Genomic DNA, 72089 nt, shown 5'->3' on the forward strand with positions numbered 1-72089 from the left:
ATTTTATCACTCGTTCCTCAAAGACGAGTCTCCTTTAAGCTCTTTTCAACTGACTCGTAAAATATGAAAAGATTGCCGAGCCATTGGCCTCTCCAGCTCGTTAAAGTGACCAGAAGTGTTATCCCTCCCTTAGATTTTAATTCTTTTGGACCTGAGGGATTATTACACAAAAAGATCGAGCGCTTGTTTTGTTCGGCTCGTTAAAAGTATCGAAAATTCATCCCTTCTGTATTGTTTTATACTTTTTCGAAATTAAGGGATTAGATGACGAAAAAGGAGTTTTGGAGTTTCCTTTACGTCCCTTTTCAGACTCTCTAAAATTGAAAAGGACCGAGTTATCTTTGTCGTTAAACTTGTTAAAAAACCTAATAGCGACAAACTTGTCCATAGCAGACAAGAACGAGTTTCACTATCGCTAGGCTTATTAAAACATAGCGATGGGTTTGCCCGAAGGGAAAATTATAGAACAAGCATATGTTATCCTCCTTGAGCTTGACAAAAATAAAGAGGTACTGGTCAGCAATGACTGGGGAAAATTAGGAAGAAAACTTGAAGAAACTTTGTTGGTAGCAAGTCACTCTTGAACATGACACTTTCACTCCGCATCCAAGTCGGGTTGGGTTGTTTCATTCACCGATCACATCACCATGGTCACGTCACACCATACACATTTGGGGTTAATGCTACCAATCCATCATGTCAGTGTCGCCGATATGTTCAAGAGAAGTCACTCAGAGAATTCACTTGTGTCTCACCCACTGCAATACATTTACACTCCATTCTTTCATGACCGCCACCCTGAACCTTATATCACCAGACCGTTTTCATCTCCATTAAAATCATTTGCTCCATTCCGTGTCATCGATGTGGGATTCATTAAGGCCCTCCTATGACGTATCGCTTCTTGTCGACATTAGCTCATTATCCAAGAAGTCGATCTAGGAACACCCCTTTCAGTACTTTGAAGCTTGCATGCCTCAATGGCAAGTTTCTCACTTCCGGCGAAAGGTTTACATCAATGGCCTTCGACCAAAAGATTTTGCGTGGTGTTCAACGCCAAGTCCTTTATTCACGCCACATGAATTGTACTGCAGTACCTTGAGGGTCATTATCATTATCGGTGATTCCTCTCGCGCCTGTTAACAACTTACATCATTGGTTGGTAATTAGGCGATGTCTTTCCATGTTCGACTCCAGAACATCTCTCACATGGATCGACTTGTACTTTGAGTGAAGATCGAACGAGATTGAAGACCCCGGATCTAGTTTCATCCATCCGGGTTGCGATATATATTCAGGAAAATAAAGACATCAAATGTACATCATTGCTGCACAGATAATCATCCAATCAAAGGGATGATGGCTCTACCAGAATCATCAGTCTACACTCAGACGATTGTCTGTCCTATGTACATGAAAATGAATTTATAAAGTTGAGCATGGGAATGCCCGCCTCAGCTAGATCATGAAAATATTATGAAGATAATGTATTCTATTGTATCTTATTACAGGTCTCCTCCCAGCTTGAAAGAACTTCGGATCCTCATGATAAAGCATTTCACCCGACATCAAAAAAGATTAACGACCTCATGCTTTAGGGGGCAACTGTTATAGACATTTTTGGGCACTGCAACCCCAAGCATAAAATGTCCATAAACCAAGGGCTCCTAAGTCCCTAAAAGTGTTGTTCCAACCCCTAAAGGAACAAGGTCAACTGATTACAGCTTCTCCCAGAAGTTCTCCATGAAAAACTACTCAGAACTGGTCAAAACAGGATCATTTCACCTGCTCCATAGGCAAAGTGCGTTTCATCTCACCTAAGTACACTCAGTGGGTGCGTTGCATTTCAAAAAGCCCTTCTATGGGGTGCGATGGGCGAGAAGAGACAAATGGCAGTGTCAATCCGCGAGGTGGAGAAGCATGGAATCTTCCAGAAACTTCTCCTGTGACACTTGCCTCTCTGAATTCGACCAAGGATGAGTAAGAGATCATCAATCTCCAAGTGGAAGCAAGAACTATCAGAGGGAAGACACTAATCAAATCACAAGCTGACTCATCTCCCTTACAGATATCTATATATGGATCCCTCATCCTAGAGATCCAGAGGCTGGAATTTTTCATCTTGTAAGGAATTGCTGTCGGTTTCTTGAGGTACCATCATAGTGTTGGGTGATCTAAGCTTTGCATGAGGTGAAGAAGGCTTACTTGTTGAGAGGATGATGCTAGGTCAGAACAACTGGTTGTAACTCTCTTGGCCCTTTCTTGATTATCAATAAAGCTATTCAAGTTTTCCTCCATACTCTTGTGTAATCTATATTTTGTGCGTTTGTATGGTCAATTTACATCTGATCCTAGATTGTTTATGATAATAGATCCATGTTCTTGTATAGTGTTATGCTGCTTTGATTCTACAGGTACTCTGTAAAGCTGGGTATACGAGAAAGCAAGTAGCAAAGGACTATCAGAAGAGAGAGGAACCGAGCAAGGAACCAAGTGCAAGACAAAGGTTGGTCTCCTTTATTCTTCTCTCATCTATCTTTCATAAAGGAAAAGGAAAGTAGTTTTACTTTGTTTGATTCTAAGGTAGCTACCACACCGTAGTGGGATTAGCAGTTCTGCATAGACACTTTTCCCTGTAACACATCTGCATCAAAACCCAAAATATTTGTGTCTCCGTAACGCACTCTATATCTTTGGAAGCCCATAACGAGGATAGCCGAATTGACTCAGGCAATTCTTCTTACGCGGAGGAAACTGACTATTCTCCAGTAACCTCCAAGCAACCAAAACAATTCACAACAACAACCAGGTGTAATGAAATGGTTTGCTTTCATCCTGGGCCTCATGACAGTTCGCGAGGAATTCCTAACATAGATACTTGACCCAGTTGTACTGAAGCCCCTTCGCGTATTAAGACACGAGCAATATGACCGACGTCGAAAATTCATCCGCGTGACATTTTCTCATTACTTTACCTGCTAGAATTTGGGTGGCCAACTATACTGTTGGGTCTAATATGGATGTGATAGAGTACCTGAATGACTTTTTATCAAATCAAACTCCTTCTTCATCTTATCCGCCAACTCTTTATCTCTGGTTTTTCCTCCAAACTCTTTAGCAGGGTTCACGTCTTTCTATGGTAACTTAGTGATCAAGTGGATCAAAATGTCGGTGATAGGGATAGGCTCTCCTAGCCATAGGAACCCATCATGCACTAGCGCAAGGAGTTGGCACACACAGACTGTATTAATGGGGGTGCAATGATAAGGCGGCACTAACAGCAGATTGAGAAACCCTGACTACTCAACACCATGCACCCACTTCATGGGCTCCAAAATTGTAACCCCCTTGTCATCAAAGTAGATTTTTTGCATGTACTTGTGAGTCACCAAGTGCAGAAACTTTGTGTGGTCCTCGAGGTCCCAATCTTCCATCTTAATCAAAGGAATACACACTAGCCTAGGACCCACAAACACCACTTTCTCATGCAGCGAAGGTGTTGACTCTGAAAATTTCCCCGTATCAGGATCCTTCATGACCTTATCTTTTCCCTTCCGCGGAGGGATGTAATTAGGCAACCTCGTCATAAGCTCCACTCCTTCGACATCAATATCCTTTATACCCTTGAATTCTTCCTCCTTTAGGTCCACTACCTTTTCTGGCTGCTTATCCTTTTTCTGCTTCATCTATGTTTCAGTATGATTCCATAACGAAATGCATATTGGCACCGACTTCTTTTGTTTTTCCTTTGTGGCTGTTGCTGCCTTTTCTTTCATGGCAGACTATTTTTCTTTCGCCACCATCTGTTTCTTCCTAGGTGACCTAGGCGTGGTGGGCACAGTAGGAGTAGCCTCCATACTAGATACTTCGGTCCTGGAAAGTCAGATACGGCTTCTTCTACACTCAGGGCTTTTGTTGGCTTGATGGGCCCTGACCCAGGTTCAGCACTAAGTAGCCAAGACAATCCCTACACTATTGGCCCTTTTGGCATCAATCCGCAGAGCACAGACTGAAGTCTCACCCGAAGCAGTATGGGGGGATGTAGGAACCAAGTTTCTGCACCCAGAGATGGTAGTGATGTTGTTTATACCCTAAACCCCGAAGCAGTATGGGGGGATGCAGGAACCAAGTTTCTGCACCCAGAGATGGTAGTGATGTTGTTTATACCCTAAACCTTACTTCACAAAGATCGAAAATCCTTTTAGGTCTTCTCGCTATACTTCTCTTAGTTGTGCTCTAAACCTTCGCGAAGGTCTATGACTGTCCTTCATGTACCCTAAGCAGGTGATTCAGACACTTATGTGTTCCTATAGTCACTCTTACTTATGTATTTATTCAGATTAGCTTAAGTATTGGATGGCTTCACATGCATTGTAATTATCTTCCTGTAAACATAGATTTTTACATGTGATTATATAACAAAGTAAATGACATTAATTCGCACTTCAATACAGTAACAAGTCTTAAACCCAGTATTTAACAGAACATAATTGCATTCATTCCTAATAGAAGATGAATAACATATACACAGATATTCCATAATACTTCTCTTTATTAACGTTCAAATATCTTTTACAAACTCTAACTACCCTCCACACACAGTTGCAGGGGTCCACGCACTCAGCTGCAGACTTCTACCCTAGGCCTCTACGCACTCAACTATAGAGCCTCTTCCTACGCTAAGACTCTTCACTCTTAGCTCTTATAGACCCATTACATCAAAATCATCCCTTATTCTTCGACTACCACTCTTAGAACTTCCTTAGAGTCTTCTAAGACTTCCCTTTTTATACAATCCCATGGTTCACGGACCAAGGGTAGATATCATTACACCAACACAAGTCACATAAACTAAGGGTGGAAAACCCTTGATGACTTTTTACATCTTCACACTTTGCGACCACAAAACATGGAGAGTTTACATTCTTTATACAAAACTTGGGCCTTTAGCCCCAAAACTTGGGCTTTTAACCCCAAAATTGACCCTAGGAGACCCGTTCCCAACAGAAGGTAAAAATTTATGGATATCATATGGAAAGATATGATTAGGCCATGTAAAAGTTAGGAGGTCATGAGGTGGAAACTATCATGGACTGGATTATGTTTCAAGAAGAACCAAATCTAGATGTTGATTCGACTTTTATAGGTGAATCCAAGATAGATATCATATAAATCAAGATAATATACATGTATAATTAAGGTTCCACTTGCAAATATCAAAGTTTTTCATCTAAAATTTGGTTTTTAAAAAAATAAAAAGTTAACATTTTTTTCTAAATTTTATATTATCAAGTATCTATATTATGTCTATTGATAAAATGATTCCTAAGGAAATACATTTGTTATATGTCATGCATCTAGATATTTGAAAAGTCAAATATTTTAATTATGTCTATTGATAGGACGATCCATGAGGAAATATGTCCTTTATATGTAAGACATCCAGAAGTTTGGATTAAAGTTGTGAATAATGGATTTAGATGAGTCTAAAAGAGATTACACACATATAATTTTGGGTTTCCCTTGTCTAAGTGATACAAATATGTCTCACTTGTCCCTGAATTTCACCAACACTTGATCACACCCTTTCTTTCCTTTGAAAAAAACTCAAAACCTAGTTTTTGGCAATACCAAATCTCCTTAGCTTCTGGGTGCTAAGTGAAATGGTCCATAGGACCAACGTTGTGATCAAGGGCCCAAATCCAAACCTTGTAGGCCTATTAGAATCCCTACAACCTTCTATACTCTCCCATTATCCCAATAATAATGAATATAAACTATAATTGTCATGAAATAGCTTGTCTATCGAGACTAGTTTGATGCTTATTGGATCAGACTGGTAAAGGTTTTATTTGGAACCAAATGTTATCTCTAATAACTTGATGGTCGATAGATGAAAATTTTTATGGGAAATTATTATGTCACTTTCAACTCACATAAATGTCGAAAAAGGTATAATTTTTCTAATTTTTTCTTGTAAAGCTTTTAACGTTGAGACTTGAACCTTGACCACTCTACACTTTCCTGATCAACCTACAAAAGCACACATTCTATACTGCAATTTCTATTTCTATTTGATCATGATAGATTCAATTATACATAATACAACACACTGTGATATTGATATTATTAGAAAGGAAATTTACAAGATTTGAGCTCACTCAACTTAGTTATAGGTCTCACTATCCTTTGCGCTTCTTCTGTGTAATATATTACTCTTTCTTTTTGCCTTCCTTCCTCTCTTCCTAAGAAATATATTTCTCTTCTATTTTATTACATGGAAGAAAATATCTCATAACAATATTCAATAAACTCCAAAGCTAACTTATAACAATCTCCCTAAATTGGCTAGATTGCCTTGTTACATAGGAATTTGATAACATCCCTCCTAACTACATAGATTCCTTCTAGACTATGACTAAAATATTAAAAATTGGATGGATTAGGGAACCCAACTTTCCCTTGGTAAACAAATTAGGGAACAAAATCCCTTGGCTAATAAGTTCTGACCCAAATAGGTCAAGAATTATCTTGGCTAGATGCTCTTACATCAAACTCTCGGGGAAGAAAAGAGATGTTCAACAACTTCTCAACACCTGTGCCATACTTGGATAATATATGTTGTTTTCATACATGTAGCATGTTCTACTAGTTGGTGTTTCCATTTAACTAGATATTGAAGATATTCTTTACCTCTAGTTTCCTTCACTACTTTTTGACCCAATATTACTTCAACTTCTTTTTAAGTTGTTTCTTCCACTTGTTGGTCAAATATTCATAACTTATAGCTGAATCCATTTTAATATTGTCTATTTCCTTAAAGGGGTACATGTCTACTACATTGAAAATTGGCGATATACCAATTTCCTTAGGGAGTTCCAATTCATAAGCATTAGAAGAAATTTCCTCAAAATTTTACACGGACCAGTTTTCTTGAGCTTAAGTTTGTTGTATTTCCCTACAGGAAACTTTTACTTTCTTAGGTATGCCATTACCAAGTCACTAACTTCAAAGTAAAACTATCTTCTCTTCATGTTTTCTCTCTATTTGTACTTGCTATTGTTGCTTGATATTTTATTGCGGTACTCTTGCGTGGTCACTGCAAAATATTCACCATCTACAGTCTTGAGCTTCTACTTTCCCAAATTTCTTAGTTCATATACTCCCATGGGGTGCATTCCATACAATATTTGGAATGAAATCATCCCTGTACTTATATTAAGTGAGTCGTTATAATCAAACTTGTCTTGAGTAAGTATTTGATCCTACTATTTGGGATGTTCATTCGACAAGACTCTTCAAAATGTTTCCTAAACTTTCATTCACCACCTTTGTCTTTCCATCTATTTATGGGTAGTAATTTGAAATAAAGTTCAAAATAGTGCTCAGTTTTGTCCATGTGGTTTTCCAAAACTAGTCTACAAATCTTGTATCCCTATCGAATACAATGCTTCCAGGAAACCCACGTAATCTTATAATTTCTTTAAAAAAGTATGTTTTCAACACGTGTTACATCAATAGTTCTTATACAAGAAATAAAATGTTCCATCTTAGAAAAACTATCCATAGTAACAAAAATATAATTATAGTTCTCTTTGTGTTCGAGGTAATCCCAAAACAAAATCCATGTTAATAAAGTCATAAGACCTACTAGGAATTGGAAGTGGTTCGTACAATCCTATATTTTGGCTTTTCCCTTTTTGTTGTTGACATACTTTGCATCTTTCCACAAACCCTTTTACATTAATTCGCATACCTAGCCAAAAATTGACAGAATATGATACAACAAAGGTTTTATTAGCTCTAAAGTGTCTTCCTAATCCTCCACTATGCTTCTCCTTTATTAAGTTGTCCCTCATGTAACATCTGGGTACACAAAGTGCATTGTCCTTAAACAGCTAACCTTCCTAAATCATATAGCTTTACCATGAATTTTTATTCATCCTAACTGGGTTTTCACATGCTTCTTTGAAGTCTACATCACTCTTTTGCATTTCCTTGAGTTCATCAAATCCCAATATATTGATTTGAAGCTCCTATAGAATTAATTGAATTTTACTTAAGCATCAGCTACTTTATTTGAAGGCCCATGGCATGTTTAATCACAAAAGTACAGTTCTACAGAAATTCTACCCATTTGGCATGCATTTGATTAAACTTTGGTTGGTTATTTATGAACTGTATAGGATGATTATCAATAACTTAAATAAACTCTTTGGGCATGAGGTCACTCCTCCACTTTTTCAAAGCTTGAACCATAGCATAAAATTCTGTCATAAGAAGCATATTTTTGCTTTGCTTCATTCAACGTTTCACTAAAGTAAGTAATTAGCTTCCTTTCTTGGCTCAAAACAACTCCAATAGTAGATCCACTTACATTTGTTTCAACATAAATATATATATATATATTGAAATGTGGTAGGGTTAAAACTGCCTACTCAGTGATCTTTTGCTTTAGCAATTTAAAATTTATATCAACTACCATAGTCCATCTAAAATGTTGTTTAGTTTCCTTAATAGTTTCTACAATAGAAGCACAAATATTTTTAAAGTTCTTAATAAATTTTATGTATAAGATTGCAAGACCATGGAAGATTCTTACCTCAAAAATATTCCTTGGAATAAGCTAATTAATAATTGCCTTCATTTTTTCCAGATCCATCTTCATCCCACCTTCAGAAATTACAAAGCGTAACTATACCAACTCTTTCTTCATGAAAATACATTTCTTTATATTTATCAACAATTTATCATTTTGCAAGGTGCTCAAAACTAACCTAAGAAGCCTAAAGTGTTCTTCCTTTGTCTAACTATACACCAAAATATCATCTGGATACACAATATCAAATCTTCCAGTGAACTCCTTCAAAACTTTATTCATTATCCTCATAAAATTACTAGGGGCATTAGTGAGACCAAAGGGCATCACTAATCATTCATATTGTCCATGATTTATTTTTAATTTTGTCTTCATTTTATCCCCTTCTATAATTTAGATCTAGTGGTACCCACTTTTCAGATTAATTTTAGAGAAGCATTTAGCACCACTCATACAATTAGTTAAGTCATCAAAGTGAGGAAGTGAAAATATATACTTGATTTGATCTTTTCGATGGCCTTGAATCAGTGCACATTGTCCATCCGCCATCCTTATTCGAACTAAGCACTATTGGCATAGCACAGGGACTTAAACTTTATTTGATAAGCCCCTTGTCCAATAACTCTTGAACTTGCCTCTTTCCTTCCTCATTTTCCTCTAGAGTCATTCTATATGCTGCTTTGATTGGAAGACTTGATCTTGAAATTAAGCCTATGTGATGCCTAATACTTCTAACTTGAGGTAAACTATTTGGAAACTCATCAACAATTATATATAAAACTCACCCAACATACTTCTAATTTCTTCAGGTAAATAATCTAGACTTGTGCTTGTAAGGATTACCTAGGGCTTCCTAATCAGAGAAAAATGTACCTCATTTTTCTTAATCTCTTGCAACAGTTCTATCCCACTTATCAACAATATACTTGGACTAGCTTCATCTTTGGCTTGTTCATCTAGCTAAGGAAGTTATGTTTTTTACCATCTTTCTCAAGAGTATATGTGTTTATTCTACCATCATGGATAACTTTTATATTATATTTCCATGGCCTTACCAAAAAAACATGGCAATAATCCATTGGCATCACATCACATACAATCTCATCTTTGTATCTCCCAATATGAAATTCTACTTTACATTGTCCATTAACTAAAACTTAATGGCATTTTTGCAACCATGATACCTTGTAAGGATTAAGCTGTGTTGTCATTTCAAATCCAACTTCTCTACCATTTCAACGGAAATTAAATTGTCAGTGTTACCACTATCAATTACAACTTTATATCACTTACCTTTATATTTACACACATCCCTAAAGAAACTCTTCCTCTATGTTAGTTCTTTAAATTTCTTCTCTGACTTCATCATTCACTGAATCACTATGGATATAAAGCATTGTGGTCAGGGGACAGAATGCGACCCTAGCCGACAAGACTAAATGATGGAGAAAACAATAGGAAACCAAATTATTGAGATGGGTTGACAACATGTGATTGGGCAAAATGGTAATCTGGCATCAGTTGTCAATAACAACGTCGGCATCAAATTGAATGAAGTTGTGGTCTACAAATGAAGATGAGAATGACGATTGGAGTAATTGTTGGTCAATGCAAAGGAACGTCAAATGGGTCGATGGAAGGGAATGAGATGGCAGGAAATTATGCACAGGCTGACAATGGTACAGAAAAATAGGGGATGTGATGGAAGAACAGTGGCACAACACACAGGTGGTGGAGGGTGTTAGGCGATAATGTCAAGATGTCAGGGGCATGACATAGGGACATAAGAGAGAAAGGAACAGACCAGGTAGAGGCTAGAAAAAGGAACAGATATGGTCAAAATCTTGGTCGGGCAGTGGAAGGAGAAAAAGAAGTGACAGCGAGAATGTGTGATGATGTTGAGGCGGAACAACCAAGAATCGTAATGGATCTAATACCATATGGAGCGCAAACAAATATAAATCTGCAATTGATATATATATATATATATATATATATATATAACTGATTGATGATGTTACATAGAAGTGGCCCTTGGCTTATATACTATCTCAAGTGCCTCCTCGTGAAATGGAATGATCTTTTGATTGTGCCCTTTTGCCTAATTAATCTATAATTACAAAATTATTAATTATTTTACATAACGAGCACATACAAGAATAATTGAAGGAAAATTTAATGAGGCTTATCTACTATGCTTTCTTTATTTTATTTCAATATTCCTTAATATACTTATGCTCCTATAAGTGTGAATAAATTTATATGTAATGAGCAAAAAAGTATAGATAAAGTTATAATATGTCTTTTATTGAAGATAACCATTCATTTATGTTTAATGTGGTGAATCGACCACCCTAGGCCGTGTACAAAAAATGAACAATGTGTTGTAACTTTTTCACATAAAATTTTCTTTGAAAGCATAAAAAATAGTATTAAACCTTGAGATCAAAGGCATTAGTAATACATCCAATTCCATTAAAACTAATTAGTTAAAAAAGCGGTAATTATGTCAATCTTACCCAAAAGTTTTAGGGTGGAACATCATAATAATGAAAAATATTATAAACAAAAAGATCATAAACAATGAAAAATCTCCCTCAAATTTCAACCTCTAAACCCCAAATAATTAAAAGATAAGTACTAAGCTCACAATAAAAGGGTTATGGATAAACTTTTTTTAACTTTTCATATTATTTTTACCTTTCATTGCAAGTATGAATAATTATGAAAATCAATATGAAAAACACCAATTTGAAAAACGTGTTTTGCATTTTAGTTTAAAAAAATAAATAATAGTGTTTACTATTAAAATTAGGTAAGTGTAACATATAATATATTCCCAAGAAGTGTGTTTTCTGCATTTTCTTACCTTTTAATTTTTAATTATAAATATTATTTTTTTAAATGTAATGCAGGTCCATTAATAAAGTAAACAGAATTATAACCAAAAAAAATTATTTATTTATTTTTTGGTCAAAATTTAATAAATTAATTTAAAATTTTGATAAATTTTCTTCTTATTTAAATAAATTCCAAACAAGACAAAATCAATAAAAACAAAATTAAACACATAAAATAACATAAAAATCAAACTAAACGAACAAAATAACATAAAAATCAAACTATTTCTAAACTGAAATTCAATTTTTTTTAACCTAAATAAAATCTATATATTAGGAATTTTATCTAAATCCTTCCATTAATCTCAGCTCCACGACTCTAGTGAAACCTTACTAACACTCTGAAGCAAGGAAACCAACAATGTTTATAAAATTTGTTCATATTTCAAGTATTTCATAAAACTTTTTATACATTTTTTTAATTTTAAATATTGATTTTGGTTTATATAGACTAAAGATATTTTTATTATCATCTATACAATATTCAAACTTTCTAAGACATTGAATATATTATAAAATATTTAACATTTTTTTATCACCTATATAAAAAAAATTATTATTTCAATGGCTAAGAATATAACTATATATGTTTTTTTTAAATATGTATTTCTTTCTTAAAAATTATTGGTTCAAATTATAAATTATAAGGTATATATATTTTCATAATTTCAATGATAAAATCAATGTGAAACAAAAATCTCTTATCTCACAAACAAAGAGATCTCTTCACCTAAGTTTAGTGTTTTAGTGTTTAATTTAATTGTAATCTTAAAAAAAAATATTATTCCAAATATATATATATATATATATATATATATATATATATATATATATATATATATAAAGTTTTGAGTGATTACATCTTCATCATGTCCAATATATCACCCTGATCGGGATGGTGAATTGAAACAATGGCTTCACATCAAGAAATGCCTAAACAAAGCACCCGATTGTTGAGAAACGACAACAAGAAATTCCAATTTAATTTGTCCTTGAATTAAACTGAGAATTAAAATCAAATTCTATTCTCATAGCAACTTGTAAATAATTATTTAAGTTTAATTGACTTAATTAGCTTAGGAATTTCAAGTTGGAAGTCTTTTTATAGTCATGTATATGATCTCCCTAAATTTTAGGGGTCCATGATGAGTTTATTTGAGTTGTAAATACATAACTTAGTTTGACTGAGTTATAGATAGTTAAACCAATTCTACCTATTTGAGGAACTATTAGAGGATTAGTAGTGAGTTGGCACACTAGTACATCCTTGGGTGCTACTCCAACTAACTGAAGATTCCCTCATGAGAAACTCGTGCATGTCAGTTCAAAGAAAGACCCAGTTGAGACTAGAGTGCAGGGACAATGTACTATCAGTTGCAGAATGATCTAAGCTGTAGAGATCATGCATGCAATCAGAAGAGGACCTAGATTTGGATCGCACAGTTATGGAGGAATGATTTCCAAATTAAATATGGGCTAATCCTCATAGGAACAACACAAGGAAATGGGGACTTGGCAGGCAGCAGAATTGGCCAAGTGTTGGCTATAACAAGCTTGTGAGGCAGAGAGTTGATCATACTTGTGCAAGAATTGTTCTAGTGAGAACAAGCTTTGTATTGTCACTCAGGTTTCTAATTAATGCAATAGATAGTCGAGGTTTTGAGCAGTGGCTTTCCCCAGAGAAATTATTGTGTTATGTTCCATTGATTATCTTCCTCTTGTCGATTATTGTTTTCATCGATCTATTGGTTTCCGTTTTTTCCCCAAGGAAAAATCGTAACTTTTCATTAATTTTGAAAAATTACATATAGTAGATGCCATTGGCATATGCATAATTGTTGGTCGTAGCCATTCAAGTAGTGTTCAAAAATAATAAGTTATGGCCGAGGCCATTCCAAAAAGAGTTGTACATAGATCACCTCGTAGGGTGTGCTCGATATGTCTAGTAACAGAAATAAAAACATAAATATATACATAAGTCAGCACTGTGTGCATCAGCTGAAAATAAACAAGAATTAGAGCCCGTTCTAAGAGATGCCCTATAAATGTAGAGACGGTGGTATTATTGATATAGTTGTTCACCATTATGTTCCAGTATCATCCATAGGCCTATGGGATGTGTCATAGCATCCTTGGATAGTTTGTCAGTAGTCGCATTACGTTCCCTGTAAATACGTTGATAGGTAATAGAGTTAAATTGTGCCTTGAAGTCCTGAATTTCATCCAAGATGTTTCTGAGTGAATGTGCATGACAATTATTTATGTTATTGAACCAATTTATGATGATTTTGGAGTCACCAAAGATTTGTAATTTATTGCATGAACGAGCCAATGCAAAATGCAAAAGATGCCTGAGGGTGATCAATTCGGCATAATTGTTTGTTCCCTCTCCCAAACCCAGTTGAATTTTGTAGTGATGTTGTTCAGTTAGATGGAGTATAATTCCACCTCCATGCCCCTGTGCTTGAGCGGCACCATCGAAATATGCCCACGGAATGGTGGGATCAATCGACTCAGTGGAAATATTGCAATTTGTAGGTGTGTGTGTTTCATCTGGGATCTCATGGAAGGCAACAATGATTCTTGTTGTAGCATGTGGCCATCTGGCCTCTGTTTATTTGAATATGATTCCATTCCTAATCAACCAGATTATCCAGCAGACAAGGAGGGGAAGGCAATGAAATTTTGAGTCATTGTTCGTAGCAGTCCAATGATCTGAAGCCTCAGGTATCGTTTGTCCCTACCAATAGCCAGATTTGGAAAGCATGTTTAATACTTGCAGCCATAGCTAAGCACACATCGAGCAGTGGAGGAACAAATGATCATTTGTCTCCTTAGCCTGTTTACATAGCACACACCAATGTGGACCGAAGTGGGATCGATGCATGAGGTTTTCTCCAGTTGGGGTTTTATTTCTGAGCACGTTCCACATGAATAATTTCATTCTCGGTGGTGCTTTGAGCTTCCAAATCTTCCCCCACCAGTCTAGGAGTGCAAGTGGTCTGTGCACTGAGAGTAGGATGGGATATCCAATTTTATGAGAGTATACACCATGCTCATCCAGAGTCTAGATAAGTTCATTGGGGCCTTCTTTGATGTGCACATGGGCTTCTTTCAGGGCAATAACATACCCTTCCCAAATTTGTTGCCAATGTTTAGGGATGCCCAAGTGTAAAGCTGAAAACCAGGCCTGTTCAAAGATGGAGTTGTTCTCTGAATCATAAACCTACGCTATTACCTTGATATTCCTCTAATTGAGAAACAGAATGAGGTTTGGAGATAATTGATACATGTCCCCCCTCCCATACATGGGTCCATGCCTATACGAGCCAATGAACCATCATTTATTCTTCAAGCTAGACGCTCTCTGATAGAAGGAAAGGTATTTAATATTTCTTTTCAAACCATAGATATCCTAGATCGAGGCCAGGAGGGCAGTCGAATCCAATCCAAGAGGTGATGAGGCCAAATATATTTGTGGTAGGAGACTTCAATCCAGAGGTTTTGTGATGTGATCAGGATCCATCCCATCTTGGCAGCAAGAGCATGTGCAAAGACTGTTAAGTCCTTTAGTCCCCAACCACCCCATTTCTTGGGGAGGGAAATGTGTTTCCATCCCACCCAAGCAAAGGGTTTTCCCTCTTTATACCCGTTCCAAAGGAATCTGTAACAGATCTTCTGAATTCGAGTGAGGATTCCTTTAGGAATCCAAGCCAACGACATCCAATAGACTGGGGTAGCCTCCAAGACTGATTTGATGAGGACTAACCAGCAGGCTCTGAAGAGGAATCTGTGGTTCCAATTTTGTAAGTGTTTTTCAATTTTAACCACAAGCTAGATCCAATCAGCTATTCTGTAGCAATGTGGCTTGATCCAGAATGCTAGGTACTTGAGTCCATCCTCCAGATGATGGCTCTGAAAAGGAAATTTATGTTGTGCGTACCTTGTTTCCGGAGGAGATGCATTGGAAAGGGTGATGGTAGACTTGGAGTGATTAGCTTGCATGCTAGTAGCCAAGGCAAATAGGGTGATAATTTCATGGAAAGTAGATGAGTTCCTGATGCTTCCATTTAGGAAGATGAGAACATCATCTATGAAAAGTAGATGAGTGAGGTAACAGAAGTCGTAGATTTTAAGCCCTTGTATCTGCCCTTCCCACTTGGCCAATGCAATGAGTCTGATGAGCCCTTCCATGACAATCGAAAAGAGGAGCGGGGAGAGAGGGCATCCTTGTCGAAGACCTCTCTCAGTATGGAAGAAATGTGATGTAGAACCATTTATGAGAATGTTGAAGGTGGCCAAGGTTATACAACAGATAATCCAATCGACGAAGGGGGGAGGGAATCCCAGGTGGGTGAGGATCATCTTAATGTAGAGCCAATTGACTCGGTCAAAAGCTTTAGCAAGGTCAATCTTGAGAATAGCCCCTTTTAGTTTTTTTGTTTTAAGGGAGTGAAGGGCTTCCTGAGCTATGGCAATAGCTTCATGGATTTGTCTATTCTGGAGGAAAGTGAATTTCTCAGGGGAGATGTGGTAGGATAGGATGGGCCTAAGCTAATTAGCAATAATCTTGGCAATGATTTTATATAGACAATTACAAAGGGAAATAGGCTGAAATTCATTGAAGGATGAAGGAGAGTCAGATTTTGGGATTAGGGCTATGAAAGTGGTGTTGATGGCCTCATACATACGCCCAGAAGTCCTACATTCCTCCACCACCTTGAGCAGGTCTTGACCAATGATCTCATAAAAGGCAAGGTAGAATTCAATTGTCTAGTTGTCCAGCCTTGGACTCTTATCTTTTTTGAACCATTTCAGGGTAATTTCTAGTTCTGCCTGAGTGACAGGGGAAGTGAGCTCCTCAGCCATTTCCAGGTCCACAAATCTAGGGAAGTGTCCCGCAATTCTTACAATTTCAGCAAGAGATGCACCAGGAGGAGCCTTGTAGAGTTTTCAGAAATGGGAATTCCCAAGGCGGGAGAGCTGATTATAAGTTGTTGTCATGCCCCCATCCTCCATGGGCATATTCCAAATAGTATTGTTGACTTTCCTTCCCTTGGAAAAATTTTGAAAGAACTTGGTGTTCTCATCTCCTGCTTTTAGCCAGACAACGCGGCGTCGAAGTCGCCATGTTTCTTCCCTCTCCCTCAGAATTTTTTATCGCTGATTTTCCAAATTGATGAGACGAGTCTTTGCCTCAGCTGAAGTAAAACCCTGTCCTTGGTCATCCAGAAGAGTGGCCAATGTATGTTCAATATCTCCAAGGGTTTGGTCATCCCTCTTTTTTTTATCCTTAGCCCAATTCTTGGATAGACTCTTGAGTTTAGTGAGATTGGTGCAAAAGCCTTCCACTAGAGTTCCCCCAAAAGTAGGAGGTTTTGATAGCCAAAAATCAGAGACCAATTGAATATATGAGGGGTCTGATAGCCAAGTGGAGTTGAATTTATAAGGTGCCCTTGGTTTCTGAGAGGGGCCAATGATCTCCATAAAAATGGGGGAATGGTCCGATAATCCTCTTGAAACAACCCATTGTCTGTATAAGGAAAGTCTTTGAACCAGAGTGTCCTTTATGAGGAAGCGATCCAATCTCCTGGCCAGAGCTGCCTCACCAATTCTACAGTTTCGCCAGGTGGGGAGGGGCTTTACCATGGGGATATTCGTCAAATGATGTTGTTCAAGTAGCATCTCCATAGCCTCCGAGAGCAGATCCACCTGAGCATTTGTCCCCCATGATTCCCCATATCCACTGGAGAAATTTAGGTCCCGCCCAAAATGAGGTTATCAGAATTTGTGAGGGATAGATTAAGGAGGTGGTTCTAGAAGGCCTCTTTGTTTTTGCATGGGCCATATACATTAACCATCCGAAGATCCATGCCCAAATCTATTGAGAAGATGTCCATTCCAATAAAACCAGCTCCACCCCAGGAGGCCTTGAGGTTAATAGTATGGGGGTTATATCCCAGGGCCAGTCCTCCAGATCGCCCCATGACATCAAGGGATTGAAAGATCCATCCAGGCTTTAGGGAGCGAAGAATACGGGAGATAAGGTCAGCCTCACCCAATGTTTCTTGTAGGAAGATAATGTCTACAGTCTCAGATTCAAACAGTCGTCTGAGGGCTAGCTTTTTGGGTGAGCTAGCCAGACCCCTGTAATTAAAAGAGATCCACTTCATGGGGGAGATTTTGGAAGGGTGTTCAAAGCTCTAAGTACCCAGTCAAGTGATGATTGTCTACCCGAAGCCACTTCTGCCTTGGCTAATAGGATGGATTTAGATAAATGGGATTTACGACCTCTGATGGATTTGGGAGGGAAAGAAGAAGGGGTTAGTCCCAACCCAGAGGATACAGAGCAGGCCGCAGAGAGGGGGAGGCGAAGTCTGAGATTATAAGGGTGGGGGGAACCATGGAGGGAAGAAGATAATTCGACAGAAGAGGGAGGAATCTCAGAAGGGAAGTATGGAGGAGTGGTCGAGAAGATCGACTGATGAGAGACGATGGGACAGGGCATGGTGGTGGAGGTGTAATCCTAAGTTGATGCAGATGCAGAGTGCATATGCAATGCAGAACATGCAGGAGAAAAAGAAAAAATAGAGTCAGGGAGAGGAGGAGTACCTAAGGAGCGAGCGGCCTCAACAGCAACCCTAGATCATGTCATCGGTAGGGAGGGAGTACAAGGAGCACTTGAAGTCGGCAATTGAATAGTAGACCCCTTCCTGTTCATCAATGAAGTAGCCGGAGGAGTCAAGCCAAGAGCAGATGCAGGAGCCCTGGCAGCCTCACCTAATGGTATCATAGGAGAGTCTGAGTCATTTCGCACCAATGGGCATTCCTTGTAGAGGTGCCCAACTTTGTGGCACCTGTGGCATCTAAATGGGACTCCTTCATAGTCCAAGATTTGGATCCTGGTGAAATTCTTCCATTGCAAGGTGATTTTCTCCTCTAATCCCTCTCTCGTATCAAGATGGACCAATATGCGAGCCAGAGACCTGTTCCTAGATTGGATATAGGACCTATCGTAGTCCAAATAGGTACCCAGTGCATTCCTGATACGAGAAAACACATCCTTGGACCAATACTGCAGAGGGAGTCCTAGCAACCTAACCCATAATGGTCTATCCCCAATCTGTTCTCTTTCAAGGTCAAAAAGTGGGCTCCATCACTTCAGCATGACCGGGGCCATTTCGATATGCCAATATTCGGCAAGTGCTCAGTTGGTGTATTCCTCCTATAAAAGATAGAGCGCAAACCAACCATGGGCCAATGTATGTACTTCCAGAAGATATTTGAAAATGTTGCCCCAAATCGCCTTGACCCAGAGACTAAGCCGCTCCGCGGAATAAACATGTCCTTGAACCCTACCCACCAAAACCTTACCAACCATAGTGATAACTTCTCCCATGTTCAAACCTTCCCCAAATTTTAGGGTGAGGTCCTTACCCGAGGCCTTCACACACTTTATGTTTCACTTGCCCGATCTAGGTGCAGTCGGGTGGTCTTGCAGAGGGTCTGGAGAGCCCTGATTCTCCTGGTGATTCTGCGCAGAGTGTCGAACCTTAATGAATGGGGTCTCGAAGCATCCAGATGGGGTGGTGGTGGAAGTCGCCCCAGCAGAGGTAGAAGGGGCTAAAGGCTCAGGCAGGGTCTGCTCAGGCACAATGGAGTGATCGACTCTAGATGAGGGCACGAAGGGTGGAGAGCACAATAGATCCCTAGAAGGTGAGGGTTCAAAGGGAGGGGATGACGGAGAACAAGCATCGAGTAGGTGGAGGGTCTTCGGCGAGAGTGGAGGGCAATCAAGCTCCGGGGAATCAATGGAGAGGGTGATGAAGGAGAGGCCAGATGTAGATGGTCCAGGGAGAGTAACGACAGGAGGAGAAACGGAAAGGAGAGGATCAGTCGGTGCATGGTGAGCAGAAAAAACTGGCGTAGGGTTAGGGCTATGAAAAATAGGGATATCGGGGTTAGGGTTGGCAGAATAATCCACCTCCTCTAGATCCATATCCTCCATGATGCAGTAGGCCTGGTGAAAATGGATGGAAGCGATGACAACAGGAAGCACGGAGGGTAGCCAGTAGGTGATGAAGAGTGACAGCACATCTGCAGTGATCAAGCAGCTACAGCAGAAATGGGGCAGTGTTAACCGTAACCTTTGCTCGAAATGACTGCCAGAGATAGGGTTAGGGTTTCCATTCTTGCAACAGCCCGCTCTCCCGCTCCGCAGTCCATCAATCCACCTTTGTTGTTTCCACAATTCACCTTTTCAAATTCTTCAAGTCATCTACTGGTTTCCGTTGTTTAATGAGTAGATTAGATTATTGTCTTGTGTTTTAGTACATTACATGAGATGTGAATCTAGAGGAAAATCTACATGGTATCATAGCTGAAGATATTATACTAGAAGAGATTTCAAAGTTTTGAGTTTAGGGTTATAAGTGAAAATCGAATTTGCAATACATTGTTCAGGATCAGCAGATGGCTTTCTACGATTTGTGGCTCGAGTATGCCATGGAAGGCAGCTCGAATTATATAGTTTGGAAGGACAGGATGGAGGTAGAGTTGGAGGGTAATGGCCTCAAGGAATTCACGGATCAAGAAATTCCTAAGCCACCAACATCGAATGCTAAAGATCTAGTCGAATGGAAGAAGTGTGTGGCGAATGCGAGGCGGATAACCCTTAAGGGAGTTCAAGACCACATTGTCTCAAGTCTCCATGGGAAGGAAACTCTGTATACTATGTGGAAAGCATTGACTGACCTGTTCCAGAACAATAGTGACCATAGGAAGTTGGCAGTGAAAGACAAACTTTGAAAAATAAAGATGGAGAACGGCGATACCATTCCAAAGTACTTGACCAAGTTCACTCACTGTCGTGATGAGCTTGGAAGTGTTGGAATAACCATTGTCAAGGATGATATGGTGAACCTAGCTCTCCCATGCCTTCCCAAGAGTTGGAATAGCTCAGGAGTCTGTAAATGGGAGGGAGAAACTGCCAGATTGGGGATGACTATGGTAGGATTTGATGTAGGAGGAGATTAAAGGAACACCAAAGATGTTTCCTCATCTAAGACTAATGATGAGGAAAATTGTGCCTTAGCAGGTAAGGCAAATAAGGGGAAAGGGAAGGTGTCCCATTCCAAATCGGATTCATGCCATGGATGTAAGAAGAAATACATGTTGAAACCAAAGTGCTTTCATTGTCATGAGCTGGGACATTCTACTACAAATTGTCCACTCAAGAAGTCCAAGAAGAAGCCCTCAGGAGAAGCAGTGGGTGAGGCTTTGGCCTCTCAATTTGAATTGGACTTTACTCCCATTGCATGCATGGTTTCATCAATGATGGGTAGTGTATGGTACCTTGACAGTGGGTGATGATGGGAGGTATAATGCTACAGGATTGGGCACGGTTACTTTTTAGAGGGAGCATGGTGCTCCTCTCACCTTGAGAGATGTTATGTATGTGTCTAGGTTGAAGAAGAACTTAGTATCGATAGCCATGTTCGAGGATAGAGGCTATGATGTGGTATTTAGAGAAGGAAAGGCGCTCCTTTGACACATAGCCATGGGTCATGTAAAGAAAATAGGGATTCGAGTTAAGAATCTTTATAAGTTTGAGGTAGAGGATTGTGCTGCTTTGAGCACGAAAGAAGAGATGGTGCAGAGCCAAGACGTTGGTGATTTGTGGCACAGGTGATTGCGTCACTTGCATGATGGGGATTTGAAAATAATGCAGCAGATTTCTACTGGTCTTCCCAAAGGTATGTTAGAGAAAGTTGATACATGCAAGGGGTGTACTTTGGGAAAATACGCCAAGGTTTCCTTTCACAATAGATATAGTCGATCAGAGGAAATTCTAGATCGAGTCCATTCATATCTGTGTGGACCATTCTCAAAAGCATCCACATCCAAACACAAGTATTATGTTATCTTTGTGGATGAATTTTCTTGTAAATGATGGATATTTTTCATGCACAAGAAGGATCAAACTTTCACAAAGTTTTGTGAATTTAAAGCATTGGTTGAGAAAGAGTCTGCCAAGAAGTTTAAAGCTCCGATGAGTGATAACGGTGGTGAGGATGTCTCAAATGAGTTTAATAACTTTTGTTCAGAAGAAGGGATTAAACAAGAGTTGATGGCACCCCATAACCCATAGCAGAATGTGGTGCCCGAGAGGAAGAACATAAGCAGCATTGGGGTAGCACGTGCGATGTTTCATGATCGAGGCCTACCACTACACTTGTGGGTTGAGGCATGCAACACGAATGTTTATTTGCAGAACAGCAGCCCACATCAGATACTTGGGATGAAGACACCATAGGAGGCTTTTTCTAGTAAGAGGTCAGATGTTGGTCACTTCAATATTTTTGGGTCATCGGTATATTTCCATGTGACCAAAGATGCACGAAAGAAGATTGAGCCAATAGAAAAGTTGGGGATATTTTTTAGGTACACTTATACACCTCACAACTATTGGGTGTACTTGTTGACCAGCAGGATGCCAGTGGTTCACAGGGATGTCAAGTTCGATGAGTAGAAGGTCGTGCGAGTTTCCCTTGAGAGGGAGCTATAGCTACATGCAGTTGAGGAACTTTTGGTTCCTAAGGTAGAGGAGCCTCATATTAATGTGGAGGAGCCACATGTAGAGGATCTGGGAGCAGAGACATCGACTCAGGCAAAGTCTTCCAGAGATGGGAGAAAGCACACTAGAGAGGTTGACAGGTTGTTGCATGATGCATGGGAGAATGTAGGAGAACCCACATCTCAGCACAGGCAGAGGAGGTCACCTAGGAGGTACATTGGATACATGGATTTTATGAGCAGATGTGTTGAGACAGAGCCATCTTCCTTTGAGGAGGCAATGAAGCAACCAGTTTGGGTTGATGTCATGGTGGAGGATTATGACTCCATAGTTTGTAACAGTGTTTGGGATGTGGTCCTGACACCAGAGGACAAGTCAGTGGTGAGGTTTCGATGGCTTTACAAGGTAAAGAAAGTTGCAGATGGTAGTGTGGAGAAGCATAAGGATAGGTTTGTGGCTCATGACTTTTCACAAGTAGAGGGGATTGACTATGATGAGACCTTTTCTCCTCTTGCAAGGTACTCATCGATTAGATCTATATTGGCACTATCAGTGCGGATGGCTTGGAAGATACATCAAATGGATGTAAAGACAACCTTCCTTAATGTCATGATGGAGGAAGAGGTGTACATAGAGCAACCTGAAGGTTTTGAGACCTTCGACCGTGAGTCGCATGTGTGTCGACTCAAGAGAGCATTGTTTGGGCTGAAGCAAGCACCCTGTGCTTGGTACACGAGGATCAATTTCTACTTCACTAGGTTGGGTTTGACCAAGAGTGAAGCAGATGCGAACTTGTACCACATAGTGGTGGAAGGTAATTTTTTTTATCATTGTGTTATATGTCGACGATTTGATTCTGACAAGTGATGATCAGTTGATCAAGTCTTGCAAGAGAGTTTGAGATGAAGGACATGGGGCTCATGCATTACATTATGGGAATGGAAGTATGATAGGGTTATGGGGAATTTTTTGTGTTTTAGGTCAAGCATGCCAATGATATACTCAAGAGGTTCTGCATGGAGATCACCAAGCCCACGGAGACTCCTCCAGCAGGTAACTAGAGGAAGGAGGATGCTAATTTGGGGGAAGTAGTGGAAGCTATTGTTTATAGGAAGCTTGTGGGTTCACTCATGTACTTGGTGAACACATGACCGAATATGTGCTATATAGTTAACCAACTTAGTCAAGTGATGGTTAGGCCTACCAAGATGTATTGGAAGGAAGAAAAGCATTTGTTGAGATACCTTACGGGCACTACTCAGTATGGATTGTCGTACAGATAGATCGAGGGAGCGAATATTCAAGGCTTCATTGATGCAGATTAGGCAGGGAGTCCATCTAACAAGAAGATCACATGAGGAGGGATCTTCAATATTGGGTCAATGACAATTTCTTGGTACAACAGGAAATAGAGATCGGTTGCCCTTAGTTCAGCTGAGGCATAGTACATGGCTGCAAGTCAAGCAGCATGTGAAGCCATCTGGATGAGGAAGATCCTGGTTGGTTTGTTTGGTCAACAGATGGATCCAACTGTGATAATCAGAGTTGTATCAAACTCTCTGAATATCCAATTTTTCATGATCGATCCAAGCATATTGATATATGATATCATCATCTTTGAGATTGTGTATTGAGGCAGATTATGTTGTTGGAGTACATTCCCACAGAGGAGAAAAATGTTGACATTTTGACAAAGGCATTGTCATGTAAATTCGAGTTTCACATAGACAGGATCGGGGTAGCCAATAATCCCTTTCTTGTTGAGAGGGAGCGTTGAGAAATGGCAACAATAAATTCCAGTTTAATTTGTCCTTGAATTAACTGAGAATTAAAATCGAATTATATTCTCATAACAACTTGTAAATAGTTAATTAAGTTTAATTAACTTAATTAGCTTAGGAATTTCGAGTTGGAAATTTTTTTGTAGTCATGTATATGTTCTCCCTAAATTTTAGGGTTCCAAAATGAGTTTATTTGAGTTGTAATTAGATAACTCAGTTTGATTGAGTTATAGACAGTTAAACTAGTTCTAACTGTTTGTGGAACTAGTAGATGATTAATAGTGGGTTGGTGCATTGGTGCATCCTCAGGTGTTACTCAAGCTAACTGAAGATTCCCTCATGAGAAACCCATGCATGTCAGTTCAGAGAAAGACCTAGTTGAGACTAGAGTGCAGGGACAATGTACTATCAGTGGTAAGATGGTCTGAGTTGTACAAATCATGCATGCAATCAGAAGAGGACCTAGATTTGGATTGCGCAGTTATGGAGGAAGGATTTCCCAATTAAATATGGGCTAATCCTCATAGAAACAACGCAAGGAAATAGGGGCTTGGGAGGCAGAAGAATTGGCTAACTGTTGGCTATAGAAGGCTTGTAAGGCAAAGAGTTGATCATACTTGTGCAGGAATTGTTCTAGTGAGAACAAGTTTTGTATTATCACTCAAATTTATGATTAATGTAATAGATAGTCGGGGTTTTGAGCAGTGACTTTCTCGAGAGAAATTATTGTGTTATGTGCCATTGATTATCTTCCTCTTGTCAATTATTGTTTTACATCGATCTATTAGTTTCCATTGTTTAAAAAGTAGAGTAGATTCTTGTCTTGTGTTTTAGTATATTACATGGGCTGTGAATCTACAGAAAAATCTACACCGATCACCATCAATCCAAAACCTTACAAACTATTCCAATTAAAAACATTAATATGGAAACTTTTCTCCAATTATTTTAACATTTCCATTCATAAATTTAAAAAATAATACTAATATTATATTTAAATTTAACTTCAATTTAATATTTCACTTTTATAAATTATATTTTTTATTTTTTTAAATAATGATATCTCACATACTTGTATGTATATATTTTTTAAATAATGATATCCCTCACGTACACACGTATATATTTTGTATCTAGAAAAATCTGTAAATAGATCAATTTTATTATTATTATTATTATTCCGTAACTGAGATGAATTAGTAATTAGGTTAGTTTTATATTTTTGTGACACTAGGTTATTAATTTGGTTACTATCATTATATTTTTAAGGTCTACGACTTGTCCTCTTTTCTATAAATTAGGTCAGGATTGGGGATTGAACTTTGGATCTCTTGGTTTTCACCTTAATTGAATTACCCTTAGGGGGAGATTTTGAATCTTTTTTTTGTCAACTAGAAGAATCAACAACTAGACAAGTCTCGTACTTGCGTGACACAAGGTTGATTCTAACCACTACCACTATAAACTCTAAATGCATATGTATGCCCCTTCCGAGGATACAAGGTGAATTTGAACACCAAACCTCCTAACACATAACACTTCATTTATATAATCATTACCTCTAAAAAACCAAAAGTTTTAAATATTATTATTAAAAAAAAATTAATTATTAATTTTATATTTTATAAAACAATATCTATTAAATAAAATATATTTTATATTTACTAATAATATGTTTTTATAACCATTTAACATATGATATTTAAAATTTGAAAAATAAAGATAATATTTTTTTGTTAGTAACATGAATCACACATGGTAATTTTCTTAAATGAAGAGGACACATCGGAATAAAGGGAACCATGATCAAATTTATACTCATGATGATATTTTACTTTGTCAACTATAAACAACATCCCCCGGATACAAGTTCTAAATAAGTTAAACTTTTTCCTCTCATAAAAATCCAGTGATATAAAAAAGTAGGAGTTTTTAAAGATTTGATTAATTTCACTAAAATTTAGATAAATTTTTATAATTTCAAATTGCAAGAATTGAGCAATATAAAAAGCAAGAACTTTTATAACTTTAATTAATTTTTTTAAATTGGATAACTTTTTGCTATTTTAAATAATAGTGAAAATTTGAGAATCTTACTCTATTATCAATCTTTAAATTATAAGAAAAGGCAATATTAAAACTTCAATATATATATTATAAATTTTATGATGGACATGAGATGTGGGTTTTGCTAATTGTATACGATAAAATTTTTATTTTCGTTTAAAGGAAGTTAGATATGTGACTTTGTAAAAAATAAGGGCTATATAGTAGCTAGTACTTGCCCCTTAGTTTAAATATAGCTTAATTAAATAAAAATAATAATAAAGATAGAAATTTCATTACAAAAATAAGACTAGTAATAAAATATTGTATTGTTGAATGCCATCACTTAAAATTAAGAAATATGATTAATTAACACTGTGCATATTAACATACATATATCTGTGTGTGTTTTATTTTTATTAATATATATAATTATTTATATTTAAATTTATTAAAATATGTTTTTAATATAATAATAAGTCATTTTAAATTGAAAATATTGTGAAAAAATTATAATTCATGAAAATAGAAATAATAGAAAAAAGAAAAAGAAAAAATCAAAAAGTTAAATAAAAAGGAAATAAAATTAAAAACAAAAAATTAGTAACTAATAGAAATGGAAGTTACTAAACAACCCATTATAAGACTTCAACCAATCACCTTACAAAAAAATAAATTCAAATAATAATAAAAAATAACAAAAATTGAATTCCTAATGTTAAACTATGGATAAGTGCCATAAATTTTTGGTCAAAGGCAAACTAATACCCAGTCAAAGGTAAAATTGAATGTGGTATACCATGCCTGCAGCAGGTATAATAATGATTAAAATCTATGGAGGTGTCACCCATATGCCCATAGTGTAGGAAGATACAAATAACATGAAAGGAAGTACCATCACCAATTCTGCCCTTTGGAGTTTTGGTGTTTGGAATCGATTTGCAGTAGTCCCACCTGTATTCAAATCTATGGAGGTGTCACCCATATGCTCATAGTGTAGGAGGATACAAGCAATATGAAAGAAAGTCCCATCACCAACTCCAACCTCTGGAGTTTTAGTGTTTGGAATTGATTTGCAGTAGTCCCACCCATGTTCAAATCTTTGGCGGCATCACTCATATGCCTGTAGTGTAGGAGGACATTGTTAGGGCCTAAATCTACCTCAGGCTGAGAAAGGCAGGATCTAGGGTAACATCAAACCACGCTTAACCTGGTAGCTAGCCCTACCAGGTCGGAAGAGGGCTCTCTCCTTGTCAATCTCAGGAAAATATGGCCAATAAAGCTTGAGATGACTAATATAAAAACTAATTTTAGGCTAGGTATATGCTCAGAAGAGTTTGATTGAATTTAATTTTGGTTTGCTAGCTCAATTGTGAAAGGCAGATTTGGGTCCGGGGAATGGACACAGTCTTGCAAAGATCTTTATGGGGCGAGGTAGGCAAATCGTTTAGTACTTTGAAATAAGTAAGATGGAGAGTCTTAAGACTGGTGAGGAGTTGGAGAGGGCATGAAAGTCTCAGGGATCCTCTTCAAACAACTGAAAACATAAATAACTAAACAAACCCTAGGTAGAACACTACATACATCAATGAATTCTACCTTTATCCTTGTTTCATTTAGTTAAGATGAACAGAGAGAGATGATGGCATACATAAACACATGTAAACTTTCATTACAGAAGGAAAAACAATACCAAATTAAGTTGCCACAAGAATCCCACAAAGTGCTGCAAACCCTGGTCTATTCCTTTGCCAAACTGTAGAGATGAATGTACAATGCTGCTCAAGGCTTTCACAAAAGTCCAACCCTGACAAATGTCTGAAAAAGTACTAGATATAGGCGACAAACAACTCATGCTAGGCTTTAAGGGTCAAATTCATGAGTTTAGGAGTTGTTCCAACAAGATCTAAACTAAGAACAGAAAAGTAGGCAGTGGAACAACTTGCCTCTAAAAAACTAGGAACTGATTCATTCAGTTTCAAACTACATTTTCATGATGTATCTACCTCCATGAGTGAAATTTTAGCAAATTTACATCAAATTCCATCAATTTACATCAAATTACATCATGAGTTTGACTATGAGAGAGAGAAAAGTTAAACTGAGAAAAAAGTAGGCAAAAAAACAGAGTTTTTTGGCAAAAAAAGTCAATTTTCCATCCTGTGCAACGCGCCTCTATCCCTGTGCACCGCATTTTTTTGTAGTTGATTTTGGAGGCCTTCCCGTGCACTAAATTTTCTCCAAGTGGGCTTGTTGGAAAGGTCTACCTGTCTACTTTCCATAACAGGTGGAATTCCTGAATTTAGCATCCATTTGCCGCTCCAAAAGTGAGTTCTCCCAACACTGCTTCCTGTGTGGCCAAAAAGTGGCAGAAAGGGCATTCTTGAGGTGTTTTTGACCCTTTTGGAAGCTCAAAACTTGACAAAATTTCTTGGCCATTTGTGGACATTCATATTTTTGCAGGAGGAATCCAAAAATGTTGAGTTTTCCTCCAAAGGAGGTCCCTAAAAAAGCGCGCACCAGGCAGAAAAACCTGTGTTTTGCTCCAAAAATTCAAATTGACAAAAAGTATCCCAAATTTCTTGAAATTTGGGTTGAGTGTCCTGCATCAAGTGTTGTGTTGGGCTAAGGAAGCCTCAACCAAAATCTGGAGCTTGTCTTGCTCTTTCCTCTTCCTCAAAGCTTTCCTCAACTTGGCCTTCAAAGTCCTAATTCTTGCTTTGCAAATTTTGTTTATCGCCAAATAATGGTAGGCCATGTGCCTCAACATCTTTTTCTCTCTGTTGGCCTCCTCCAGCATCTTTTCCAAGTGCATGTTTTCCCTCTCGAGCCAAGATTCATGATCAGCTTCAATTTCTTGTTCAAGTGGTGTCAACTTGACTTTCCTCCTCTTAGCAGGTTGTCAGTTTTCTCTTATGTTTTGGAGCTCCATGATGGTTTGTTGGTCCTCTAACTATTTGTTCCTCTGCTCAAGATAGTTGATTATCCACTTGGCTCTTTCCAGGTTGAGAGACAAGTCATGAATGTTAGCTTGCTGTTCTTGAATGATCTCCTTGAGCTTTGAGCTTTGGGATCCCAAATCAGTGTCATCATCCTGAATGAGAATGAAATCTCTCTCTTGACCTTATGAAAGCCCCTCATCATGTAATGGTTTCTTACCCTTGTCTTGTACCTGCTTTGCTGTCAAAGGAAACGTGACCCCTTCCACCCCGGGTGGAGATGGTACTCGTTTTGCTGCTGCAAACAATCTTCTTGTGCCCTTTTGGTAAGTGACAAACACTGGCACACTGGTGGTTTTGAGTCTCATGCACCTCTTGCTGATGTGAAGGCTCTCTTGCCTCATGAAAAACTAGTGGGGGTACTTGACAGCTTGTGAATACCTCATGTGAAATGAAATCCTCCCAAGAAACATTCAGTAAACTAAGTTGATGAAAAACCACAATTTTGATCAATACAAAGTGATAAATGTTGTTATACTACTGATAAGGAGGTTTCCTTTGCACCAATGTGGTTATTTTCTCAATATTCTGGCATATGAAATAGAGGATGTTCATCATTCTTACCCTAGTAAAATGCATTAACAATCTGATATGATAGGTGTATAGGCGAGAAAATATTCCTTCACGGTTGAAATATTTGATTATGAGTTTCATAAGGGAAGCATATGTGTCCTGTAGGTACCGGAAAGGGAAGACCCTACTAATATGCCTCTGAAAACCAACTTTGATATAAGGCTCATAATGATCTATTTCCACTAGGTGTCCCTTTTTCCACTGCTCACCCACATTCGGAATGCCTATTACTTCAGCTATAGTATCAGGTGTCAAAGTGAATGTCACACCTACCAAATTGACCTGGCCATTATGAAGATGGAGCACAAAAAGTCTGGCAAGCTCATGGTGGTATTTAACTCTTTCCACCATCTCACAAAATTGGTAGCAAGATTGATGTTGGAAGAATGTTACAGCAAGAGGGCAAGCCAACAGCTCAGTAAGTGTAGTGGGCTCCTCCCGGATATGTTTTCCACTCTTGTGAGGTCTCCTTGGTGCATGAATTTCTTTGGAGGAGTCACTTACTGTTTCCTCATTTCTGTCATAAGATGAATCTGACTCCATGTTTGCCGATGTTTGATGTTTCTTAGATGAGTATGAAGAGATTTTATAAAGGCAATAGGTATTTGCTGCTAATGAGACTAACAACAGGGATTTGATGATAAGGACTGTGAATGAGGGGTTGGGATGCTGCTTGTAGGGTTTTTGGGGAATGGAAGGGTTTGGGGAATAATGTTTAGGGTTTAGGAATGTTAATTAGGGTTTGGGAGAAGTGAAGTTAGGGATTAGGGTTACTGGTTTTAGGAATAGGGGGAATAGGTAAGTGTAAGTGAAAAATGGAAGGAGAAAAGAGGTGAATGAAATTGTAGTGAGGGGATGTGAAAATGGTAGGACGGGAATTAGACAGAAAAAACTTTAATTTGCAAACCCTAGGCAGCTTTTTCAACTAACTGTGCAAGGAACTAGGGTTTAATTTTTCTCCTATTGAAACATTGTAAACATTGATGGAAACTCTTGCATTGGCAATATGGAGGTGTTAACTTACTTGTGGAATGAGGAATTTGCAAGTTTGGAGCTTGGAGAAGGCGATTTGAATGAGTTCAGGCTTTGGAGGCAGGTGCATGTGCCCACTAATAGGTGTGTCGCGCCAATTAGAAACTTAGTGTAAAACCTGCGTTGTATGTGTTGCGCTGGCCAGGTGTGCCGCGCCTCGACCCAAGTACGTCGCGCCTCAAAATTTCTCAATGTTTGCAGCCAAATCACTCCTTTGGCTCCAAAAACACGATTTAGCACTTGCTCTTTCTCCTTTGGCACACAAATGAGCTTCTTTGACATGAAAATACTTTATATACAAATGATTTTAATTTTTCACTTATGAAAACCCACTTTCCTAATGCTTGTCTTTTAAAACTCTGTTTTTGCATTTTTACTGTTTTTTGCCTTTGATGGACTAAATGTTTTGACTTTTTTTTACTCTTTTGCAGGGGCTAGAATGCAGGAGCTTGGAAAAGTGACCAGGGCTGCCTCTTGGAATTAGTACATACAGGAAAAATGAATTTACATGAAATTTTGTACATAAAATATAGAAAATTCTGTTTTTCCTCAAAACAGGGTTTTGAGGAAAAATCAATCACTGATCATGTGATTATTGAAATTTTTGTTGCTGAGACTTTATTTGACTTCCTCATGTGCCTACTGACCATTATTGAGCTTTTGCAATACTTTATTGACAAAAACCTAGACCTAATGAGACCTAAAACCCTAGAAATGACTTTTGCAAATATAATGGCAGGAAATGACTATAAATGACCAGAATTTATAAAAATAAGCCAGCAAGTAAAGACCATGAGGGAAAATTTCATAATATGCCACTGCCATCAGATGATCCATGATCCTAATGGAATGTAGCTGATCGGATGAAACACCTAGAATGCAATGCAACAAGAGAATTTTGATCATTGATGGAGGGATGAAGATACCGACACTAACAGACACAAGCAATATTAAAGCAAGTTCCATCACCAACTCTAGCCTCTAGAGTTTTGGTGTTTGTAATCAATTTGTAGTAATCCCACCCATGCTTTAAAGGAAGTTAGGTATGTGACTTTTCACAAATGTAAGTGGATTCAATTTGTCAAAATCAAATCATACATTTCTTGGAAAACATTTTTTTGAAAATAAAGGAAGTTAGATATTGGAATTTTCACAAAATGGATTCAATTTGTCAAAATCAAATCATACATATCTTGAAAACAATTTTTTTCCCCAAAAAGGAGGTATACTCAATTCTGTTTATTTCATGTTGGAGATCCTATTGCTTTATATTATATAAAACTATTACAATAACAAACAAATATAAACAACTTTGTTACTAATTGTATTTATTTAAATCTTATAAACATTAAAATATCTATATCAAATTATTGTAATGGAAAATGATCATTTTTTTTACTTCAAATACAAAGTTTTAATTAGAATAAACATTAAAATAAAATGCAAATTAGTTAAGCAAAATAAACATAAATTATTAATAAAATGTCATAAACATTAAATATTTAATAGTTTTTATTCTATTTTATTAAAATTTGATTTTAATAAAGTTTATGGAGTTTTGTTAAGGTTTTGGTAACTTTCTATGGAACCTTATGAATTCTAAATGACAAACACGGATGTCAGTGCCCCGTGCAAGCATGTAGCCTCTTCCATCTTCGGTATCCTGAGTGGCCCAGTGAACGACTCCTCGAGGAGGGGAAAAACCCCCTCCTTTCGCAACATAGTGGTGGGATCCTAGAATGCGAAAATCAATAATGCAGGATCTTCATCTGGCAACAGTGGCCTGGAGGAAACCTCGGTGTTGGGGGCACAATGACAAGCAAAAAAAAAGAGGGTGGTGCCTCCCATAAGCAACTACGAATCTGAAGTTTGTGATCTTGAATAACCAACTAGATAAATCACGACAGTTGATGAAGGATCATACTCTAATCTGCAAGTTTATGGGCATCTAGCCAAAAGGACAGGATTTAGTCAAGTGGATCCAATTAAAATGGAACTTGAAGGGATTGATCGAGATACACCTCATAGCTAAAGGTTTTTTATGGTTATTTTTGCATATATGGAGGACCAGAAGAGGTTCTTTGATAATGGATTATATTTTATGAACAATGATGGCCACTTTATGAGAATTTGGGAAGAATGTTACAACCCAAAGAAACAGAAATTATTAGCAACCCTAATTTGGGTTCGACTCTTTTCCTTGCCAAAGGAATTTTTGGAACCATACATCCTAGAAGGGATCGACAATGCAATCGAGGATTTGGTGAAGATTTATGAGATCACCAAGAAGAGACGACATCCTTCATATGCCTGAATTTACATATATATGAACATATCAAAACCCTTTTTGAAAAAAAATAGATCTTGAATATTGTGATTCAGTAGGGACCATGGTCACTTGATTATGAGCATGTGTCGTTTAAATCCCAACGTTGTTATGAATATGGTAATCTCATTAGAGATTCTCCCATTACTTTGGCAGAGACCCAATGGAATAAGGAGTAGAGAGATGCAGATAACTTTCAACTGGTGGGTTCTAGGAGGGGAAGATCGATTCACATTGCATCAGTTAGTCCTGTGTAATCCCAACCACGAACTTCGAAGTTGAAATATCTGGTGGATAATCCATTTGCAATTATGGACCATATCGATCGGCAAAAAGAAACAAAGATCCAAAGAGAGAAGCAAGCCACCTAAATAATCAAGACAAATGAGCCTAATAACAAGGCTTTGATCCCAATAAACCCCAAACAAAAATCACAGGAAGTCCCAAAGTAAGATCGCAAATTGAAGGAAGTGTTGGATTCTACTAGCAAGATCTTGGAAGCCGAAGACAAGTAAAACAAGTTGGGTAAAAACGAGTAGACAATGCTTGAATTCTTCTGCATTTGGGCTAAAATAGATGCATAGAAAATTCCACTAAACTAGCTTCAACATTTCCTCCACCTATACAGTCAATAGCACAAAAACTATGTCAACCTAGATAGATATCTACGACCATCGATTTCAGGAAACAATAATGGCTCTCAAAATACCCACAAATCTAAAGCTCTAGTCCTAGAAGAGGGCAAGAAAGGACGTAAATCCTTTAAATATGTGCTCAAAGAAGCTGAAGAATACCCGTTGAACTGTAAACAAATGAGTCAAATCACAAAATATTATAAACGTACTTCCTCAATCCCCCAATGAGATTAGTCTCTTGGAACATTATGGGGTTAAATAACAATGGCAAGTGAATATATTTAAAGTCTAATATTGAACAAGAGAAACTAGATATGGTGCTTCTACAAGAAATGAAGGTTTCCAATGAGAAGCTTGTAGATATATTGTGAAAATGTTGGTGGGGATGCACAACAATAGCGATAGAAGTGTGGGGCATGGAAAGAGGGATAATAGTGGTGTGGGACCCTAGGACGAAGGTCTTTGAAGATTGGCTAGCGACCCTTAACATTCTTGTTGGGAGGTTTCGATGCCTAGACCCAGAGGAGTGGATCAGCCTAACAACAATGTATGGTCCCTCAATCCCCAATAAGTAGGAGTAGTTTTTATTAGACCTAAAACGGATCTGGTGGGTTCTAAAATTTTAATTTTGGATTATCGATGGTGACTTTTATATGATCTAGAGTCTCGAGGAAAAGTGAGGGGGGATCAGGAGGTTGGACCTAATTGCATCCTCTTTCCAAGAAGTCATTCATGATCTCAAGACAGTAGAAGTAGAAACACATAATGGTATCCACACTTAAAATAATAGGAGGGGTTGCTAACATCACGAGGTAAGATACGTAGACCATTTAATCATATATGAAGAAACCCTTGCACAAGATCTATTTATGGAAGCTATGATCATCCCTAGCCTCGGATCTAATCATTGGCTGATTATGGTAGAGATCGATCTGAAAATGGCCCCTAGGAATTAATCATTCCGCTTTGAAAGCTTTTGGTTGCAAGGTCGCGATCTAGTCGAAAAAATGGACCAGTGGTGGCAAGATATCTATGTGATAGGAGGAAGCCTAACGTAGATATTCCAAAGGAAACTAAAGGAATTCATGCTAAAAATTGAATCCTGGAACAAAATGGGTTTGGAAATATATTTTTGGAAAAAAGGAAAGCGGAGGTGCAAATGGAGGAGATCCAGTGTAGAATCATCATGAAGGGGAGATCTAAATCCCTAGCTATTGAGGAAGGATGGCTTAGTCATGATCTTGAATCCTAGAGAAAATAGGAGGAGGTGCTTTGGAAGAAGAAGTCTCATGTCAATGGTTAAGGGAGGGGGAGTGGAACACTAAGTTCTTCCACCATTTTATGATTAATCACCAGTGCAATAACCAGATATTCTCCCTTATGTCTTGAGATGGTTCTCAACTCATGGATCGTTCTTCAATGGAGGAGAAGTTGGTCTCCTTTTACCAAGAGCTACCATTTGGAGGAGACTAGGATCACTCTAGAGCCATCAACCAAGTGACTAGCTTTATTCCTAATTTGATCACACTAAATCAAAACGAGGCCCTCATAAGGGAAATTTTGTTCGAGGTGGAGGTTGTGGTGAAAGAAATACCCAAAAATAAGGCCCAAAGTTTGGATGGCTTCACCATAGAATTATTTAAGGCATGCTGACACTTTCTTGGAAAGGAGATTCATGTGTTAGTTGAGCAATCTAGACGCAAGAAGCACGTATGGTCTAGACTTAATGCAACATTTTTTACTTTGATCCCTAAAACCAATAAATCAAGCGATTCAAGTGGATTCAAGCCCATCACTATATTTAATGTGTATACAAGATAAACTCATCAATCATTGTAAAGAGATTGGAGCCCCTGTTGAAAAATATAATCATCCCTAAGAAAATGGGATTTGTGGAAGGAAGAAAAATTTTGGATGGCATAGTAACTATGCACGAGATTTCCCATTTTCTCAAGAATAATAAAAATTCACATATGCTAGTCAAATTGGATATTTCTAAGGCTTATAACGAACTAAACTGGAATTTCCTCACAAGGATGTTAGAAGAATTTGGATTCTCGGATGCATGGATTCATTGGATTAAGTTCTTAGCATCGACTCCTTTCTTCTTTATCTTGTTGAATGGGTCTCCTATAACCACATTTAGATTGTCATCATTACTCCTTTCATAATTTCCATTGAAGTAATAGGGACATACATTAAAGTTACTATCCAATCTGGGCATCTGCATGGTATTCAGATTTTGGGATGGGAACTACCCATGTCACATCAATGTTTTTTGGTGAACAAACATTATAGAAGATAAGAACACTATACACCATTTTCTTTGATTTCCAGGATGCATATGGTATGTTTATTAATAAATATAATCATGCACATATTTCTCCAACACTCCTAAGAATGTCCAACAAAAATTAACTAGGATTTTAAGCTTTTCAATGGGTTCACTACTGACGAAATTACTCAGTATCCCCCTAGTATCGAATCCCTTACGAATAAGTTGTTGGCAAGATATAATTAATAAAATAAAAAAATGCTTGGAGAACTGGACCTGTATTGCTCTAAACATCAAAGGTTGGGCTACATTTTCAAAAAATTTCCTGCAAGCTATATCAGTATATCAGTTATCAGTTATGCCTACCCCTAAAGGGGTATATAAGGAAATAGTCTCCCTTTTTCGAAAATCTTGTAGAAAGGGGAAAATTATGATAGGAGGTGGGGACTGGTTTCTTGAGTGAAAATCTGCCTTTTGAAATGGGGAGGGGATTGGGATTAAGGGACTTGGAGACGCTCAATATTATAATGGGTGCAAAAATGTAGCGTTGATGGGTTCATGGTGCCTTTGAGCTATGGAAACACATTTGGGACATGAAATATAGCTAGGGGCGAACCCAAGAAGAGAAACCACACACCGAGGAACTCCCTTTGGGTTCTCCTTTATGGAATCCGGCAAAGAAAACAAATATTTTATCAAGGACCACCCTTTTTGGAGATCCAAGATGGGAAATTGGCTTAGTTTTCGAAGGACTCATGGAAAAAGTTGCCTAGATTGGACTAGCTAGAGGAGATTGGGCTAATAAGGGAATACACCAATGTTCAAGGAGCTTCTTGGGTAGTGGGTTTCTGGAAAACCCATAACCACCATTCCACTTGGAGGGACTGGAAATCGATGAAAAATTGGCTAACATAGTTAAAATTTGTTAATCCTCCAACATGCCTTGTGGGACAAGAAAATATAGGTAGCAGATGACCATGATAGACTTAGGTGGGGACATAAGAGACTCATAATGTTCACCATTAAGGAAGTTGTTAGGTACCTATAATACTAGTGTAGCCCCATTATTGTTATTGTTAGTGCAGCCCCCTTATTATTATTGTTGTGCCCATGTAGCCCTCATATTTTTATTGTTGTGCCCCATATAATCCCACTATTGTTATTAGTGTGGCCTTACATTATTATTGTTATGTAGGCTATGATTATATTGTGACCCCTTAGACTCCTATATATACAAAATAGGTCTTTTCATTTGTATCATCCAAGAATTATTCATTTATGTAATGTAAAGGAGGTTCCCCCTTTAATACCATAATTTTTAATTCGTTGATCTATATTTTCTTCTATTTTGTGAGAAGGTTTCATAACATTTGGTATCAAAGCTTTGGATTCTAGGGTTTCACTACTTCAAACAAGTCATCGTGACATTTTCACTATAACCTTTTCTTATACAAAGCTTCAGAAGCTAAAATTGTGACCACATAGAGCCGAAATCTTAGTGAACTTCGTGCCAAAATTTCAGATATTGGTTCGTTATATTTTCTGAGATATGGTTCGAAGAAGGTAGACTTTTTGAATGCACCAGAATTCAGTCTCAAATAAGTGACCGAGGGAAATTGGTCATAACTTTATCTTCAAGCATCAGATTGGAATTTCGTAAAAAATGACAGAAAAATAATGGATTTTAGTTTCTTGTGTATCAATTTCAGGGCCGAAAGCTAAAACAGTGACACATGGCATTACGTACAAATTTGTTCTACTGAACCAGTCCATAATGAGATAATTGTGGGAGATTTGACATAGCATTATCTTGAAAAATCCAATTTTTATCTAAATTGTGGCATTGGAAAGAAGACTTAGAGAGCTACCATAGGAAGGAATTTCAGACCTTGGAGATCCTAAATTACAGAGATACAACTGTTTAAAGATCTAGCTCCTAAAAGCAATAAAAATGTGCATGTTTTTTTTTTAATTGCATAACTTTTGTTTGAAAAAACAGTTTGAAGTGATTCCAAGGGCATATTGAAGAATATATATCATTATTGGGTTCTAAAATTCCTCCCAAACAAAATAATTCTACACCCATTAAGCCCTCAAAAAGATCTACTATGGCGCATGAAGAGGAAGAATTGCAGCATGATATATCAAAATTACAGGACCAAGTGCAACAAATTTCACTCTCACAAAGAGCAACCAAAGATGAACTAAAAGGGGACATGGATGGTTTAAAATCAGAAATAAAAAGTGAATTGGATGGTATAAAAGGAAACATGGAGGTTTTTAAATTAGACATGCATGCGATGAATGTCAAGTTGGAAGGGTTGACAACGTTGTCGCAAGAAAGGCTTCCTGGTGGTGACAAGGTAATCCATTAAAATCATGATGAGAACAAAAGGAATATTAATTATGATTTTAGAGACTCTAATGTGGGGTTTAATAACCATCACATTCCAAATATATATATGAGGAATTTTAATGGCAAGGATCCAGGAACATGGATACTACAAATGGAGCAATATTTTGATCTAAATGATGTGTAACCCTCACAAAAGGTATGTATTGCATCTTTATATTTATAACCCAATTAGTTTGTATAGTATAGATGGATTTTTTCTCATAAACCACTTGTCACCTAGTCAATTTTTACGGAGTAAATGATAGCACATGATGAATATACAAATAGAAACGCCTTCTTTATCCAATTGATAAATCTCAAACAAAGGGGTTCAATGGCGGAGCACATTGAAGACTTCCAACAATTGAATATTAGGGTAAATGATATTCTAGAGGAGCATAGTATTTACGTCTTGATACGTACTTTAAAATATAACCTCCAACATGAGGTTCGCCTTTGGGAACTTGATTCATTGGAGAGGGCATTTAGGGTGGCAAGGAAAGTTGAAAAGCAAAATTATGGCAACAAGGAAGTCTACCATGTTGAGAATCATGATTGTCGTTAGACCAAAACCCACAGGTATTAGTCAGTGACCACATTGCCAGAGATAAGGATCCACAAGAGGGCTCTCATACCACATGTTGGTAATGTTGGGTTGTATTATATTCTTTCCACGAGTAACCTACGTAGTTAAACGGGGGGTTAGAGGGGGTCAGTAGCCCCCCTTCGTTGTGCCGATTGCGCAGCGGGGGGGTCACAGGGGGGGTGGCAGCCCCCCCTGTCCGGGGGGTTTGAGGGGGGCGGGTAGCCCCCCTCTACCGCTGCCCCGGGAAAATTTTTTTTTTGGACCCTATATTAGGTTGGGCGAACCTACCTATGGTTTTGTGCATGATTTTCGCACATGGTATTGGACGCGATGGTTTTTCGGTCCATGGTATTGGATGCTTCGGCATGTATAAATATTTATTGTAACATTGAAAGGAATATAATGAAAAATCAAGCTGGTAGTCCCGGTTTTGGGATCCAGGGAAAAATCTCTGTGCATATGTGTTTTATGGGTTATGCTCTCGCATTGTTTATTTTCTTTGTTTAAGAATTCGTATGCAGGTAATTTCTGTACAGGGTTAAAACCTACATTTGGTATCAGAGATGTTTTGGCTTCAAGGGGACGCCTTTGTTGCTGAGGGGTTTCGCTCGGGCCTGTGGTAGACCCTGTTCAGTGGGAGATCTGCGAGATCGATTCTGGTGGTGAAAGAAGATGGCGAGTAGTGGAAAGATCGAGATTGAGAAGTTCAATGGTGAGAGTTTTGAGTTGTGGAAACTCAAGATGGAGGATCTGTTGGTCGATAAAGATCAGTGGATCACGGTAGATCCGGGTACTAAACCATCGGGAGTGACCGATGAAGAATGGAAGAAATTGGATCGGAAGGCAAAGAGCACAATACGATTGTGTGTCTCAGATTCAGTATTGCTGAATGTATCAGGGGAAGCTACGGCAAAGGCTTTGTGGGTCAAGTTAGGGACTTTGTACCAATCTAAGTCTCTGGTGAATAAACTGTTCCTGCGGAAAAAGCTGTATAACCTGAGGATGAAAGATGGAGACTCGGTGACAGAGCATCTGAATGCGTTTAATACTGTGGTAAGTCAATTATTATCTGTTGATATTAAAATTTCAGATGAAGATAAGTGCATCAGTCTATTGTGTTCTCTACCAGATTCGTGGGATAGTCTGGTTATTGCAATAGGTAGCAATGCAACTGCTTTGCAGTTTGATGAAATAGTCTCAGCCTTGCTGACGGAGGAGATGAGATGGAAGAATATGGAAAACCAGAATGGTGATGCCTTGTCTGTACGAGGACGGTCCTAGAACAGAAACAAAAATAAGTCATCGAGTGGGAGATCTAAATCTAGAGGGAGATCTAAATCTCCAGGAAAACCTACAAAGGTGGTGTGCTGGAAATGCGGAAAGGAAGGGCACTTCAGAAGGGATTGTAAATCTAAAGCTCCTGATAAAGGAAAGGGATCTGATGATGCTCCTTCTGTAGAGGCGAAAACCACCTCAGATGAAGGTGGGGATGTGTACTTGGCTTCTTCAAGTACACATGTAGATCATGAGGCATGGTTGATTGACTCAGGTGCATCCTTTCACTTCACTCCCCATAGAGAGTGGTTCTGCGAGTATGAGAAATACGATGGTGGTGATGTATTCTTAGGAGATGATAGGAAGGCTAGAATCATTGGTCGGGGAAAAGTAAAGTTGAAGTTGCAAGGTGGAAGGGTTAGAACACTTCCGGGTGTTCTACATATTCCTGCATTGGCCAGAAATCTGATTTCTGTAAGCAAGTTGGATGATGCAGGTGTAAAGACGGTGTTTGAGAAAGATACCTGCAAGATGGTTCATGGAGCACTGATATTAATGCGGGGAGTTCGGATTGGAACTCTGTACAAGCTGCAAGGTAGCACTGTTGTTGATGGGTGCAATAGTTCTATGGTTCCTGAAAATGGAGTAGAAAATCTAGTGGTCTCTGGAGAGAAGACCATGTTGTGGCATCAAAGGCTTAGACATATTGGAGAGAAGGGCCTTCGAATACTTCATGGTAAAGGTATGGTAGAATGTATGAATGATATCTCTCTGGATTTTGATTTCTGTGAAAATTGTGTGTATGGGAAGCAGAATCGAGTGAGTTTCCCCTCTGGTGGTAAGAGGACGAAACAGATATTAGAGCTTGTGCACAGTGATGTGTTTGGACCTGTGAAGGTTCCATCACTGGGTAAGTCTGTGTACTATGTATCATTCATAGATGACTTCTCAAGGAATACATGGATATATTTCCTTAAGAAGAAATCTGAAGTCTTTGATAGGTTTAAAGAATTTAAGGCTCTGGTGGAAAATCAGACAGAGAAGAAGATAAAGGTGCTGAGGACAGATAATGGTGGAGAATTTTGCAGCAAGGAATTTGAAGAATTTTGTAAGAAGTGTGGTATAACACGACAGAATACTACTCCATATACACCTCAGCAAAATGGAGTCGCAGAAAGAATGAACAAGACGTTGATGGAAAGGGCAAGAAGCATGCTTAGTGGTGCGCGGTTAGGACAGGAATTCTCGGCAGAGGCGGTGGATACTGCACGTTACCTGATCAACAGATCACCCTCATCAGCGTTGGAGGATAAGACTCCACAAGAAGTATGGACTGGTAAGAAACCCTCTCTTTCACATCTGAGGGTATTTGGATGTGATGCATATGTACATGTTCCAAAGGAGAAACGAACCAAGTTGGATAGTAAATCTGAAAAGTGCATCTTTATTGGGTATAAGGATGGTTTAAAGGGTTATAAGCTTTGGAACCCAGTCACACGGAAGGTTGTGTACAGCCGAGATGTGGTGTTCAGAGAGGTAAAAGATGTTATTCAACATGAAGTCCAACCAAAGGAACTTGAGAAGATAGAGTTTGAGCCAAAGGAGGAAGAATCAGACTCTGCAGCAGAGGAGGAATCAGAAGATGAAGAGCCACAAACTCCGGCTGTGAGAAGATCAGGTCGAGAAAGAAGGTAGCCAGAAAGGTATAATCCATCTGCTTTCAGTTCAATTTTTGCTTTGTCTGTTACTGATGATGATCCCAGAACTGTGAAGGAAGCAGTGGATTCAGAGGATGGAAAACTATGGAAAGAGGCCATGGTTGATGAAATGGCATCTTTGCACAAAAATGAGGCTTGGGATCTGGTAGAGTTGTCGGCTGGAAGGAAACCCATTGGCAGCAAATGGGTGTTCAAGAAGAAGACTAATGCAGAAGGAAAGGTGGAGAAATACAAAGCTCGGTTGGTAGCAAAAGGTTATTCCCAGGTGCCGGGAATTGATTTTGGTGATATTTTTTCTCCTGTTGCCAAGGTAGCTTCTATTAGATTACTTTTATCTGTTGCTGCTGCTTTTGATTTTGAGGTAGAACAGATGGATGTGAAGACAACATTTCTTCACGGGGATTTGGAAGAGGAAATCTACATGAGGCAACCTGAAGGCTTTGCGGTGAAGGGTAAGAAAGAACTGGTATGCAAGTTAAAGAAGTCTCTGTATGGGTTAAAACAGTCACCAAGGATGTGGTATCAGAAATTTGATACATTTATACGGGGACTTGGCTTCACCAGAAGCAAAGCAGATCATTGTGTGTATTTTAAATTAATTGGTGACCGTGTTATTTATCTGATCTTGTATGTGGATGATATGTTGCTGGTTGGAAATGACAAAGAAATTATCTAGGATTTGAAGACCCAATTGTCCTCCAAATTTGACATGAAAGATCTTGGTGCTGCAAACTATATTTTGGGCATGGAAATTAAAAGAGATCGGGAAAAGAGGAAGCTCTGGTTAAACCAGAGGAAGTATGTCGAGACAATACTGCAGAGGTTTAATATGCAGGATAGTAAACCGGTGAAGGTTCATATTCCTGTAGGTGTGAGGTTATCTGCTGAATAGTGTCCCAAGACACAAGAAGAGGAAGAGGACATGTCCCGTGTTCCATATGCAAGTGCAGTCGGTAGCCTGATGTATGCAATGGTCTGTACTAGACTAGACATTGCACATGCAGTGGGAGTATTGAGCAGGTTTATGTCAAAACCTGGGAAGGAGCACTGGACAGCAGTGAAGCGGGTTTTCAAGTATTTGCGTGGCACTAGTGATTATGGTTTGTGCTACCAAGGAAGACCAGGATTGGACAAAGTGTTGGATATTCAAGGTTTTGTTGATGCAGACTGGGCTGGAGATCTGGATCAGAGAAGATCTACAAGTGGGTATGTGTTTAACCTATTTGGAGGTGCAATCAGTTGGATGAGTAAGAAACAATCTGTAGTGGCACTATCAACTACAGAGGCAGAATACATGGCAGCCACTCATGCAAGCAAGGAAGCAGTTTGGTTGCAGAGGTTGTGTTCAAGTATGGGGTTAGTACAGGGAGCTATAAGAATAGACTGTGACAGCCAAAGTGCAATTTTCTTGGCAAAGAACCCTGCTTATCATTCAAAGACAAAGCACATTGATGTTCAGTATCACTTTGTGAGGGATATGATAGAAGACAAAAAGGTGTTGCTGGTAAAGGTGGACACTTTGAAGAATACTGCAGATGCATTGACAAAATCTGTGAGCTCTGAGAATTTCTCTTGGTGTAGAGAAACAATGGGTGTTTCAGGGCTGAAAAAATGACTAAGCTCTCCTGTGGCCCCCTTTGGAAAGAAAACAACAAGTGGGAGATTGTTGGGTTGTGTTATATTATTTCCACGAGTAACCTTCGTAGTTAAACGGGGGGTTAGAGGGGGGCGGTAGCCCCCCTTCATTGCGCCGATTGCGCAGCGGGGAGGTGGCAGCCCCCCCTGTCCGGGGGGTTTGAGGGGGGCGGGTAGCCCCCCTCTACGGGGTCCGGGGCAGCGCCTCGGGAAATTTTTTTTTTTGGACCCTATATTAGGTTGGGCAAACCTACCTATGGTTTTGTGCATGATTTTCGCACATGGTATTGGACGCGATGGTTTTTCGGTCCATGGTATTGGATGCTTCGGCATGTATAAATATGTATTGTAACATTGAAAGGAATATAATGAAAAATCAAGCTGGTAGTCCCGGTTTTGGGATCCAGGGAAAAATCTCTGTGCATATGTGTTTTATGGGTTATGCTCTCGCATTGTTTATTTTCTTTGTTTAAGAATTCGTATGCAGGTAATTTCTGTAAAGGGTTAAAACCTACAGGTAATCATGATTTTTGTTAGACCAAAACCCACAAGTATTAGTGAACGATCGCATTGCCAAAGATAAGGATCCACGAGAGCTGGTTAGTCCACATCACGAAACACACGGGGAGCATTGGTTTATCCAATGTCCAACATACCACTCACAACTATAAAGATGGAAGTGTTGTTTCTCCTAGTCTTCCATAACCTACAAGGTTGACACCACAGCAAGAGGAAGAAAGAGAAAAATGGCTTTGTTGCAATTGTGATAGAAGATACACTAAAGTTCATAAGTGTGTTGAGAAGAAATTATTCTACATATATTGTGAAGAGGAGGAATAAAAGGAACAAGAAACATAAAAAGAGGAGGATATACACCAAGAACCAACCCTAGAGAAAGAAGAAATGAATCTGACCATATCTTGTAATGCATTGGAAGGAATTACCACTCCTCAAACTCTCAAGATAGGAGGATATATCAATAAGAAAAAGGTAACAGTGATGATTGATTCGGGTAGTACCCATAATTTTATTCATTGTAAGATAGCCAAGGAATTAAATTACTTCCTATATCCAACACCAAAGTGTCAAGTGATGGTTGCAAAAGGAGGAACTATAAATTGCTCTAGATATTTCCATAATATCAAGTATTGATATTGCAACAAGATGATGGAGCTTAGTGAAAAGAGTCGCCTTCACTAAGTGGGCCCGCAGGCTATTTTTGGCGCAAGTCTATTTTTAGACATATGGATCATGTCTATGGATTACAGGTTGCTGTTTATGGATGATTGGTCAAGTTGGGAAAATTAGATGGACTTCTATTTTTAGATCACAGCGGAGTGACTGCTCAGTCTAAATATAGAACAGTCAAATATTATTAGCTCATAATAATATTTAGACTATAAACTTTGTCTTATTCTCTTGGAGCACTTCAGGATGAGCTATGGATGTGGTACATGCAGATCCCAAAAGGAAATATGTGGTTACCTATGGGATGACTAATATTTGCATGCAGGACTTCAGTTAGAACTCAAGTGAGTTGAGTTTAGTGGACTGGAGGTGGAGTTGATGGAGTTGTGTTCAGTTTAGCTTTGTTAAACTGGTTGTATTTAGTCTAACTAGCAAATAGACTAGAGATGAGTTGGGTGAATTAGTTATTAATTAATTCACAATTTATTAACTCATAATGCAACTATAGAATACATCAGTTAACTCAGTTGCATGTCAGTGCATGTTCAGTTTAGTAGGGACAGGTGTTAGAGGATCAGATTGCTATCAGTTGTGACTATAGCTGTGCATGATGATTTGCACAATCAGAGGGATTGAGTATGCCAATGAATTGGCCAATACCAAGAATTGTAGCCTGTGCTCACGTCCAACACAGTGTGAGTGATTCTTTGTAGGTGAAATACGAGTTTGGTAAACCATTCTCATTAGTTCTTGAGCAGGTATTGAGCTGTGGAGGAAGGCAAGCAGTGGAATAAATTTGGAGATCAGATCTGAGTTGTATTGTGTGTAACAGGTGGAGTTGGTACTGGATTGCTTGTGATAAGCATTGTACTTTGTAATGTTACATGTTCTCAATCATTAATATACAGATAGTGTGGGGTTTTTAGCGAGATGCTTTCCCCGGGTTACATACTGTGTTAATGTGTGAATGCTCTTGATGTTTTATTGTTATTGACGCTGCTATATTGATGATCAACGTAGAGGAGCTTATGTATTGTGTATGTATTCCACAATAGTACATGATTAGGATAATATCTGTTGAATATGTGTTAAATTATTCAAAATTTCTACATGGTATCAGAGCTGTTGATCATCAGATCTACTATTCAGGAAGTGTTTACATTCTATTTCTTCAGGCAGAGTCTGTAATCGGAACCAGGTAGCCTCTAGATTCATCCTTCTTTTGGAAGGTGAGATATCCGATGAATGCCCATACAGTCAATCTCTGTACGAGAAATATTGTGTTCTCACGAATCTTAGATCCAAGGCGGTTGAGTTGGTTGCTGGTGGAATTCGACTTTGCAGCAGTGTTTTCTTGTTGTCAAAACTAAGATGTCTTTCACAAGATTGCGGTTGGAGTATGCCCTTGAGGGTAGTACAAATTATATTGCATGGAAGGAAAGGATGGAGGCAGTGTTAGATGATAATGGGCTGAAGGAGTTCGTGGATGCGGATGTCCCAAAACCTATTGATGCTGCTAAAGCTGAAGCTTGGCAAAAGAAGATAGCAAAATGTCGAAGAATTATGTTGGAGGGCGTGAGGGATCACGTTGTGTCCAGCCTCCATGGAAAGGCTACTCCATATTTGATGTGGAAATCATTAACAGAATTATTCCAAAGCAAGAGCGATCAGAGGAAGCTGGCGCTCAAAGATAAGCTTAGAAACATCAAATGCGAGAAGGGTGACAGTATGCCCAAGTATCTCACAAGGTTCACTCAGTGTCGAGATGAGCTGGGAAGTGTGGGGGTTACTGTCGATGATGAGGACTTGGTGAGCTTGGCTCTCCTTGGTCTTCTGAAGAGTTGGCATTCCAATCAGGACTCTGTCAATGGTTGGGAGAAATTGCCAGGATGGGAAAGACTGTGGTCAGATCTTGTGCAGGAGGAGATCAGGCGGAGTACCAGGGACGGATCTTCATCAAAGGGAGCTAATGAAGAGAATTGTGCTTTGGCTGCCAAAGCAATGAAAGGGAAGAGCAAGAAAGCTTCTCAGTCTGGTGCGAAAGGCAAGAAGCAAGACATGTCCAAGGTGAAGTGTTTTCACTGTCACCGGCACGGACACTATGCCACAAATTGTCCGCAGAAGAAGAAGAACAAGCAAGCTGCTGGATCTGCAGGGGGAGAGGCCTTAGCTTCTCAGTTTGAGCTTGATTTTTCATTGATCGCATGCTTGGTTTCAATTGTGATGGGATCGGTGTGGTTCTTGGATAGTGGTGCGTCTTTTCACATGACGGGAGATAGAGATTTGTTTTCTGATCTGGAGGACGAAGATCTTGGAGTGCACATCGAGATGGGTGATGATGGTAGATACAGTGCGACCGGTATCAGTACCATTTCCTTTGAGAGGGAGTTTGGTAAACCCTTCGTATTGAAGGAAGTCATGCATGTTCCAGGATTGAAGAAGAATCTCATCTCTGTGGCGATGTTAGAAGACAAGGGGTATGATGTTGTTTTCAGCGAGGGAAAAGCTTTCCTGTGCAGCAAGACAACTGGTGAGACCCGGAAGATATGGGTTCGAGTAAGGAACCTTTATTAGTTGCATGTAGATGGATGCGCAGCAATGGCACGCAAGGCAGAAGGATTGGTGAGCTGGGATGATGGCGAGTTGTGGCACAGGAGATTGGGTCACCTTCACCATGGAGCCTTGAAGATACTGCAGCAGATCACTACAGGGCTTCCTAAAGGCACTCTTGTGCAGTCAGATCAGTGCAAGGGGTGTACTTTGGGGAAGTTTGTGAAAGCCACCTTTCATGAGAAGGATAGTCGTGCCACGATGATCCTTGAGAGAATTCACATAGACGTGTGTGGACCTTTCTCAGTTGCTTTGACAGCAAAACACAGGTATTATGTGATTTTTGTTGATGATTTCTCTCGTAAGTGCTGGATCTTCTTCATGCAGAAGAAGAGTGAAACATATTCAAAGTTCTGTGAATTCAAAGCACTGGTCGAGAAGCAATCGGGGAAGAAGGTGAAGGATATTAGGAGCGATAATGGTGGTGAATACATCTCAGACGAGTTCAAGGATTTCTGCAAGGCAGAAGGGATTCATAGAGAGCTCATAGCTCCCCATAACCCACAGCAGAACGGGGTAGCTGAGCGGAAGAACATAACGATCGTGGGTGCTGCACGGGCGATGTTGCATGATCAGGGCCTACCCCTTCACTTGTGGGCGGAAGCATGCAATACAACAATTTATGTGCAGAACCGTTGTCCTCATAGAATGCTTGGCATGAGTACACCCGAGGAGGCTTATTCTGGTAAGAAGCCTAATCTTTCTCATTTGAGGATTTTTTGTGCCAACGTTTACATGCATGTGACGAAGGATGCCAGGAAGAAGTTGGAGCCGACCGCAGAGGTTGGGATATTTGTGGGGTACACTGATACACCCCACAATTATCGTGTGTATTTGCCAGACAGTGGTAAAACTGTTGTGTGACGGGATATAAAATTTCAGGAGGAGAAAGCCATGAAGTGTTCGCTTGAGAGGGAGCTACACTTGCATGCAGATGAGGAGCTATTAGTTCCTAAGGATGAGCTTCAGGACGTGGATCAGCCACAGGATGAGGTTCATGGAGTGGAAGAGTCCACTCATGCAGCGCCAACCATCAGAGGGGGAAAGCACTTGACAGAAGCTGAGCGACTGGCTCAAGATGCAGAGAAAGTTGTAGGACCACCTACAGCCCAACGTGGGCAGAGACAGTCACCAGATCGGTACACTAGATACATGGCTCTTATGAGCAAGTGTGTTGTGACTGAGCCATCCTCTTTCGAGGAAGCTGTGGAGTATCCCGCATGGGTAGACACCATGGTGGAAGAGTATGATTCTATTATCAGAAACAGTGCATGGGAGATTATTCCTAGACTGGAAGGGAAATTAGTGGTGGGTTCGAGATGGATCTACAAAGTTAATCAGGCAGCTGACGGGAGTGTGGAGAAGTACAAGGCAAGACTTTTTGCCTGAGGCTTTTCATAGATAGAGGGGATCGATTATGAGGAGACCTTTGCACCTGTCACAAGGTATTCTTCCATACGGACGATTCTTGCTCTCTCAGCGCAGATGGGATGGCACATTCATCAGATGGATGTGAAGACTGCGTTCCTCAACGGAGTCATTGAGGAGGAGGTGTACATTGAGCAGCCTGAAGGCTTTGAGGTCTTCAGCAGCGAGTCGCATGTGTGCAGGCTCAAGAGAGAGCTGTATGGGTTGAAGCAAGCACCACGTGCTTGGTACACACGGATAGACAGCTATTTCACAGGACTTGGATTCTCCAAGAGCGAGGCGGATCCAAACCTATACCAGATTGTGGTGGAGGGTAAGTTGCTTATCATTGTACTGTATGTTGATGATTTGATTCTAACGGGTGATGAGCTATTGATACTGTCATGCAAGAAGGATCTTGCTATAGAGTTTGAGATGAAGGACTTGGGCCTCCTTCACTATTTCCTAGGATTGGAAATATGGCAGCGTAGTGGTGGACTGTTTGTTTCTCAGGGAAAGTATGCTCGGGAGATACTGGAGAAGTTCAACATGCATGGTTGCAAGCCTGTTGATACTCCTCTTCCTGGAGGTTGGAGGAAGGAGGATGCCACTTCGGGAGAAGAAGTGGATGCCACTGTTTATCGACAGTTGGTGGGGTCGCTGATTTATTTGGTCAATACATAACTCGATATATGCTATGCAGTTAACCATCTTTCACAGGCTATGGTTAAGCCTACCAAGCTCGTTTGGAAGGCGGGCAAGCATGTATTGCGCTACTTGAGAGGCACATCGGGATATGGATTGTGGTATAGACAGGAGGATGAGGTGAAGCTATGTGGCTTCATGGATGCAGATTGGGCAGGTAGCCCAACGGATAGAAAGAGCACATCAGGAGGGGTCTTCAATATTGGATCGACAGTAGTTTCTTGGTATAGCAAGAAGCAAAGATCCCTGGCACTCAGTTCAGCAGAGGCCGAGTATATGGCAGCAAGTTTGACTGCATGCGAGGCTATATGGATGAGGAAGATCCTGGTTGGTTTGTTCGGTTCTCATTTGGATCCTACTGTGATTTACTGTGATAACTAGAGTTGCATTAAAATCTCAGCTAATCCTGTATTTCATGATAGATCTAAGCATATTGACATCAGGTACCATCATATCAGAGATTATGTGCAGCGGAAGATCATGTTACTTTCATACATTCCAACGGAGGATCAGGATGCTGATATTCTGATGAAGGCTCTCGCCAGGAGAAAATTCGAATACCACCAAGGCAAGATAGGGGTTGCTGATAATCCATATCTTGTCGAGAGGGAGTGTTGAGATTGCAACAAGATGATGGAGCTTAGTGAAAAGAGTCGCCTTCACTAAGTGGGCCCGTAGGTTATTTTTGGCGCAAGTCTATTTTTAGACATATGGATCATGTATATGGATTGCAGGTTGCTATTTATGGATGATTGGTCAAGTTGGTAAAAATAGATGGACTTCTATTTTTAGATCACAGCGGAGTGACTGCTCAGTCTAAATATATAACAGTCAAATATTATTAGCTCATAATAATATTTAGACTATAAACTTTGTCTTATTCTCTTGGAGCACTTGAGGATGAGCTACGGATGTGGTACATGCAGATCCCAGAAGGAAATACGTGGTTACCTATGGGATAACTAATATTTGCATGCAGGACTTCAGTTAGAACTCAAGTGAGTTGAGTTTAGTGGACTGGAGGTGGAGTTGACGGAGTTGTGTTCAGTTTAGCTTTGTTAAACTGGTTGTATTTAGTCTAACTGGCAAATAGACTAGAGATGAGTTGGGTGAATTAGTTATTAATTAATTCACAATTTATTAACTCATAATGCAACTATAGAATACATCAGTTAACTCAGTTTCATGTTAGTGCATGTTCAGTTCAGTAGGGACAGTTGTTGGAGGATCAGATTGCTATCAGTTGTGACTATAGCTGTGCATGATGATTTTCACAATCAAAGGGATTGAGTATGCCAATGAATTGGCTAATACCGAAAATTGTAGCCTGTTCTCATGTCCAATACAGTGTGAGTGATTCTTTGCAGGTGAAACACGAGTTTGGTAAACCATTCTCATCAGTTCTTGACCTGTGGAGGCAGGCAAGCAGTGGAATAGATTTGGAGATCAGATCTGAGTTGGTACTGGATTGCTTGTGATAAGCATTGTACTTTGTAATGTTACATGTTCTCAATCATTAATATACAGATAGTGTGGGGTTTTTAGCGAGATGCTTTCCCCGGGTTACATACTGTGTTAATGTGTGAATGCTCTTGATATTTTATTGTTATTGATGCTGCTATATTGATTATCAACATAGAGGAGCTTATGTATTGTGTATGTATTCCACAATAGTACATGATCAGGATAATCTCTGTGAATATGTGTTAAATTATTCAAAATTTCTACATCAAGCTAACCATGGGGGAATATGTATTGAATAGTCCAATTATTTCCGTTACAACGGGTGGTGTTGATGTTGTATTTGGAATCCAATGGTTACAATCTTTGGGGATGATAGCATTAATTTTTGTAGAACTTTTCTTGATTTTTTTAGGAAGTAAAGGAAGTTGAATTAAGAGGTATCGCAAGGAAACCAGGAAAGATAATCAACTATAATTGCATGACAAAGCTTCTAAAAAAAGAACAATAGGACATAATTTCACAATTATGCTCACTAGAGGCTCAAATAACGAAATCATCTATTTCTCCAGATCTCGAAAAAGTCTTGGAAAATCATTCCAAGGTGTTTGAGACTCCCAAAGACCTCCCACCTATTCATGATCATGATCATGCTATTCATTTGATTCTAGGAAGTGTTCCTCCAAACATCAGGCCTTACATCTATCCTTATGCCCAAAAGAGTAAAATTTAACATATGGTTGCAGAAATGCTACAGGCAAGTATAATTCAAACTATTCAAAGTTCTTTCTCTGCTCCAATAGTATTGGTGCACAAGAAGGATGGATCATATCATATGTGTCTGGATTATAGGCAACTCAACAAGCTCGTTATTAAAGATAAATTTCCCATTCTTATCATTGATGAATTGTTGGATGAATGACATGGATCAATTTACTTCACCAAGCTAGATCTTCGTTCAAGATATCATCAAATTACAATGAAGACTAAAAACATTTTGAAAACAACATTTAGAACTCATGAGAGTCATTATGAATTTTTGGTCATGCCTTTTGGCCTTACTAATGAACCTTCCACATTTCAAGATTTGATGAATTCCATTTTCAAACCCTTCCTTAGAAAATTTGTGTTGGTATTTATTTATGATATACTAATCTATGACAAGTCTTGGAAGGATCATGTTCAACATGTTGACAGGGAGCTCAAACTATTGGAGGAGAAACAATTATATGCAAAAACCTCCAAATGTTTCTGTGGAGTACAGGAGGTGGAATATTTGGGTCATATTGTATCTCATGAGTGTGTTATGGTAGACCTTAACAAAATTAAAGCCATTAAGGAATCGAAAATCCCCACAACCATAAATAATCTTCAAGGATTTCTTGGGTTGACAGGGTATCATCACAATCTTGTTAAGAATTATGAGAGAATAATAGCACCTCTAACATCATTACTAAAGAAAGATGCATTTTCTTGGACTCCACGAGCAGCTAAGGCCTTTGAACATATTAAATATGAAATGTGCCAAGCATCGGTCTTAGCTATGTCAGACTTCACAAAAACCTTTATTTTGGAATGTGATGCCTCCAGAAATGGAATTGGTGTTGTTTTAATGCAAGAAGGAAGACCTATTTCTTTTGAAAGTCATTAAATCAAAGGAAAGTATTTACACAAACCTATTTATGAGAAGGAAATAATAGAAATACTACATGAACTAAAGCAATGTTGACCTTACCTAATGGGAAGACACTTCAAGGTAAAAAACAATCATGATAGCCTGAACTAATTTTTGGAACAAATATTATCTTCAGAAAAGGAACAAAAAAGGGTGACAAAGATGTAGGGTTATGACTTTGAAATAATCTTCAAAAAAGGGAAGCAAATTTTTTTTGTAGATGCACTCTCAAGAAAGGATGAGGATGTGGAAGCATTGTTGTGTGCCATTTCTATTATCCAACCTGAGTGGATAACTGAAGCAAAGGATGAATGGAAGAATGATGATGAGGTGTGGACACTGATTCAAAAGTTGTAGCAAGATCCCAATACATCTGATACATTCAGCTGGAAAAATGATTCATTATGGTACAAAGATCGTTTATTTCTTTGTGGGAATTCCCAACACAAATAAAATATTCTTTTGGAATTGCACACCTCTCTCTTAGGAGGGCTCTCAGGATTTTTAAAAACTTACCATAAGGTCAAGAAGTATTTTTTTTGGGATGGCCTTAAATACCATATTCAGAACTTGTGGCAGAATGTTTGGTTTGCCAACAAAATAAAGTTGAGACAATTAAGACCTTGGATCTGTTACAACCTTTAGCCATTCCAAGTCAACATTGGGAGGAGTTCTCAATGGATTTTATCACAGGTTTACCCAAGTTTGAAGGAAAGAGTGTGATCGTGGTGGTAGTTGATAGACTTACCAAGTATGCACACTTTTGTACATTATCTCATCCTTTTAAAGCCAGTATAGTTGCCACTGCAATTATGGAAACAATTCAAAAGATTAATGGAAACCTAAATATTATAATAGGTGGTAGAGATACCATTTTCACTGGAATTTTTGGACAAAATTATTTTCTTGTCTTGGTACTCAATTAGCTCATAGTTCATCTTATCATCCTCAATCTGATGGGAAAATTGAGTTAGTGAACAAATGTTTGGAATGATGCCTTTGTTACTTTGTATTTGATAAACAAACACAATGGGTCAAGTGGTTACCTCTAGCTGAATGGTGGTATAACACTTCCTTCCATACTGCAACAAAAATGACCCCATTTATGGCACTTTATGGATATCATTCACCATCCATCACAACATCTTTAAGATAAAATTCTAAGGTTCAAGCAATGGAATATCACATCGAGCATCAACAACAAGTTCTCCAACTCTTAAAGGATAACCTCACTCTAGCGCAAAATTGAGTGAAACAACAAGAAAATCAACATCGCAGTGAAAGAAGTTTTGATGTAGTTGACTAGGTATTTTTATGGCTACAACCATACAAACAAATTTCTCTCAAGAAAGCTAAGAAGGATAATAAATTATCACCCAACTATTATGGTCCTTACAAGGTGTTGCAAAAGATTGGTACTATGTCATACAAATTGGAGCGGCTTGCATTGTAGAAATTTCACCTGTAGATCAACCTGATATATGCAATGTACTAAAGCATAATACTTGATCTAGTTCTACAAAACATTAAGCCGAAGCATAATTTAATTCATGAGCAACATCAAGCATATACAGATATAACTCAGTAAGAGAAATAATCAACCATAGCACAAGATATATCACTGGGGAAAGCACCAGCATAAAACCCCAACACTGTATTATTAATCAAGTGGAAATCCTCTTCAGTTTACAAAAAGAATCAACTCAAGAGCTATCCTGCTCTCTCTGCAATCAGAAGATGAAGCTCATAGACTACCTAGGCCTCAATATATAGGCCACAAGTCCTCCAAGTCCCTATTTCCTTGCACAATTTTGATTGGGGTCCAATTACATAACATGTGTGAATTGGCCCAAATCATACCTGCCGTCACCTCAGGTCCAACTACGTAGTCATAGAAGGAAGAAGATTCCTTCCTCATGCAATGAATATTCACTAGGAATATCCTAGCATCTGATAGTACACTATCGCTCATCTGATCTCAACTGGGTCTCTGTCTAAACTGCCATGCATCAGTTATCCACGAGAGAATACTCAGTTATCTGAAAGTAACAGTTGTCACGTGCATGCAAGCATCAAAAAACTGTATCTCATTAATTTAATAACTTGTTAAATTAATCTAACTGGACTTGACTAAGTTAAACTAAGTCAACTGATCCTCTCAATATAGAACTCATACTTGATTCCTCAATCAGTGGAGAAAATCAAGGATAAATTCCTCAATCAGTGGGACAACTAATTGCATGTTCTCACAAAGACTTCAAGTTTGATTTTCCATAACTAATTAACTCATGGAGAATTAATTAATTAATATTCAAACTGCTTTAAGACCAAATTTGAATTTACTTCCTATAGTTAGACCAGGGACTGCTAAAAATAGGAAGGGACCATGAAATGCTATTTTTAGAATTGCTATTTTTAGCAGTTTCACTTCTCACCCAATGTTGCTAATATCCACACTGGCAGAACTGCTATTTTTAGAAGTCTTATTTTTAGCAGTTCTTTTTATAGAAATTTATAATTTTAGCATTTCTTGTTGCACACTTTTCAACTCTCCCTCTCAACAAAAAAGGGATTATCAGTAACCACGATCCTGTCTCTATAGAACTCAAACTTGCCCTTTGACAATGCCTTTGTCAAAATATCTGCATCATGTTCCTCGATCGAAATGTATAGCAACATCATGATCCTCTTGACCACACAATCCCGTAGATGATGATAGCGGATATCTATATGCTTGGACCTGTCATGAAACACTGGATTCTCAGAGAGTTTAATGCAACTCTGATTATCACAATATATCACAGTAGGATCCATCATCTGACCAAACAATCCCACTAGAATCTTCCACATCCAGATGGCCTCACATGCAGCCTGACTAGCAGCCATGTAATCAACCTCTGCTAAGCTAAGTGCAACTGATCTCCGATTCCTGTTATACCAAGAAACCGCAGCTGATCCAAGGTTGAAGATTCCTCCAGAAGTGCTCTTCCTGTCTGATGGACTACCTGCCCAATCTGCATCCGTGAAGCCTTGGAGCTTCACTCCCTCTGTACGCCTGTACCATAATCCATATTGTGTATTGCCTCTGAGATATCTCAGCACATGTTTTGCCACCTTCCAAAATAACTTGGTTGGCTGAACCATAGCTTGACTCAGCTGGTTCACGACAAAGCACAAATCTAGTCGTGTGTTCACCAGATACATGAGTGAACCCACAAGCTACCGATAAACAGTAGCAACTACTACCTCACCTGAAGTTGCATCCTCCTTCTCCAGTTACCTGCTAGAGGAGTCTCCATGGGCTTGCACATCTGCATGTGGAAGCGCCTGAATATCTCATTGGCGTACTTGCCTTGAGACACAAATACTTCCCCATCTCTCTGCCACACCTCCAGGCCTAGAAAGTAGTGCATGAGGCCCATGTCCTTCATCTCAAACTCTCTTGCAAGGTCCTCCTTGCAAGACTTGATCAACTGATCATCACTTGTCAAAATCAGATCATCGACATAAAGTACAAAAATTAATGGCTTACCTTCTACCATGATGTGTAGAGGTTCACATACGCTTCACTCTTGGTGAAGCCCAACCCGGTGAAATAGCTGTCGATCCTAGTATACCAAGCACTGGGTGCTTGCTTCAGCCCATACAATGCTAGCTTGAGTCGGCACACATGCGACTCACAATCGAAGGTCTCAAATCCCTCAGGCTACTCAATGTATACCCCTTCCTCAATCTTCCCATTGAGGAAAGTTGTCTTCACATCCATATGATGGATCTTCCAACCCATCTGAGCTGATAGTGCTAGAATCGATTTGATCGATGAGTACCTTGCAACAGGAGCAAAAGTCTCATCATAGTCAATCCCCTCAACCTGTGAGAAACCACGGGAAACAAACCTTGCCTTGTGTTTCTCAATACTGCCATCAACTACCTGCTTCACCTTGTAAATCCATCGGGAAGTAACCACTAACTTGTCCCCCGGTCTAGGGACAACATCCCACACACTGTTCCGCATGATAGAATCATACTCCTCTACCATCGCATCCACCCAAACTGGTTGCTGCACTGCCTCCTCAAAAGAAGAAGGCTCGGTCGCTACACACTCCCCAACCAGGGCCATGTAGCCAGTGTATCTATCGGGAGATCTCCTCTGTCTGTGCTGAGAGGATGGCTGCCCCACATTCTCTCTCGCATCCTGCATCAATCTGTCAGCTTCCCATGAGCGTTTCCGCCCATCTCTAGAAGACTCTCTAGCAGTGGTGATCTCCACTACTGGAATCTCTGCATGTGGCTGATCCACATCATCAGGAGGCTCCTCCTCCTTAGGAACTAATAGTTCCTCATCATCACCATGCAACTTGAGCTCCCTCTCAAGTGACACTCGCATGGCTCGCTGCTCATCGAACTTCAGATCCCTGCGCACTACGGTCCTCTGACTGGCAGGTAGAAACACACGATAGTTGTGAGGTGTATCTGTGTACCCCACAAGTATTCCCAACTCAGCTGTTGGGTCTAGCTTCTTCCGAGCATCTTTGGTCACATGACAGTAAACTGATGATCCAAAGATGTGGAAGTGACTCACATCTGGTCGCCTCCCCGAAAAAGCCTCCATAGGTGTCTTCATCCCCAAAATAAGATGAGGACTTTTTTTCTGAAGATACACTGCTATATTGCATGCCTCAGCCCACAGATGAAGTGGTAGGCCTTAGTCATGCAACATTGCTCGAGCTACTCCCACAATAGACCTATTCTTCCTTTCGGCCACCCCATTCTGTTGTGGGTTATGAGGTGCCGTGAGTTCCCGTTTAATTCCTTCTAAAGCATAGAAGTCCTTAAACTATTGGGAAACATACTCTCCACCATTATCACTCCGCAAGGACTTTGCTTTCATCCCTGATTCTTTCTCTACCAAAGCTTTGAACTCACAAAACTTCAAGAAGGTTTGATCCTTCTTTTTCATAAAGTAGATCCAGCATCTACGAGAAAAATCATCAATAAAAATAATAAAGTACCTTTGCTTTGTGGTGGAGGCTGTAGAGAAGGGCCCACATACATCTGAATGAACTCGCTCTATAATTTCTCCAGCTCTACTATCCCGATCCTGAAAGGAAGATTTTGCATACTTACCCAAAGTGCAACCTTTGCATGTGCTCGTTTGCTCCAGCTTGCACTTGGGTAATCCGGTAGAAATTTGCTACATGATCTTCAAGGCCCCGTGATGCAAGTGGCCCAGTCTCCTATGCCATAACTCACTAATATCTTGGCCATGCACCACCTCTGCTTTGGAACTCAATGCAGCACAGTCATCTACCTATAACTTATAGAGATTCTTAACTCGAATCCCTATCTGCTTGGTCTGTCCAGAGCCAATATGCCTTAGGAAAACCTTTCCCAAACTAATGACTACTTCATAGCCTTTATCCTCAAGCATAGCAATAGACACAAGATTCTTTTTCAGCCCTAGTACATACATAACATTAGAAACAGTGAGGGGAGAACCATGCTCCCTCTGAAACACAACTTGTACCTTCACCTGAGACACCGTACTTTCCGTCATCGCCCATCTCGATCCGTATCTGGAGATCCTTCTCCTCCAAAGTGTTGAAAATATTCTTGTCACCTAACATGTGGAAAGAGGCTCCACTGTCCAGGTACCAAACACATCCCATGCTGGATGAAACCATGCATGCAATAAGCGAGAAATCCAGCTCAAACTATGAAGCTAGTGGGTCACCATCAGATTCCTTGGAGGAACCTTTCTTGGACTTCTTCCATGGACAATTAGTAGCATAATGACCCACCTCATGACAATGAAAACATCTTATCTTCAACTTTTCAAACTTCTTCCCACCTTGAGAAGACTTGGATTGGGATGCCTTCCCTTTCCCTTTCTTATCTTTAGTTGCTAAAGCCAAATTCTCTTCATCATCATGTTTTGATGAAGATCCATCCCTAGCACTCCGTCTGATCTCCTCCTGCATCAAATCTGACCATAGTCATTCCCAATTTGGCAGTTTCTCCCTTCCATTAACCGAGTCCTTGTAGCTATGCCAGCTCTCAGGAAGGCCAAAGAGTGCTAGACTCACCATATCATCATCAGCTGTAGTGATCCCTACACTTGCAAGCTCATCTCTACAGTTAGTGAGCTTGTTCAGGAATGTAGTGATCATGTCGCCTTTCTCACACTTGATATTTTGAAGCTTGTCCTTCAGTGCCAGCTTCCTCTGATCGCTGCTATTCTGATATAAATCTTTCAATGTTTTCCACTTTGCAAATGGAGTCTCCTTCCCATGGAGGCTCGAGACTATGTGATCTCGAACTCCCTCCAGGATGATTCTCCTAGCTCTAGCCACACACTTCTTCTATTCTGCCAGTTGAGTAGCATCAGTAGGCTTAAGGACTTCTTGATCAATGAAGTCCTTCAGGTGGCTATCTTCCAATACTGCCTCCATGCGATCCTTCCAAGCTATGTAGTTTGAGTTTCCATCAAGGGCATACTCAAGCCTCAAACCATAGAATGCCATCGGTGAAATAGATGTGATAAGAACTTGAGATCTGTATCCCGAATAATAAACTTCAAATTTCTCTTTCTTGTATACTGTTCTTCCTTGATCACCTGTGCTCCGATACCATGTAGAAATTTCACCTGTAGATCAAACTAATATATGCAATGTACTAAAGCATAATACTTGATATAGTTCTACAAAACATTAAGCCAAAGCATAATTGAATTCATGAGCAACATCAAGCATAAACAGATATAACTTAGTAAGAGAAATAATCAACCATAGCACAACATATATCACTGGGGAAAGCACCAGCATAAAACCCCAACACTGTATTATCAATCAAGTGGAAATCCTCTTCAGTTTACAAAAAGAATCAACTCAAGAGCTATCCTGCTCTCTCTGCAATCAGAAGATGAAGCTCATAGACTACCTAGGCCTCAATATATAGGCCACAAGTCCTCCAAGCCCCTATTTCCTTGCGCAATTTTGATTGGGATCCAATTACATAACATGTGTGAATTGGCCCAAATCATACCTGCAGTCACCTCAGGTCCAACTACGCAGTCATAGAAGGAAGAAGATTCCTTCCTCATGCAAGGAATATTCACTAGGAATATCCTAGCATCTGATAGTACATTGTCCCTCATCTGATCTCAATTGGGTCTCTGTCTAAACTGCCATGCATCAATTATCCATGAGAGAATACTCAGTTATCTGAAAATAACAGTTGTCACATGCATGCAAGCATAAAAAAACTGTATCTCATTAATTTAACAACTTGTTAAATTAATCTAACTGGACTTGACTAAGTTAAACTAAGTCAACTGATCCTCTCAATATAGAACTCATACTTGATTCCTCAATCAGTGGAGAAAATCAAGGATAAATTCCTCAATCAGTGGGACAACTAATTGCATGTTCTCACAAAGACTTCAAGTTTGATTTTCCATAACTAATTAACTCATGGAGAATTAATTAATTAATATTCAAACTGCTGGTAAGACCAAATTCGAATTTACTTCCTATAGTTAGACCAGGGACTGCTAAAAATAGGAAGGGACCATGAAATTCTATTTTTAGAATTGCTATTTTTAGCAGTTTCACTTCTCACCCAATGTTGCTAATATCCACACTGGCAAAATTTCTATTTTTAGAAGTGATATTTTTAGCAGTTCTATTTTTAGCAATTTCTAATTTTATCATTTCTTGTTGCACACTTTTCAACATGCATCTTCCCGAGTACACCTAGTTTTCCATGTTTCATGCTTAAATAATGTTATCGGTGACAAGCTTCTAGTTCAAACAATGTTGCTAGAACTTGAATAAGAAGGAAAAATCATATTTGAGCCTGAAGCAAGCATCGAAACAAGAACCCAACAGTTATGGAATCGATCAATTTCAGAGTATCTCAGTAAGTGGAAGAACCTATCCACTGAAGATTCCACATGGGAGGATGAGAAGTTTATACAGAGGCATCCAGAACTACTCAAGAGTTAAGGACAATACTTTTTGAAGGAGAGGGACATGTTAGGTCCCTATAATACTAGTGTATCCCTCTAATTGTTATTTTAGTGTAGCCCCCTTATTTTTATTGTTGTGACCATGTATCCTATTATTGTTATTCTTGTGCCCCATAGAAGCCCACTATTGTTATTGTCATGTCATTACCTTATTATTGTTATGTAGGCTCTTATTATATTGTGACCCCTTAGACTCTTATATATACAAAGGAGTTATTTTCATTTGTATCATCTAATAATTGTTCATTTATGTAATGTAAAGGGGGTTTCCCCTTCGAAGAGGATAAATTTTAATTTGTTGATCTATCTTTTCTTCTATTTTGTGATTTAATTGCATAACATAAGCATATGGCCTAGCCACAAGCCACACAACAATTTCCTAGGAGCCTCTTTCTAGGAAGAATGGAATTCTAAATTATGGAGGAAAGTAGCACACTTCTTATGGCTCATAGGTCATTGACACATTATAACTTGGGATCGCTTCCAAAGGAAAGGCATCATTGGTCCATCATGGTGCTCTTTGTTCTAACAACATGAAGAGAGCATGGAACATTTTTTGAATACCTACACAAAGGTGGAAGAACTATGGAGGAAGGCCAGAGGCATGTTTGGCTACCTGGACTACTCCCCAAATAAACTATGGGAAAGCATAGAACATTAAAAAGGGTCAATATTTAAAATCTTGGTATTCAATCGTGCTTGGATTCTAATCTTTGGTTTTCTCCTTTGGAAGGAGTGCAATAGAGTGGTATTATAGAACCAAAGATCCCCCCTTAAAGTGCTATGGAAAGCTCCTATAGAAAATGTGAGAGAAGCCACTTTAGTTGAAAATTGGTCAAATGATGATTGGAAAGTGGAAGGTGATGAGGCTTCAATCCTAAACAAGTTGGATCTTTCCCGTTCGATGTAGAGCAAGCATAAGACGATGTTGGCTCGAACACCAAATTCCTCTCCGACAAGATTTGTCTCCCTTCTCATGGGGTTTTTCAAATTAAACTTTGAGAGATCATCTAAGGGGAATCATGGGCATGCATGATTTGGGGGTGTTCTCAGGGATTTCTCGAGTAGCCTACTAGGCCTCTTTCTGAGATAATATAGTTACAAAATTAACAATGTGGCAGAATTCACTATGCTGGAGAAAGAACTTTCCCTGGCCTGAAAATTAGGGGTAACCAAGCTCCAAGTCATAGGAGACTCACAGTTAGTGATTCACACTATCCAAAAATTTGTTAATGGATCACCTTTTGCCAAAGTGGTAAGCAAATGGTGACTATAGAATTAAGTTGCAAGAATTTATGACTTTCTTCTCTCCTTTCCCTATGTCATAACATCCCATACGTCATGGTTTGGGAACTAGGTGGAAGATTGGATGGCAACCTGAGGGAACCGAGACTCCAAACCAAAATTTTCCACTCAATTCCCTCCCCCCACCCAATGTATATGGTTGATCTTGAACTCCCAGGAAATATTCTTGACAAGGTCAAACTATCCCTGATGGCGGTAGTGAACGATGATGTTGAGGTTTGAGGGGGGTCACTAATACCCACCACATGCAGTGATTAATCAATTGAGTTATGTAGATCACAAGGTGCCTAATGCACAAAAGTAGAAGGTTTTGAAGGTAATCATGCATATTGTGTGGCTCTCGCAGTTATAGGGCCTCATTGTTGGCTTCATGGGATGGTAGTTACAATAATGGTAAGGGTTAATCTCTCATATTGCAGGGAGGCGAACTATCTTAACCTTCCCTCGCTCATCTGTTAGTGAACAATGTTTTGTGGAACAAGTTTGGCGAGTTGTGAATTAAGGTTGGAATGGGCAATACTCGGGGAAAATTGATTTGAGATCCTAGTACATTGCACACTTAAAAGGCGTAGGACACACAATAGATGGATGAGCATTATATACCTCTCTATGGACTGTAGGGCATCTCCATTATTTTTGTCGGGGTTTACGGAGCTCCCTACCTCTTGGTAAAATTCCTAAGCTTGGATGTTGTGTATGAAATAAATTCAAGTTTTGGGATTGCTAAATTGTGGTGTGTCAAGGGGTCTAGGGAGTGTTTTGTATCTAGGGATGAGGCTACTAGGAGTGTCGTTGGCCAAATAGTGGTGAGTGTCAATAGTCTATGTGAATTATCCAGTTAGAGTGGTGGATAGTTTGCTACTTTCTGGGGAATTTGTTTGTTGGCATAGCTAGGGTCTACCTGTAACCTCCAGCTAGTTGGACGGTGGTCAGGTTGTAGGTTGTGGGGGGTGGTGGTGCATTTTGGGCAACTCAATTCAGTCATGTGGTTGGAATATGAGTGGATTTGCTTGGGTACAACCTTCCTTCCCTCGGTGCATGACATTTGGGTGGGATATCACACAAAGAAGGTTATCAGAGCAGGTGGTGGGAAATTTTGGGGGGAAGTTAGGCGGTGGTCATGGGGAGCAACTAGTTGGAGGCTAATGTAGAGACAATGTGATAGAGCTCACCATGGGGCTGGGAGCCGAGGCCAAGGTGTTGGCCACAATATGGAAGCAAGGTATAAGGAGGAAGGAGTGGACTAACCACCAAATGATTCGCTGGGAAGGATCGAGCTACCCCCCCACCCCCCGATTTGACTCTTTAGAAGCACAGCTTCAGCAGGTCACCCTATTAGTGTAACAACTCATCTGGGACATGCACGATGATCATAATGAGATAATAACCTTCATGAATGACTTACAACATAACGAGTGGCACATGATGGATAGGATGGTCTCACTTTGGTGGGCGTGGAGGCAAATCCAAGAGTGCCAAGATTGGCTTAAAGGTCAGCTTACACACATGGAGGCCCATGTGCATGAAGCCTTTCATCCTCCTCAGCTTCCAGGTGGGAGACTGGATGTTCAAGGCCAAGACAACCTTATTGATCATGGATGATTATAGGTTGTATACATATACTTGGACTTTTTTGGTCGGTTTGGACAATCTACATTAGATACCTTAGTTTCCTTTTGTTGCAATCTTTATGCTTTTGTCAATTTATTCTGACCAACAAATCCGGTAGGAATGAGGCCAAAAACATTTTAAACTTTAGCTTCTCATGATGTACTCTTAAAATAATTTAATAGAAAACATTTATTTAAAAAGAAAAAAAAATGATTTTAATATTTTTATTAAAATTATAATTTTAAATTTATGAATTTATTATTATAATACTTTTTAAATTTTTCAATACTAACATCTTAATTTCATCAATTAAAACATTTAGACCACATCCCTAAAGTATTAATGTCACATTGTGAATTATTATGCACTTAGATAAACCATTAAAATTGATAAAGAGCTATTTAAATTTTATTAGCATAAACATTATATTTTTTAGTTTTGTTTTTGTTTTTTCTAAATAAATTGTTTTTATCAAATTTGTTTAAAGTTTGATGATAAAATTTTCATTTGATGTTTGGTACGGTGTACTGGGTGTGTTTGAAGTCATCTCTAGGTGGCCTGGTATATGCTCACCTGAAGGAGGGAATTGGGATTTTTTGTCATTCATGTTTCAAGGGCCTTTGAAGCTTTGAAGGACGTCAATGTTTTTCATCCTCTTTTTGCACAGTGCAGCCTTAGGGCCCGTATTCGAGTTGGTGGTCGTGCTTCCTTCCTCACCGCTCCATGGCCTGGACTTTCCAAGTATCTCTTTTAATTTCCCAATTTTGGTATGTGGAGTGTGGTATCCGGGGAACTTTTCAATATTGTTTTAGCAGTTCTCTTTATTAGGGTTTCATGGGCTTAATTTTGGTATCTCTCAAGTTACCATGGGAAATCTTATGGTTTCATATGCTCAATTTTCGGCCACATTGTGTAATGTTGGTGTCTATTACTAAAGTCCCATCTTTTGTGGTTAATTCTTTGTCTGGGTATCACGTAGGTTGTTTGTCTGAGTTAAATTGTGGCTGTAACAAATCTGGTTAAAAATTCATGTAAAAAAAATACAAGAACAAGGTCATGGGACACATATTCCAAGTTAAACGGTGGGAAAATAATCCTAGTGGGTGTTCATTTCAGTTTATTATGGCTATGGAAATTGGAAAGGCTTTGGAAAGGCATGGGGCATTAATTGGCATTTTATTTATAAAATAATGGAAATCAGGAAATGAAAGGTCACGGGTTGCATGTGAGGAGGAAAATGAAGGAAAATAATGGAAAATTAAGAAAATAGAGGCCACATTGATAAAAATACTTATGAGGATCAGTTCATGGACTTTTCTCAGTTTTAGCTTGGAGCTCTCATTCTATTCTCTCTCTCATACTCTTGGACACTTAGAGTTTTCTTGGAGCACTCATGGCGGAGTGTGGCATACTTGGGATTTGGAGCAAGAAGGCAAAGGAGAAGCAGGAAAGCGTAAGAGGACATTAGGATCAACAACTACAATGGGTTTTGCTTGCAAGCATCAAGTTTCATGTATCATTTCCTTGCTATTTTTGGCATGCATGTCATTTCTTGGTTGTGAGTTGTCATTGGCATGGAGGATTGCCTGGATTGACAGTGGTTTTACCTAGCCTTGCCATTCCCTGGATAGCCATGGTGTTGTGCGTTTACCTTTTTTTCTGGTTGGTGCTCATGTTCCTTATGGATGTGGGTTGAGTCATTAGTTCCTAGAGCCTTGGTTGGAAAAGCGCTCTGGAAGCCCTGTAACGGCTTGGATTGAGTTACTAGTCCTCGAAGCCTTGGTTGGGAAAATGCTCCGGAAGCCCTATAACAACTTGGGTTGAGTTAGTAGTCCTGGAAGCCTTAGTTGGAAAAACGCTCTGGAGCCCTTGGTGGGTTGAGTTACTAGTCCTGAAGCCTTGGTTGAACAAACACTCTAGAGCCCGGCAACATTTGTGGGTTGAGTTACTAGTCCTAGAGTCTTGGTTGGACAAACGTTGTGGAGCCCAACGATAGCCATGGGTTGAGTTACTAGTCCTGGAAGTCAGGTTGGAACAAACACTCTAGATCCCTGAACAACTTGGGTAGAGACCAATCTGGTGATGGTTAGTGATGTTTGACCGTGAGTTGGAATCATTGGTTGAGGGTTGAGGTGGTCTAGCCTCTGGAAGACCTGGTTTGGTTCTGATTTATTTGTTTTATGAGATCCCACATTCATGCTTGGAATATGGCACAACGGTGATTGGCTGAAAGAAATATTTGGTTCAACCCAATCTATGGTCGGGTGGTATGTGGAAGTCCCAGACCTAGTTTCATTTAACATATGTTAGTAAGAGATCCTTTCCTCTTATAATTGGTGGGTAAATGCACTTGTTATTATGTGATCTTGATGGTTGTTTTATCATTATTATTCTGATGGTTATATGTTGGTTATGAGCATGGTTTAGGGACAGACTTGAGTTATGATTCTCGTCATGTTTTGGTTAGTATATGAAATTTTAATGAATGAATGACCAATAGATAACATTGTAGCCATTGGAAGGAGACATTGGTCCTCCTTGACGATTCTCAGATAAGTATGAGATCCCTATGTTCAGATATGTTGTTATGACCTATATATTACATGTTCATGATGTGTTTGATGAAATGTCTGTCATGGATATTAGGGGTCCAGTCAAGTACGTGTACAAGTATTTGCATTTGTATTATTGTTTCGATGTTAGTTTCCATTTTTGGAGGTTTCATGGAGTTCTTGGTAGTGGCCTGAGTCATGGCCCTGAAAAAGTGGCACAGAATTTGGAGATGCTGGCAAAAAACTACCTGGAAAAGTCACTAGTCACAAGCATGCCTTGTTGTGGGAGCGACTAGAGGGTCCCAGTCGCATGCATGCCCATGTCAAGGGAGCGACTAAGGCTTTAATGCAGAAAAATGCCAGTTTGTCTGAGGGGTCGGTCACCTAGATGGGTTGGATGGCTCCTATGGAGTTCCATTTTAGGTGTAGAAGGTCAAGTTGTCTGTGTTCCATCGGTTCCACTTCCTTAACTGATACATTGGGACTTGAACCATATCATAGTAACTCTTCGTCACATGTTTACGCCGATTAGGTAGTTACTTGGGTAGATGTGCGAGGAGGGTGTTACAGAGTGGTATCAAAGCATGGTTCAACACTTAAATGTGTGAAATGTCATTGTCATGCATACATGTCAGTTGCATATGTGTTCTTTATGTTTGTGGACTATGTGCTTGTTGTGTATGCATGGTGGTGGTCATTGTTGCAGTTGTGTCACCATGTGGAAGTTGATGGTGTTGTTGTTGGATGTGATCATCATGAGTGCATGTTGATTATGCATTTGTTATGCATGTGAGTGTCTATATGTTGTTATGCATGCATTTTCATGTTTAAGGTTGTTGTCCATGAGGTCATTTTAGGCATTTTAAGACATCATGATGTTGTTGATATGTTATGATTCTTATGTGTGGGTTGAGACAGAGCAAGAGATGCAGATCATCAAAGTGAAGTTGCAGCACTAGACTTTGGGGTTAGAGAATATCAGCATACATGTTTTGTATGATTGGCATGCACATATGCTAGTTAATGGATTTTTATATGCATTAGGGTTATATACATGTTTGTCATTTTATTGTTGTTGTGGTTACCTGCATGGTAGATGCCAGTGAATCAGTGTGGTCATATGAACACGTGTCAAATAGTCATGAATGATAGTAACTTGTTGTTATATGCATTGTTGTTGTTGTTTTATGTTAGTTAACTTGATGATTATGTTATATGTTGTTGATAAGTATGATATATGTTAACTTGTTGTTGTTATATGTTAGTTAACTTGATGATTGGGGTTATTTCATAAAGATCTTGATGTTATATGTCATATTTTGATCTAGATTGGCTTGTGTAGATTATTATGGTTACAATATCCAGGTATAAGCTGACATATTTGTGATATTGTGTTGTACTAATCTACACTGACTATGCATATGTGATTGTTATGCATGAATGATAATTGTTTATATGCTTATGATGTGAACATGTTAGCTAGTTACTGTTATGGATATCATGACCTTATTTATGTTTGAGTTGATGTGTTGTGAAGTTATATCATGCTAATCTAGATTGATTATGCAGAAAATATAGCCTCCCTGAGATACATTAAGGTATGCATTTGCTTATGTCGTCTATTTGGAGTTTGAATGTTTTCTATTTGGGGTTTGAGTGTTTGGTGTCTATTATGTCGTCTATCTATTGTTTGAATGTTGATTAATTGCATGATATGAGCATGTGCCTATAAGATTGCATGAAGTAATGATTTTGTTTTAAGATGGTTGTACTAACACATTATGTGCTGAGGCAGTTGATGTGTAATTGAGTAGAAGTAGGTGATAGTTGTAGTATTATGATTTTGACTATTAATTGATTATGACATGGCTATTAGTCTTGGTAGAGACTTATTTTAGTTAATAGATATGATGTCTTGATATTTACATGTGTGAGCATTTGCAGGGCAACATGCTTGGTATTAGCATGACAAGGTAATAGTTGATGTGTTTATATAACTAATAGATGGGTGATGTATAATACATAGTATGACTTGATTGCAGCAACGCAAAAGAAAATAATTGGGTAAGAATTCCTTTGGCAATGTTTGGGAACCACAATTCCAAATGAATGAGTGCTTGCACGAATACAGGAAGTATTCTTAACCTTGATTTTATTTGACATTATATGGATATGGGTTATATTCCTAAACATGTATTTGATAGGTATAACAACTAGTTTCTAGTTATGGCTGGATTCATCAAGGAAATTGGAGTCCCTTGAGAGATGGCATGGATGTGTTTAGTTACAAGGAAATGTGCTTGGCACAACAAGGTAAGGTAACTGGTATATTGTTATATTTATTTATGCACCAACAATCACTATGTTTATGGAAATATGATGTAGGGGATTACATGGCAAAGAGACTTCCATGAAATTCTAAAGAAGGCTAAGGTTGAGCTTTCCTTTGGAAGCATTGGGAACCATGGGGATGGAGTCATGGTGTTTGTTGCTAGTTTTGTTCTTTCGATATTTGTGATTTGGTTGTGCTTGATTGTGGCTTTGTTTATGTCTGGTGCAAGGCCTTGCCACTTTGTTTGTGATGTTGTATTGCTATTGGTTTTCATGGATTTCTTCTGGTTTATTTCTTGTTCTTTCCTTTTATGTTTTGGGAGCCTTGGGATTTGGTTTGGGAAAGACGAAAGTTAATGAATCTCAAGAGGGGTTGAATGGAACCTGATAGATAATGTAAGACTCGGCTGAAGCTTGGTGCATGTATAAGGGTAATTGAAGGCAAGAGTATGATAGCTAGTTGGATTGGTTGAGTCCATTGAGGTAAATGGACGGTGGCAGGACAATCATGAGAAAGGTAATAAGAAAAGTAAGGTAAATGGATATGAGGCGTTAGATGCCTTAGCTATGTTGGGAACTATTATTCTCAATGTTGAGCATGTTGTGCATGGATAAAGGGATTTCTCTTAACCTTGATCTTATGCTATCAGGTATTTATGTTGTGATCATGATTATGTTGATGTTTATATTTGTATACATGTATGTATGTATTTCGTGTCTGACAAGGTCGTCGTGGAGCATGATTGTTTTATGCTAATGATTATATGTATGTATGTATCTATGTCACAATCTCACATGGTTGTAAGGGATCATTCTTGTGGAGGAATGATTTCTTATGCAGGTGAGTGGCATGAAGAGATTCTTGGTATCAAGTGGGAAGAGTAGCCCTAATAAATTTATGAGGTTAGTATCATGTGGATATGAGTTGATATTATGTGTTTATACTATGACTATGTTTTGGATAAGTAATCATGAGATATACATTAGCAGAATGAAAACAACGTGATCCACGTCATGCTAGGATAACCATGGATGGCAAAGAGACATTGGAAGAAAGGTTGCTTGGTAGAGATGGCGTGGTTTTGGATGTGCAGTGCTATTGTTGTTTATAAGTTGTGCATATTGTATATTCAATTATTGTACCTATGGCATTGTGTTCCTATTGTATATAAGGTGTTTGTGTGTATATTGCATATGCAGTGTTGGGTATAGATGGTGCTATGTACATGTTGGATATGCGATGTTGTGTACATATCGTACTGTACGCATGTTGGATATGCGGTGTTGTGTGAATATGGTGTTGCACGCATGTTGGATATGTAATGTTGTGTACATATGGTGCTATGTACATGTTGTATATGCAATGTTATGTACATATGATGTTGTGTGCATGTTGTACATGTGGTGCTATGTACATATGGTGTTGTGTGCATGTGGTGATGTGTACATGTTGTACATGTGGTGTTGTGTGCAAGTGGTGTTGCGTACATGTCGTGCATGTGGCGTTATGTACATGTGGTGTCGTGTACATGTCATGAATGTGGTGTTGTGTACATGTGGTATTGTGTACACATTGTACAAGTGATGCAGTGTACATGTGGCATTGTGTACATGTTGTGCAGGTGGTGTCATGTACATGTGATGTTGTGCAGGCGGTGCTATGTACATGTGGTACTATGTACATGTTGTACATATGGTACCGGTGTACATGTGGTATTGTGTGCATGTCGTAAATGTTATGTTGGGGGCATGCAATACTATGTATGTGCAGTATGTAGGCATGGCATCATGACATGTGTATTTGTTGTGTTGTACTCTTTGTACGTGTATGTATCACGTTGTACACTGAATGTAGGTGTATGTGTTGTGTTGTACACGGGGTGTAGATGTATGTGTTATGTTTTGTGTTGGGTAGGGTGTATGTACTGTGTGGCATTGTACATCGTGTGTGGATGTACAATATGTGTATGTGTACATGATTGAAGAGAAGCAAAGGCATTGGGTGCTTTGCCGGGTGTGGCAAGTAATCTGGTGTGTGCACAGAAAGGACAAAGGTAGAAGTAAGGATCGATGAAGGATAAGTATCGGTATTTTAGTCAGTTTTATTCTGCATGTGATCTATAATTTTGACTTATGATGGTTACATGTGATCTATGATTATGGTTTATGATGATTCCGTGAAACTCATGATTTTAAATTATGATGGTTGCATTTTGATCTAACCGGATGTGATACATTTATACATGATGATTTAATCAAACAACTAATTTGACTTGTTATGATAGGAAGTGAACAAAATTATATATGTACCTCATTGGCAGGCCATCGATGAGGTATGATGTGAATTTATTTCAATTTATTTTGAATCTAATGGAAACTATGCGCTTGGTACAGGAAAGCATGCAATGGCTAGTTTGGGATGGTTGAAACCGACTGTAAGAATTAGCAGCTTTTGTGAAAAAAATTGGAACAGGAAATAGTATGCTGGTAAAGCACTTCAAGGGCAGAGCCATTGTGGGACACTAGTACCTAATATTGCCCATTGATTTCCATGAGCATGCTAAGACCAATATGATGGTTTTGAGGCATGGATATGCCTTGGTTTTTGGACCTTCTGATGCGAGGAAACCTTGCCAAGGGAGGGGTCACCAGAGGGACTGAGTAGCAGAGTAGGGGATGCCCGCGAAACTTGGAAGGTTTGTGACCATACGAAATGGGGGTGACTGGATTGCACGAGGGACTGTGTAGTAGAGAAGGGAATGTCAGGGATGGATTTGTTTTGGTCATTAGCATTGCCAGATGGAATCAGATGCACATTGGGAGTGTGTCTTGGAACAATGAGCCAATAATTGTTCACTGAGGGGAAAAGTGGCACAAGATTGTAGCGTTGGACATTGGATGCAAACTTTGACTTTGACAGTGGATTCTAGACTTCCCGGGAAGGAGGTGAATCCAGGTACTACTTTTTAGGGTGGAGGTGTGAGCCTTTGGATTCCCTTGTCGACTGATGCACGAATTATATCATTTTATTTATTGGTTGAGAATATATATATGTGTATATTATTTTAAATATTGTATCGAGATGGATTTATAAAGGTCCATAAACAATATGGTTATTTGTTGGTTGAGAAAATGTGGTTGTTATTGTAAATATCGTAATGAGTTTTGTTATAAAGCTCTAGTAAATGGTATGTTTGTCATATTTTCAACAGATTTTTCATTGTAAATACTGCAACGCGTTGTGTTATAAATCTCCATGGGAAGTATGTTTTGGTTTTCAGCAGTCTTGTTGGTTATAGGTGTCATTGAACACCGAGGATACTGTTCCCCCAAGGGGGAGGGTTCTGTAATATCACTAATTAAAAATTCATGTAAAAAAATATAAGACAAAGTTCATGGGACACGTATTCCAAGATTAATGGTGGGTAAAAGATTCTAGTGGGTGTTCATTTCAGTTTATTATGGCTATGGAAATTGGCAAAGGATTTCGAAAGGCGTGAGGCATTAATTGGCATTTTATTTATGAAAATAATGGAAATCAAGAGAGGAAAGGTCACAGATTGCATGTGAGGAGGAAAATGAAGGACAATAATGGAAAATGAAGAAAATAGAGGCCACATTGATAAAAAGGTTTACGAGGATTAGTTCATGGACTTTTTTTAGTTTTAGCTTGGAGATCTCATTCTATTCTCTCTCTCATACTCTTGGACACTTAGATTTTTATTGGAGCACTCTTGGAGGAGTGCCGCATACTTAGGATTTGGAGCAAGAAGGAAAATGAGAAGCATTAAAGCATAAGACGACATCAAGATCAACAACTACAATGGCTTTTTCTTGCAGGTATCAAGTTGCATGTATGATTTC

The sequence above is a fragment of the Pinus tabuliformis genome, chromosome 1_1 (assembly GCF_031772625.1).
Source record: "Pinus tabuliformis cultivar Carrire ecotype Pingquan chromosome 1_1, CPIR1, whole genome shotgun sequence".
Classification (NCBI taxonomy): domain Eukaryota; kingdom Viridiplantae; phylum Streptophyta; class Pinopsida; order Pinales; family Pinaceae; genus Pinus; species Pinus tabuliformis.